The sequence below is a fragment of the Meriones unguiculatus genome, chromosome 4, assembly GCF_030254825.1.
Source record: "Meriones unguiculatus strain TT.TT164.6M chromosome 4, Bangor_MerUng_6.1, whole genome shotgun sequence".
NCBI lineage: Eukaryota > Metazoa > Chordata > Mammalia > Rodentia > Muridae > Meriones > Meriones unguiculatus.
In genome coordinates, this window is record NC_083352.1 from 89,032,481 (window position 1) to 89,095,948 (window position 63,468).

The window sequence follows — 63,468 nt, forward strand, 5'->3', positions numbered from 1 at the left end:
TAAACAAATGAAATAAATCAGCCTGCAGAACTGCTGAGTTACAGCCTGGGCAGTTGGGAGGTGGAGGTGGCTTGGCCTGAGTAGCTGGTCAACCATTATTTTCCTGGACTCCCAGAAAACCTTCCGTTCACAAGCATCAGCTAAGAGTTGGAGTTTCAAACACTCGTCCGTGAAAAGGACATTCAGTGACACAGGTGTCAGTTTGGGGTTGGGGGAGGGGAAACTAGAAAAGATGTCCTGTTGCTCAGATTTCTCAGGTTTTAGCTCTGCAGCATGTAGGAAAGATGGTCACAGAGCACTGGCGTGTGTTCAGTGACACAGGCCATGCTAGCGTGAACACGAAGACTGACAGATGGCTATCTGGAGCCTGTTGTGGACAAGGACTGGTGAGCATAGCTCTCCCATTACACTCTTACGGACAGCCAAGAATGTTTAATGGTGCCTCCCTTTAAACCTAGCATTCAGGTGCTTGGGGCAGAAGCATCTTGATTTTGCAGCTAGCCAGCATTTCAACATGGTGGCCTTTTCAGCCAGCATTTCACTTGACAAACACACACCCAAAGCAAGCAAGAGGTGGCAGATGGGATCTGTCAGAGGTCCTGGCTCCTTCTGGCCTCTCAGGATCAGCATTTCATGACGCTAAGTCTGGCACTGGTGCTTAAATGGAGATTTCTCATAGTACATGACCTTCAAGTCAGTCAGACTACATGAGCCAAAGGATGGGTGATGTTCCAACGGTGTATGACAAAGTCCCCGGAGAGAAGTAAGCAGGGATACCCTTTAAGAGCTTTACTGTCTTGTCTTTGGAACCTCTGGTCAAGAAGATGTGTAACATCTGAAGAATCACATTCAGTCAATTAGTTATTTTTAATCTGGAATGACTCACTGGAAGTCTTGTCGGATGGTGACATAGACATCCTGCTTGTTAGTGTGTGTAAGTCAAATCTGGAATGTAGCGCTAAATCACTGTTTGGGGGTGGAGAGGTGGCTCAGCGGTAAAGAGCACTGGTTGTTGCAGAGGACCTGGGTGCGGTTCCCAGCACCCACGTGACAGAACCATCTGTAGGTCCAGTTCTAGGAGGTTCAGGGCCTTGTTTTGGCCTCTGGAGGCACTAGGCATGTATATAATGCATGTATATATTATTGCAGTTTGAACACGTTTGGCTCCCGTAGATTCTACGTTTGAGTGCCATAGGGAGGTGTGGCCTTGGTAGAGTAGGTTTGGCCCTGTTGGAGGAAGTGTGTCACTGTAGGAGTGGGCTTTGAGGTCTCCTATGCTCAAGCTGAGCCCCTCGTGGAACACAGCCCCCTCCTGCTGCCTTCAGGTGTAGCACATGAGTGCAGGAGTCTGAGGGGGCCAGGAGAGGCTCTCAAATCCCCTGGAGCTGGGGTTCTAGCTTGTTGTGAGCCATCCAATGTGGGTGCTAAGAAAAGAACTGCAGCCGTCTGCACACAGATACACACACACACAAACACACACACACACAGGTAAATCCAAATACACCTGGGGGCTGGAGAGATGGCTCAGTGGTCAACAGCGCTGGCTGTCTTTCAGGGGACCCAGGTTCCATTCTCAGCATGCTCATGGCAGCTCACAGTCGTCCTTAACTCCAGTTCCAAGGAACCCAATGCCTTCTTCCTGCTTCCACAGTGGTGCATAGGCATAGGTGCATAGCAGAACATTCATTCACATTAAAAACAAAAAACAAAAAACAAAACCTTTGAAAAAAAGACTAGTTGAAGATAAAAACTAAAAAAGACCATTATAAGCACAAAAACATTCAATTTTCGACAGGCTCAGTGGATGGGACACAGAAATCAACCAGCTAAGTGTACCATAAACAGATCAAACAGGACTGTGGTTTGCATGTAAAGGACTTGGTGTGCGTTGCCTGCTTACACTAACAGTGTGTGATTGGAAGGACTCAGGACAGAATAGGTTGCGCTCAGACGTGTGTGCGTGCTCAGTATTGAGCATGCCCAGAGATGTTGAGGGGCTGAGACCCAGGCTGTAGGAAAACAGCTCCGGTGCCCAGCTGCTCTTTTTAGTTAGGAAAGGACACATCGGTGCAATAAAGTTCTTGAAGTACTCAAAGGGATTGCATACATGAGGGATTAAGCTTGTTTAGGGTGGCTTCGGAGAGCTGAATAAGAGCGAATGTAGCTAACTCAGGGAAGGTGGACTTGGCCCAGAATGGCACTGCTTTAATGATTAGAGCTGTCCAAATATGGAGCAGACTGACTCTTGTGGCCTCCACCACCTTGCAGGAGGCCTGCAGAGGGCTGAGAGCTGGCGGGCCTCTTTTTCCAAGTCACCTCCTGGCTTTTCTATCTGAACAGCTAGCTTTTTAAACCAACTTTCCTTTTATTAGCTAAGGACCTCTTTTATTCAAGCCTCTGAAGGTCTTTGATTGCACTTCATCTTTTTGCAATGCAAGTCTCTTCTTTCCCTTCTCTTCCTGTCCTCAAGTGATTAAGTACATGGTTTTGAGCTTTGCTGGAAGACAGTAGCCTTTCTTCTGAAAGCCTTGCAAACAGGAAGCGAGGAAGCCCTGCGCATAACAGACTGAGCCCTCAAGGCTGCTCTGGAATTCACTGTGTAGACCAGGTTAGTCTCGAACTCATATCCACCTGCCTCTGCCTCCGGAGTGCTGGGAGTAAAGGCGCACACACCATCACACCCTGCCTATCTCTTCTTTTTAACCCTTTATTTGTTTCTGCCAACTTTATTTATACATAAGGGTAACCACAGAGTCTGGGTTGATGATCGCCTTTGCCAACCTCTAAGACAGAGGTCTCAGAGATACCAATAGGAAACAGAGGCTTATTTGGTATGATAATATGCCTGGAGCCAATGCTGAGCTAAAAGCCATCCTATTGGTGTAAGGGAGTATTCCAGCCCTAAAAACAAACAAATGCAAAGAACAAACACAAAGAACATTCCAGAAGGGCAGTGGAATATGGTGGCAGTACCTCTGAGAATATTGGCCATTCTCACCTCTGAGAGCCCTAATGAAGTTTTGCCTTCCCTTTGTTTTAAACCTGAGTTTCACAGCCGTTCTCATAGGCAAGTGGTTCAGAGGCCTTCTGGCTTATTCATGAATGGAAATCAATGGGCTGTAGTTCAGTAGACATTTGCTGAGGTCTTTGTGCTGGTGCAGTGCTTTGCAAGTTACTAATGGGTTGAGGAGGGCGGGACTCTCATTCACTTAAACTGCAGGTACTCAATACATGATGACCAGATGCCAGGGACTTTGCTTTGCACTGAGGCTGGACAAGGTAGACAAGCTGTGCTCTCACAGAGCTCAAATCTGGGTGCCCAAGACACTAGAAGACTGGCAGTAAAGAGCTGAACAAAAATTACAGCGCATTTTCCATAGCTAAGGGCTGGGGGAGGGGGAAGGACCTTAAATAACTTGATATAGGGTGCACTGGAAGGAAAGCCGAATTAGATAACGAAAGAGTCTTTCCGGAGGGGACCTGTGTATGAAGATGGCCTTAGGGAAGAACCAGGAGCACCTACAGCCCCTGAGAGCAGAGCCTGGGTGGCTACAAAAATGAGACCCAGTGAACCTCTCAGACAAATGGAGAGAGATCACGACCTTTCTGCCCTCAGTACCTCTTGCTGCTGGTGTGAAAACATGAAACTAGGCAAAACTGGAACACAGCTAGGAGGAAGACCCACCAGCTCTCCATCCCCACACCCCTACCTTGGAGGCAGGCAGTCACCTGATCCTCCTGAAGAGGCTGTGACCTAACCAGTTTCCACCTTGCTTCTAGGGAGTGCATTGCTATACACTAGAATTTTTGTTTGTTTGTTTCGTGTAGGGTTGTTGGTCCCTTTCCAAGTATCAATCAGAACTGCATGCCAGCCTCCACTCCTTGGAAATAATTAAATGAAATGACGTACTTGATTTTTTTTTTCAGCGATTTGCATCTGCTGAAGGAATCTATCTTAAGTCTTGAGGCGGAGCCCTGTGGGACGACTCAAGTGATTTTGGGGGGTGGAGGGAGCGACCAAATGCTTTATTTTGCAACCTATTCCCTTCAGGAAGCTGCTCTTTGTGAAAACATTCGTGAATTCATTGCAAATATCCCCTGTTGAGTATGGCTTCCCACCTTCCTCTTGTTTCTAAAATAATTTTTTAAAATATTTTAGACAAGGTCCAACCTTGCAGGCTGGTTCTAAACTCGGTAAATGTCGGAGGATGACCTTGAACTCTTGATCCTATTGCTTCCACCCCTGCATGCTGGGATCTCGGGCGGGCGCCACACTTGGGTAGGAATGGCCTCTTTATATTGGCAAAATTAACCTTTCATGGTAGGCTCTGTACAGACCTCCCCCACAGAGCTGATGATCTGTGGTTTAAGAATAGGTTTGAGATTGAAGGCGGTCTCTCTCTCACTGACGGAAGTGAGTCTCTCTAGCAGCCTTCATTTTAAAGGCAAAGCCAGGCACCCAGCAAGCACATGCGTAGCTGCTTCGGCATAACCTGTGACTTCCATGCAGACGTTTGTCAAAGGCTGTGTGAGCTACTAAAAACGAAATAAAACGTCCTCCCCCAAGAGTGGGATTCCCTGCCGGGGCACAGAACCCGCAGGGGAAGGAGGAAGGGCTGGTGTTGGCGTGCGATGGAGATGGGGCTCTCGGCTGGGGGTGTGGGATGTGGTGTTCCCGAGGCGACAGATGAGCGCTTTTGGCTGTGTGGGAAGGGAACTGCGGAATTCCTCTGCGGGGTTGCCGAGGGGGGCTCGGAAGGAGACATTAGGATGCAGAGCACGGCTCGCGTTGCCCAGGTCGCCGAGGCGAGCCAAGGACACCCGTCCGAGCGCGCCTCCCCGCCACCGCGCGGCCCCAAAGTCCCTCGGCGGCGGGGCAAAGAGCGCACAGACCCCACCCGCGAGCTCAGCGCCGGGCTCCCACGCCGGGGCCACAGGCGAGAGCCCGGGCCGGGGAAGCTCGGGCTCGCCCTCCACCCGGCCGGGCCGCAAAGAGCGCGGCGAGCACGCGAGGGGCGGGTGGGCGCGCGCGGGCGCGCGGCCTCGATCCGGGTTTCTGGGGGCGGCGCGCGGGAGGGGGCGGGGCCTGCCGGCGGCGTGGGCGCGCGGCGCGCGCGCGGGAGGACGCCGGGGGAGGGGGCGGGGCCGCGCCGCCCGCGCCGCGCTGGGCTCTCTCGGCCAATGAGCGGCGTCCACATGCCGCGGCGGCGGCGAGAGGGGAGGCAGCGGCGGATAAATGCTATTAGAGCAGCCGCCGCGGAGCCGTCCCCGACGCCACCTCCCGTCTCCTCCGCCGCAGTTTCCTCCGCCGCTGTCGGGGGTGCAGAGCTGAAGGGCTCGGCCGGGCGCGCCGCGAGGCTCCCCTCCGCTCGCCCGCCTCGCTGTCCTCCGCGCCGAGGGCTCGGCCGGGCGCGCCGGCTCTCCTCAGCGCAGCGCCGCGGCCTGTGCTGCCCGCGCCTGGCTGGCCGCTGAGGCGGCGCTCGGGCGCGGCGCGGCGGGAGGCTTGCAGCCCCTCGGGCGGGCTCGGCGAGGCCGGGCCGCGGGCGGCGGTTTCTGGGGGAGGGGGCTCGGGTGATTCAGCGCCCGGTCAGGCGGAAGCGGCCGCCGCCGCCGCCGCGGAGGAGAAGGAGGAGGCAGCTGTCCGCGCCCGGGCGCCCGCGGTGGCACGAGCCCGCGGCCCGAGTGCGAGGCGGAGGCGAGGAGGCCGCGGGGACGGGAGGCGAGGCCGGCCGGGGCCCCCGCAGCCATGGAGAACGCTCACACAAAGACGGTGGAGGAGGTGCTGGGCCACTTCGGCGTCAACGAGAGCACGGGGCTGAGCCTGGAGCAGGTCAAGAAGCTCAAGGAGAGATGGGGTTCCAACGGTAGGTGCGGGGCGCCGGGGCTGCAGCGGCGCGGCGCGGGCTCGAGCGCCAGGGAAGATGGCTGACCCGGCTCCACCTCGTGGGGCTCGGCTCGGCTCGGTGCCCGACGGCTGCGAGCGGCCGGCGCGTGGGTCCGGCCCGGCCCTCCAGGGGTCTCGAGCCGGTGACCTTCGCGGCGCTTGGCGAGCCGGGGGGAGGGGGCCCCCGCGGATCTATGAGACATCTAGGTACGATGGAGAAACCCTCCGACCGTCCCAAAGTTACACATCTGGCAGAAGTGATGACCCAGCCGAAACGACTGCGTGGTCCCGGAGGCCCGAGCCCCACAGGGCTGACGGGGCAGCTCCTTGAGCTTTGATGACTGGGACTGCATGGTTTCCTCGGGCTATCAAAGTGGAGAGACAAAAAGGTTGACCAGTTCTGTGCCTACATCTGTCTTTCAAGACAACCAGGGTGAATTTAGCAGTTCTTACGAAAGCGCTAATGAAGTCTCTTTATTTTTCTTTCTCCTTTCCTCCTGACACGTTGCCTGGCGAATTTCGCTGTTCTAGAATTACCGGCAGAAGAAGGTAAATAATTGTAACGTTATTTTGGAGAGATTATGTGTGTGCGTACTTGGACTGATTGATGTGGACAGTTGAAACATACCTTTTTTTCTAACAGGAAAAACCTTGCTGGAGCTTGTGATTGAGCAGTTTGAAGACTTACTAGTTAGAATTTTATTGCTGGCAGCGTGCATATCTTTTGTAAGTATTAAAATATTTTATCTGGCCATAAAAGCTGAAAACATTTCATTGGTACACTGGAAAACAAATAATAGCCATTGAGTTTCCGTGTTTTCAAAAAACCAAAAATAACCCCAGTATCAAGAGACAAAAAATACTAGAAGCTGTTTTGTTTAGAAAATAAACGCCTGGCTTTAACAGTACAATGAGACTGCAGGGTCTCTGAAATTCTGGTGCCTTATCAGTTTTTCACATCAGAAAGTTTCTCATTACGAGGCCTTTTATGTTGGGTTCTTCCATTTGTTATCATGTTGTAAGATCATACTAAGATGATGTTGGGCACTTTGTAAATAGAACGTACAGAAGGAATATTCCAGTTGCTTTGCCTTCCTGGTAGTGGCAAGGTGACAGTCCTGACAGTGACAAGAATGATGACGGCAGTGATGGCACCACTGTTGACCAAATTTGGTCACTGACCTTTAGGATGGCATCTAACCTGGACCCCTGTCTTGAGTGATTCCTAGATTGAGAGAACACAGTTCAGTACTCTTGGTTCTCAGTAGTAAAGAGGGAATGAAGATAGAGGGTTTTTTTGTTTTGTTTTGTTTTTTTCCTTTCTCTTGTTCTGTGTGTGCTTGAGCCTGTGTGGTTGCTAAGAAACTAGTGAAATGCAGAGACCCGCTTAAGAAAAACTAATAGAGGTGGCAAGGGTATTTCTAAGTTATTAACATTTTACTCTTTGGTTTTTTGGGTTTTTTTTTTTTTTTTTTTTTTTGGGGGGGGGGGGGTTTTATGTTTTTTTTTTGTTTTTTTTTTTTTTTCTGGGCAGTGGACTTTACAGTTTCTTCAAAATGGTGATAGTGGTATTTAGATTTTTCTTAACACACTAATTTTTGTTTTTAGAACATTGTATCCTTATACTGTGGTACAGTGAAAATCATACAATAATTGTTTTAGGTTTTACAAATTGGTGGTTGAATGGCTTCAATTTTAAAGTCACACGTAAGTCTCACCTGTGGGTCCTGTGATCATGCTCTATGAAAATACTAGCATAGAGGATTGTTTAGAGAACTTACTCAGTTCAGGTGAAGGAAAGATTAATTTTTTTTTTTTTTTTGCTATTTTTAAAATAAGTATTGGTGGCAAAGGTGATCTTTAGGAGCATGAATTTTGCCAAGAAACTTTACTAATTTAGTTATCAAGATTCTTTTTGGGTTCTTTTGAGACAGGGTTTCTCTGTCTAACAGCCCTGGCTGTCATAGATTCTTTGTAGACCAGTCTGGCCTCCGACTCACCGAGATCCACCTGCTTCTGCCTCACAAGTGCTGGGGACTAAAGGCGTGTGCTGCCATGCACAGCTAGTTCTATTGAACTTACCTGTGATTTTCATGAAATAAAATTTAGACTCCCTGCTAGCAGACCATTCAGCATACCACTGAGTCACTCACTCTTTACTTCTCACATGTATCTTGTGATTAACTTTTAAAAGTTTTATCCAGTAAATGGCTGCTTCATTGGTAAACTAAATGGAGTTATTTGATTATGGTTTGAGCATGTTGCCATGAGATAAATTATATATTTGGAGATTGTTAAGGGTTTGTATTTATGCAGGCACGTAATTCTGAAAGGCTCTGCTTTGGCAGTTAAATGTTGGTATTCAATCACTAAAACCACCAGAGACTTAGAAATTAACTAGCTGATATATACAAGCCATAGGCAAAATGTATTCTTTTCAATGATTTATTTTTATAGTGTGTACATTGGTATTTGCACATGTCTGTGTGAGAGTATCAGTTCCCCTGGAATAGTAGTTACAGACAGTTGAAAGCTCCTGTGTGGGTGCTGGGGATTGAACCTAGGTCCACTGGAAAAGCAGCCAGTGATCTTAACTGCAGAGCGAGCCCTTTCTCCAGCCCAGTCGGCAGAATACATTCTTACTGGGTCCTTTCGTATTATTATTTGAAGCATTCTTGGAAATAGTGCCACTTGTCAGTGAACAGATTACTAGCTATCTCAGAGGGTTTGAAATTATGAGAGGTCAGTTTGACTTTTAGCAAATAGAATTAGTGATTGTAGATGTGTTTTACATTGGGTAATTAGAAATTTATTATTTCTAATCATTTTTAAATTTTAAGTAAATAACTTCTTTGTAATAGAGGACATTGTAGTACTTTGTAGTTAATGTGAGTTCATTTTCAATAACTACTTGAAATTCTTGTTCAGGAAACGAACTGTTACATTTTTTACGTTACTGGTCGTTAAATGACTAAAGAATTAAGCGTTTAGGAACTGCTTTTTATAGAATTCACTTAATTTGCTTTCGTTTATTTGGTCTAGATTGTGGATAGATTAAGATACTCTTCAGAGGCCACTTCAGACCTGTGCCCACTCTAGAACATGTGTTACTGACCTTTAGTGTCTGTGCTTAAGTCTATTAAAGCCCTTAAAAATAAACTCCAAGGTTGCTTTATTTCAAAAGAAAAGATTCAGTAAGCTGAGGCATCAGGACAGCCTGGCTGGAGTAAGGCCCTGTCTTAAAAGCTATAAAAATGGAAGAAAAAAAAAATTTGTGCTGTAGAAGATGGGTTTTGTTGATGCTCTTCCTGGAGGGTCAATAGTGCTCTGTGGTGCTTGGTCTGTTCTTTCCTTATTTGTTTGTATTTCTGTTACTGCTTATGTATGTAGGTAGGTAGGTGTATGTGTGCTTGTTCAGGTATGTGGGTGTCTTGTGTGTGAATGTGTACAGAGTGCCTACTGAGGTGAGGTTTCTGGATTAAACCCAGAGCTCCCTGATTCAGCTAGTTTAGCTAGCCAGCCAGCTTGCCGCTGCCTTCTGAATGCTGCAATTACAGGTAGGCTGCCACTGCTTTCTGGCCTTTGTGAATACCTGCCACCTAAACGCACGTCCTTAAACTTAGGTGGTAAACACTGCCTACTCAGCTATCTTTTAGGCCCTCCCTCGGTTTGTTTGTTTGACAGGGTGTCTCTGTGTAGCCTGGGCCGTCCTTGAACTCACTCTGTAGACCAGACTGCCTCTGCTTCCTGAGTGCTGGGTTTAAAGGCCTGCACCACCACCGCCTGGTGTCAGGGCTTAGTATGTCTTGACTGGTCTTGAGCTCGCTCCGTACAGCCCAATCTTAAGAGATCTTCTTGCTTTCCCCAACCTCTTACAGGCAGGATTACAGGCTTGTGCCTCCAACTTCAGCTTATTATTTATTTTCATAGCTTCCAAACAAGAGTACTAACTTGTGGTAGTCAGTATATTCTTACTGCCATAACAGGAAAAACACGGTAGAATGCTCAGGTTCTTTTCTAGGAGTGAATAAGAAGTTCTTATAAATAATCAGATTCTCCTCAGGTTAGAAAGATATTAATGATTTATTTCAACCATCAGAATAGTAAACTGTTAACTACAGTTAATGTTTTGCTCTGGCCAAAAAAAAAAAAAGAAAAGGAAACTGTATTAATGTTTTACACCTGTGGTCCATGGGGACAGTTTAATTTCTAGTATTCACCAAAGCTGTTCCTTTTTAAAAGGTCAATTCAAATATGGTGGTGCATGCCTGTAATTTTAGTATTTGGTAGCTAAATAAGTGGGTTAGGAGTTCAAGACCATCCTAGGGTATATAGTGAGTTTGAGGTTAGCCTGAGGTACTTAAGAGTGTTTCAGCAAAGTGCACGTGGGTATTTAAAGTTTTTGTTTGTTTGTTTGGTTATTTGCTTGGTTGGTTGGTTGGTTTTTGTTTGGTTTTGAACTCGGAGATCTGCCTACTTCTGCCTCTCAGAGTGCTGGTGGGCATGCACCATTGTGCCCAACTTAGAATTTCTTTAATTTGACGTCATTGACTGTTTTTGTTTGATTTGAATTTCCGTTCTTTTAGGTTACTAACTTTAAATATACTGCATCATATAGTTGCCTAACTGGAATACCTGCCCATTCCTCTTCTCCCATAATGGAGAACTTGCCACTGACAGTAGGACAATAGGGAACATGGGGTCTGATACCTTGAATTGTGCTGTTGAGAAAGTAAAGCAGAGGGGCTGTGATAAGGGAGTTGGCTATAGGGAAGAGGACTGCAGGCTTTTGATAGGTGGTTGTGTAACCTCACAAGGTAACCTTTGGGTAAAGATCTGATGAAGAGGTGAGTGTCAGTAGGGCCGTGTTGGATTAGCTTATCTATCTAGGCCATAGTGACCAATGATGAGAAATGCATAGGTTTCTTCATTCTTTGCCCCATTTCCTATTTTATAATTAATATTGATTCTAAAATACTTTTTTGTTGTATTTTTGAGACAAGGTCTCTGTTTTGTTTTTGTTTTTTTAATTTATTATGTATACAGTGTTCTGCCTGCATGTACGCTTGCACACCAGAAGAGAGCACCAGATCTCATTATAGATAGTTGTGAGTTATCATGTGGTTGCTGGTAATTGAACTCAGGACCTTTGGAAGAACAGCCAGGGCTCTATAACCTCTGAGCCATCTCTCCAGCCCAGGTCTCTTTTTGTAGTCCTGGTGACCAGGACTATGTAAACCATGGTCTTGAACTCACTGAGATTCTCTTGCCATCATCTGGGCCCTATGCTTCTTCATTGTCTCAAATATAGGAATGAATTTGTTTCTAACATTTTGAGACATTGATAAAACATGGGATCTGTTTTTGCTTTGCTGGTTTAAATGTTTTTTAGGAAGTATTTAATAATTCAATAATAAGTATTTAATAATTTAGGAAGCATTTTATGGTGGTTTAATTTTGCTTTATTTTCTTAAAACATAATTTAAAAGATGATTTGAAGAGGAAACATTAATATTTTTCCTCACTTTCCCTAGTTAGGGATAGAATCCAGGGCCTTGAGCTCTTGGTCCTCTTGCCCAGCCTCTTGTCTGCTGGGATTACAGGTGTGTATTGCCATGCTTACCTCTGGTATAGTTTTTTTGAAGTGTTTCACAGAAGAGAATGGATTCTAGTTCATGTTTGGGGGGTTGTTTTTGACTAAAGGAATTTTTATGTGCCATCTAAGATACTTGGCGTCTCATTTATTGATAATCTTTTATGTTTTTCTTTTGGTTTCTCAAGACAGGGTTTCTCTGCATAACAGCCCTGGCTGTCCTGGAACTCACTCTGTAGACCAGGCTGCCTCAAACTCACAGAGATCCTTCTGTCCCAGCCTCCTCTAAGTGCTGGGACACTTAGAGTGCCTCCTCTAAGTGCTGGGGTTAATGGTGTGTACTACCATGTCTGGCTTCTTATAAACCTATTAATGTAATTTTTATTTATTGATCCAAAGGCACAGTGCAAGTTTTTAATAAGATAAACAGAAAATGAAAATAACACCTGATCATAACACTTTTAGGCAGGTGGTGCTGGCATTAAACCCGCGCCCCTCACATTCTATGCAGTCACTCTTCCACTAAACTATACTTCAGCTTCTTTGCTTTCTGAGTGGTCTTGAGAGTTCCGCCCTATCCAAGAGTGGCAGCATACAGCTTTAATCCCAAATACTCAGAAGGCAGAGGTGAATGGATCTCTGTGAGTTCAAGGTCAGCCTGGTCTATATAGGGAGCTCTAGGCCAGCCAGCCAGCCGGCCAAGGATACATACTTAGGCTCCATCTCAACAAAGAAAACAAAGAGCTGAGCACACAATCTCAACAACACAATATGATGACCCTCCCTCCCAGTATCCAGCAGAATGTGGCCTTTTTTGGCTTAGAACAAAATTTGATTTATTTATTATTTCTATTAAAAGTTATGGTGCCAGGTTGAGTGTGGTGACATAGACCTGTAAGGCAAGTTGGAGGTCAGCCAGGAAGAGACCCAGGAAAAACAGTAAAGTTAGAGGACTAGAGTGGTTAAGAGTGGCTTAATGGTTAAGAGTACTTGTTAATTTGTAAAAGATTGGGGTTTAGTTCCCAGCACCTGCATTAGGTGGCTCAAGCTATCTGTAACTCCAATTCTAGGGGAGTCTAAGTCCCTTTTTTGGATTCTGTAGGTACCAGCATGCATGGTATGTATATATGTAGTCTCAGGCACACATAGACAAAAATTAAAAAATGAAAACAAAATATCTTTCTCCTTTTCTTCCAGTTATTGGTGGAGTGTCGGCTACTTTCTTGTTTACTTAAGTTTCTTAGTTTACTTATAGACTCACTCAGGGCTTTGTACCTTAGCTATGTGAACACTTGTTTCATTGTTTTCCTACTTATCCATTATTACATACTGAGTATCCTCTGTGTACCAGAACCTCTTCTGAGCCCCTAGGGATGCAGCTGTAAACAGGCAGTACAATTCTGTATGTTCAACCTATTCTCAAGGTTTTTAGACATATTTGTATAATTTAGGAATAAAACCAGTTAGTTCCTCAACTGGCCAGACCATATAATAGCACCTGTGCAGTTATCCTTACACCTTTTCTCCATCAGTTGCTTGTCAGCACTGTTTCCCATTTGTGTGGCTTAATAGGATCTCTTAGCAATAGAACAAATTGCAAGGGACTGAAGAACACAGTCTGAGCATAGATTGGTTTTTATTAGTTAAATGTGATTGATCCTCAACTTGAGGTATAAGATTTGAGTTTGTGGGTTATTTACTCAAGAACTTTTTAGATTATTTTATGTGTAAATATGTTTATGTTTGTGTGACTATATACCACATGTGTGGGTGCCTCTGGAAGAAGGAAGAGGGTTTTTAATTTCCTGAAACTGGAGTTACAGGCAGTTGTAAACTGCCTGATACTGCTACTGGGAACTGAACTGGACTCCTGGAATAGCAGCACAGGGCCATCTCTTCAGCTTCAGACATTTTTTAAGTATTCACGAAATTGCTGTGAAAATCCCTCTCACCCCTTGTACTGGGAACTGAGCCCAGGGCCTGGCATATGCTAAGCAATGTCTCTTACCACTGAACTATCATGCTAGCCATAAATGAATGGCTTTTAAAAACTTTAAGTAGGTTTGGATGCCCTTCTTAGTAGATTTTGGCCATTAGTTTATCTCCTAAAGTAATGAGTATATCTGTAGAACCTTTAAGTATGGGTAGCCTGTGTTTTCTATTCAATGGGTCACATGGAAGGCAAATTGAGTACACTGGTCAAAGTAGGATTCTTAGGACAGTGTATCTCTCAACTAGTAGAGAAATGTGTTACTCTGTTAATTCAGAGTCTGCTTACCCTTTCCTTCACTCCAGTTGTTAAGGGATGTTGCCCTAAGTTGTCCCCTAGATTGGCTGCCAAGAAGGAAATTCATACCCACTTTAACAAGGTGTGAAGCTTATCTTAGAGTTGCTAATGCCTCACTGACCTTTTGGAAAGGGCAGTAGTCATTCATGAAGTTGAGCAATTTTTCTTCTTTAAGAGCTAATTAATTTCTTAATTCTGATATGTTCTCCTTGGTGAATGTTTGGAAGGCTGTATCAGCAACTGTGATCCTGCATCTATCAAAATTTATAACTTCCTAGAGAAGTTTTCATTCTGGCAGAGATCCTGGCCTTAGTACTGGGAATGCCCTGTTGAAAGCTTCCTGTAGTATTTATTACATGCAGGTTTCTCCTGCCCTGCTTGTCAGTGGTAATTGACATGTGTCAAAGCCTGGGTACTTTCTCTTTGGTTTTTCTTTGATCTGATTCTTTGCTAGTTCAATGTTAATCCTGTTGAGAGTTTCATATTGCCTTAATTACCTTCTGGTCATTTTCTGTTTGTGTTTTTAAAAAACAAAACAAAAAAACAACTCATTGAGTACAAATGCTATGTGGGTTCTTTTTGGTTTTTGTTTTTTTTCAAGACAGGGTTTCTGTGTGTAGCCTTGGCTGTCCTGGACTCACTTTGTAGACCAGGCTGGCCTCAAACAAGATTAATCTGCCTCTGCCTCCCGGAGTGCTGGGATTACAGGCGAGCACTACCATGTCCGGCTGCATTTATTATTTTTAACTTTATTAATTTTACTTATAACATGGGATTATAAACATATGTATACACACACACACATGTTATATGTTTGTTTTGAGACAGGCTCTCTATTATGTCCTGGAACTTGCCATATAGGCCAGGCTGATCTTGAACTCGGATCCACCTACCTCTGCCTTCTGAGATCTAGGATTAAATGTTTTGGGGTGCATGTGTATATGTACACAGAGGTTGGTTAACTTTGGCTCTAGTCTCCTGCTTTTATGTGGGTTCCAGGAATTAAATTAGGTTGCCAAGTTTGTAGGGTAAGTGTCTCTTTACCTGATGAGCCATCTTGCTAGCTCCTAGATAATCTGTTAAAGAAAGAGTCTTTATTGTGAAATATCTTTATTTTAGGCAACATAGCCCAGCCCCACCCTCTAAAGCAAAGCAAAGCCCACTTCCCAGTTGCAGTCACTGAGGTTGGCAGGGTTCTGTTAAAACTGCTGATGATGTTTGTCAGGGTCTGGCTTTGGTTAATGGAAGGGAGCTTCTGTGCATGTGTGACATGGACCTTGTATGGAGGTCAAAAGGACAACTTTCAGGAGTCAGTTGTCAGATCCTTGCACTGTGAGTTCCAGAACTGAATTCAGATCATCAAGCTGGCACTGCAAGTGCCTTTACCTACTCCTCCACCTTACTTGCCCTCCTGGTTAACCTTTTTAATTCTTAAATCAGTGGTTCTCAGCTTGTGGGGTGGAACAACCCTTTCACAGGGTTCACCGAAGACCATCAGAAAACACATATTTACATTGTAGTTCATATCAATAGCAACGAACATAATTTTATGGTTAGGGGTGACCACAACAAGGAACTGTATTAAAGGGTCACAACATTAGGAAGGTTGAGAACCACTACCTTAGGTGCTCTTAACCAAGTTTTTATTAACTCACTGTGTTCTCTTTATATCATCTTCATAGTCTCTTGGCTATTAAATTGTAGTTGTTTGGGGTGAGAGTAGGATCTTGCCATGTTGCCTCAAACTAGCAACCATCCTGCCTTGCCCTCCTAGATTAGGTCAGGTGTCCATTTTTTCTTTTGTAATTACATTTTGAGTGTGTGTGTGCATGCCTTTTGAGAGTAGTTTTCCTTTTACCAGGTGATTACATTTAGACTGTCAGGTTTGGCAGCAGTTTTACCAGATGTACCATTTCCCTGGTTCAGCATGTTTTATTTATTTGGACGGGGATTGTAGGCTTTTTTAAAATCTTAATTTATTTTATTGGGGTTTCTTATACCTCTTCCTCCCTTCTCCACCCCGGTCTCTTCCACCACCCCAGAACCAGGTAGGAGAAAAAGGTTAGTGGGGAGAAGGTCGTAGTTCTCTTGAGCTACTTCTGTTGGTTAGGGTCTTTGGGGCAAGTTCAATCTTTGTTTCAAGATACCTCCAACTTCTCACAGCAACCAGGATCAGCAGTCTCCTTTCTTGGAGACCCTTCTCATTCCCTATCCCCAGCCCACCCTGGCATCTGGCATTTATCCTTCTCCCACAGTCTTCAGAATTAAGCTATCCGTAGCTGGCAAAGATGATGCCCCTCTCAGAGCCTGCATGAGGCAGTCTGCTGCTGTGAACAATCTAAAGCAGCTCCATATCCCACACCAGAGATTAAAATGAAAACATGTTTACTTAACATAACTTGAGTTTTTAAAGACACAAAAACTTGCATTACAGGGGATTTATGTAATTTCTGAAGTGCCATATTGCAATACTAGGTGAGGTGTGCCAAATGGCCTTCAGAATACATTCCCAGTCTCAGAACAGTCTTGTGTAATTTTGGTGTGACCTTCACTACCACTGAGAATTTATGGAGATTAAATTGGTCTACGCTGAATTTGAGTGAATGGTCAAAAATTTTTTTTCACCAAATGTTTTTGCTTGTTTTTTGGTTTTTCTTGAGACAGGTTGTGTGTGTGTGTATGTGTGTGTGTGTGTGTGTGTAGCTTTGGCTGCCCTAGTCTGAGGACAGCCTAAATCAGGCTGGCCTTGAACTCACAGGCATCCACCTGCCTCTGCCTCCTGGAGTGCTGGGATTACAGATGTGTGCTTGTTTGTTTTTAAACTGGAAATTCGGGCCATATATGTCTGTGGTTTAAATAAGTTTTTTTTCCTATAATAATTCCTATAATGTGATCTTTTATTATAAAAGTAGCCAAGTCTAAAAACACATAGCAAGTCTAACATGTGCCATTTTTCTTCTAGGTTTTGGCTTGGTTTGAAGAAGGTGAAGAAACAATTACAGCCTTTGTAGAACCTTTTGTAATTCTGCTTATATTAGTAGCCAATGCAATTGTGGGTGTATGGCAGGTAAGCAAAAAATTCTTGCAGCAGTGTTAAATGTTACATTTTAGTAATTTAGTGATTTTTTTTTAAGCATTAGCCTGTTGCTTTTATATATATATATATATATATATATATATATATATATATAAAGACAGGGTTTCTTTCTTGGAACAGTTATAACTCACAAAGGCAAGCCAGGTGTGGTGGTGCACACCTTTAATCCCAGGCAGTTTCTCTGTGAGTTCGAGGACAGCCAGGAAGGGCTACATAGAGAAACCCTATCTTTAAAAACCGGAAGGGAGGTGGGGGTTGGGGGAGAGCTGAACATAAAAAGAAAATCATAATGAACATGGATGAGAAACTGAGTGTGGTAGATCTTCCCTTGTATATAACACTGAAGAGGTTGAGGCAGAATCTTTTGGGACCATTCTGGGGAACAAAAGCAAAACCCCATTTCAAAAAAAAAAGAAAGAAATTGATAATGGAAGGCCAGAGAAACCAGGTATGGATAGAAGGCTAAAGAAAACCAGAGAAGCCCGGTGTGGTGGCGCACGCCCGTAATCCCAGCAGGGGCAGGTGTATCCCTGTAAGTTTGAGGCCAGCTTGGTCTACAAATTGAGTCCAGGACAGCCAAGGCTACACATAAAAACACTTTGTCTCAGGAGGTGGGGGAAACAATGTGAGGACCGTGGTCTGCCTTTATATTTCATGGTGATTTTGAGGACAAACTTCATGAAACTTTTATTTTCGTTAGTTTGCTGGGTGGGTGGGGGGGTGCTGTAAAAATTCTGAGAACCTAAATTGTTTCCAAGTTGTTCCCACTTTCTCTCCATTACTTAGGCTTTGCCTGCACTCAGGATGAAAGTTTATTTACCATAGAACAGAAATGGCATCCTTCAAAGGGTTTATGTATTTTGATAACAGCATTTTACTAAGTAGCACAGGCAAGCTGCAAACTCAAGACCCTTCTATATTGGCCTCCCAAGAATTTGGGATTACAGCTGAACACTGGAGTGCTCAAATTGTCATCAGACACACTTTACAGACAGTCCTTGGGTGACTTGTCATTCCAGCTCTCAGGAGGTTCAGGCAGAAAGTAGTTCACTGTTTGTTATAAAGCCCCCTCCCTCCCCTTTTTCCTCTCACGTTACAAATTTTAAGACAAGTGTTTGCCAGGCATATGTGTGCTTTAAGTCCCAGAGCGGTGTGTCCCGTCCCATCGCCCCCTCCCCCTAGAGTTTCCAGGCTGGCCTCAAACTCCTGAGTGTCTGAATGAGGGTTATGTGCCACCACAAACTAGCAAGTTTTAATTCTGCTTTTGTTTTTTTGGGGTTGGCATGAAGGACTAAAGGATATTTTCTGGTGTGTAATGTAGCTCAGGGTGGCCTCCAACCCGCAATTCTGCCTGAAACTTTAAACTGCAAGGATTATAGGCATACATTACCACACCAAATTTATCTTTGAGACAGGGTCTCACAAGGTAGCTCTGGCAGGCCTGGAACTCAGGACGGAGTGCCTCTGACTCCTGAGTACCTGGTTAAATTAAAGGTATGAATCACCATGTCTGGTCTATCTTTACTCTTGTGTTTGTAATAAAGTGCCAATTGTTTAGTGCAGGTGTCATTAATGTGCTTTTTTCATATTAAGATTGTAGGTTTTAATTTCTAATCTAGAAATATTTAAGAAAATTTTAAACCAGGCAGGCTGGTTTACCATACTTTTTCTTCATACAGGAAAGAAATGCTGAAAATGCAATAGAAGCTCTTAAAGAGTATGAACCTGAAATGGGCAAAGTTTATCGACAGGACAGAAAGAGTGTGCAGCGAATTAAAGCTAAAGACATAGTTCCTGGGGATATTGTAGAAATTGCTGGTGAGTTGAGTTTATCATTTTCTTTTTTCTTAGATTGTATTTCTAAGGTTCTTTTCTCAAGGTTTAGAACTATATTTAGCTTTTTGTATTTTAAATCTTTTCTTTTTTTCTTTTCTTTTTTTTTATGCACATGGGTGATTTGCTTGCACATGTCAGCACTATACTTGTGCCTGGTGCCTACAGAGTCCAGAAGAGGGCATCTGAGGTGTGGGTGCTGGGAATTGAACTCAGGTCCGCCTGAAGAGTAGCCCGTGCTTTGAACCCTGTTTTTTGTTGTTGTTTTTTGTTTTTGTTTTTTCCCCTGTAATTATATTTAAACGTGTTCGTTTATTAGTTACATTATACCATTTTAGTGCCTACTTGAAATGTTTCAGCACCTTTATATTACTAAGGTATGTTTTGACATTATTTGAGATAGTTTCAGGATGTTACTGAGTCTGGTCTCAAACTCCTGGCAAAGTGATCCTGCCTCAGTCTCCTCTAAAAGGTTTTTGTGTTTTGGACAAAGTGTTTGAGGTATTATAGGTAGTTAATAGTTGTAGTTATCAGTTGTAGAAGAGCACTAGTGCTAGATGTGGAACTCAGGGTTGAGTTGACAGTTCACTTTAGTGATTGATTAAGTGGGTTCTCAACTTAGGTCTTGATGCTCATGTGGCACATGCATACTTTTCTGGTTAAGCTGTCTGTTCATCTCTCCTTTTCTTTTTTATGGTTTGATTCTGGATTTTTTTGTTTGTTTTGGACTTTTAGGGCAGGGTCTTGCTGGGTAAGCCTGGCTGGCCGCACATTTAGAGCTTCTTTTGCCTCTGCTCTGATGAGTGCTGGGATAAAGCCGTGTAATGCCATGCCTGGTAATTTTTTGAAACAAGGTTTTATGTAACTCAGGTTGGAGTTTAACATGCTATGTAGTCTAGACTCTCCTCAGACTTCTGATCTTTTTGCCTCTTTGGTCCTAGGATTGGTAGTCCGTGTCCCTATCCTGGTTTTGACATAAATGTTAAATGATACCTGTAACTCTCAAACTGAATTGTTTATTTCATTTTTGGTTGTTGCATTAGTAGAGTGAGTTGAAAGAGTTACTGCAGAGGATTATTCAGATAATTATTTGGGCTTATTACATCTTTCTCTCCCAGATTATGTTTGATTGCATTTATATAGTACCTTGGTGAATTAATCCCTTTACATTGATTTAGGGAAGATGGCCTTTATCATTATTGTTTTATTAAGAGTTTTTAAAACTTGATTTGTACCTGTGCTTGACAGCTCTTATGTCAGAAAGGAATTTGGCTTTTCCTAGACATGCTGGTGAATTCAGTTATTCTAGAATAAAGGAATAGTTTGGATATGTACCAATAAATTGATTACCTAGGACTACAAACTTATGTGTATAAATACTTTAAGAACACTGGAAGGGCCATGGATAGTTGAGTGGGTAAAATTTATTTTGATAAAAATTTCAAAGTTACATGCTTCAAGATAAAGAATTCCTATGTACCCTTATAGTATTTCATATTCTGTATGTTACTCTTTAACTACATGTGTTTCAATCTGTGTACATACACACCTTGTTTTGTGTTTAGTTTTGCTGATAGTAGATTGTAATCTGTACTTCTACCTACTTTGGTTTTATGGGCTTCTGGTGTTGGATCACACTTGGTTTTCCTATGTTAGGCAAGTGTTCTTATAATTTCAATTTAAAAATATTTTGTTAGATAATGGATTTCTTAGGTAATGGATTTCATTATGGAATTTCCTTTGTTTAATTTTATTTTATGTGCATTAGTATGAGTGTGTCAGATCCCTTGGAACTGGAGTTATAGACAGTTTTGAGCTGCTATGTGGGTGCTGGGAATTGAACCCTTGTCCTTTGAAAGAGCAGACAGTGCTTTTAACCACTGAGCCATCTCTTCAGCCCCATGGAATTTCTTTTTATTAAAATATTTATGTATAAGCTGGGTGTGGTGGCACATGCCTGTAATCCAGCATTCAGGGAGGCAGAGACAGACAGATCTCTGTGAGTTCGAGGCCAGCCAGGTCTACAAAGTGAGTCCAGGACAGCCAAGGCTACACAGAGAAACCCTGTCTCAGAAAAAAAAAAAGAAAATCTGTGCAAGAGACGAGTACAACATTAACAGTAATACAGCAAGTTTATGAATGGGAGTTCTTGTGTAGGGGTACAGATCAGAATCATCTACAGCTACCAGATCGCATGCAACCCAAGTACAAACTGGTTTCGCATTGCCTTAAGTGCAAAGAAAAGTTCATTTTCCCTAGTGTTGGGTATTGTCATGCTAAGCAAGGACACTAGCAATGAGTTGTATCCCCAGCTGATTGCAGAATTACTATGGGGCAGCAGGATATGGAATCAAAAGTGGCTTTTTAAGTGATTGTTATGATTGTGCTAGTTAGTAACTCAGGTAGAAAACATCAAAGGAAGGTTGTTTATTGCTTCTCCAGATTTCGTGTGTGAGATTCTGTGTGACCTCTACACTCCTCATACATCCCCAGTATGATCTGTGAATGACAGTAGCCGGGTGACTTCGGTGTGCTGGGCCTACACAATTACTTAGCTCCCAGAGTGCTTTATCATTGTTACACATTAGTGCAGAACAGTGGCAATCAGCTCAGAAGCTCTGACCTGTTACAAAACACAAACCTTTGTTCTCGCCGTCTGTCTTTTTAAATTTTATTTATATTTCATGTGCTCGTCCTGCATGTTTGTCTGTGTGAAGGAGTTGGATCTACTGGAATGTTAGCGACAGCTATAAGCTGCCATATGGGTGTTGGGAATTGAACCTGGGTCCTCTGGAAGAGCAGCCAGTGCTTTTAATCGCTGAACCATCTCTCCAGCCCCTAACCACTCCATTTTATACATTATATATTATACATATATGTATGTATATAAAAATTTGTTGGGGTTTTTTTTTGTTTTGTTTTTGAGACAGGGTTTCACTGAAGACAAAGCTGGCCTTGAACTCAAAGATCTACTTGCCTATTCCTGTTGAGTGCTGGGGTTAAAGCGTTTGCCACCATGCCTAAGTGTTTTTAAGATTTTAAACAAATAGTAAGTTAAATACTGAAAAAAATTTAAGTTGAATCTTCAAAAAAGAAAAGAAAAAGATGAGCTTTAAGTTTTAGTTGAATAAATGTAGTCAATAGGTCACTCCTTACATTTAAGGCTATGTCTGTCTGACTTCTTTCAGATTTCTTCATGGGCAGTGCTTTGACTTTGTGCTAATGTGCTTGCTTCTTGGATTTTGATCATTAAGGTGCAGAGCAGAGATAATAGTTTTTGCATAGATACTTTGTTAAAGGATCTTTTACTCCCTTCTTTCTAAGCATGTCCTAAGTACTCTGTAATGTTGACAAGAAATTACAAGTGTAGGGTAGATGCAGCTCATAAACACCCTTATCTTGAAATTTGCTCTGCAGAACAGATCTTGAATGTGTTCAGGCATATGTTCTTTAAAAAGTGAATGGGTTTTTTGACAACCTTACAAATGTTTGGTTTATAGCCACCAACCACTCTAAATATGCCCTGTTTACTTTCTCTAGTTGACGGAAATGAGTCACTATAGTTTCTAGGAAGTATATACATGTGATAAACGTATACCTGGTATGTATATAAGTCACATTTCCATTTGTTGATGGCTCAGGTCTCCACTTTTTAGCACTTACTGATACAAAATTGACATGCCATACACAACCTTCTTTTCCACATTGCAGTTTTAGCCTGTTCACAAAGTTGTGTAGCCATTATTAATTCCATACTTTGGTTTGCTCACAGAAATTCATATCCATTAGCAGTTGTTCCTTGTCTTCTCACTGTTCCCTAACAACAACTTGCTTGGATTTTTATGGGTTTACTTATCTAGACATTTAACACAATAAATAGTGCCTTAATAGTCAGACACATATACATAGAAGTAAAAACTTTTAAAAAGAAAATTAAATTTTAGTTATTAGCTAATAACATTATAAGGAGAGATTGTACGAACATTACAGATAGATTTTGTGAACCTTTGGTCTAGAATTCTGGAGTCGTGTAAAACTGACTTGGCAAAAAGAAAGAGATAACAACTGTCATATTCATTATTTTGAATGCAAGGGAAAATATTTCTGGATGGATGGAAACAAAAAGTAGTAGAGCTGTCTCTCCATAGTCTTCGGTAAGAGAACGTCAGTGATTTTTAAGTTTTCTGTGTTACTTGTTAATCTTACAAATGTGAATTAGCTATAATAACAAAAAAAATCTCTGCTTTTAGACTTTGGCAGGGGCTTTGGTGTATGTCCTGGTGGCTTATTTATTCAAGGGAACTGTTTTTATGACTGTTTTAAACATGGTTGACAATAGCTCAGGGCATAAGCATGTTGCAGCCCTGTAGCTTTCTCTGGAATGAGCCCTATTTAAAGTTATGCAAGTGATAAAAATGACATGATCTTAACATAAAATTGCTTTTAAACTTCTGGAAGAAATAGATTTTATATTTCCTAAAATGAAGATTAACTGTTCAGCAGTAGAGACATCTTCCAGATTTATTCAGTAATAAAGAGGAATAATTCTTAAACCTGACTATTTAAAGGAAGGGTTAGTAATATAAAGTTAGCCAGTGCTTGGGAGGTGGAGGCAGAGGCAGGAGGATCTCTTGAGTTGGAGGCCTGCCTGGTCTACACATTGAGTTCCAGGACAGCCAGGACTACATAGCTCACTCTGTCTCAACCTCCCAACTCCCACCCACCCAAACCAAGTGTACATATATATATGTCTTTGTCAGGCAGTTGAATACAAGGCAAGTCTATGGAATAGATGACCAAATTCATTTAAGAAAACCAGTATTATCTTCCTCTGTCTGACATTGGACAGAGAAAATTCATTCACCTCTACAGAATTAGGCAATTAAAGTAAATTTCTTTTGAGATAGTTTCCTATAGCCCAGGTTAGTCATGAGCTATCCAAGTGAGGCCTTGAACTTTGATTCCTCCTGCTTCCACCTCCCAGGTGCTAAAAAACAGGTATGTACTGACTGCCATTCCCACCTCCAGTAGATTTTTCTAGGGAACTTTCGGAGACTAAAATGAATAATTGTGACTGTGAGGCTTGTTTTTTTGGGGGGGTCTTTTGTGCTTGTTTGTTTGTTTATTTTAAGAAAGCTGTCAGTTGAACAGCTTATCTTTGTATATTTAACCAACACCCAATCTGTACCCAGTGAGCTGAGCAGCCACAAGAGCAGAGAGCAAGGCAGGATTTGGGATTTTTGTTTTGGTGCAGATCCTTACTGTATAGCTCAGGCTGGGTTTGAACTCAAGATCCTCCAGCTGTGCCAGCCTCCTGCATGTTTGAATTGTGTGTCTACACCAAACTGGCATACTTTTTTTTTTTTTTTTTTTGGTGTAAAACTAAATAGTATTATGAGCTTTGTGTCATTGTGTCATTCACAGCAAACTCCTCCCCACCCCCTTTTAAAGCAAACATTTAAAAAGTTAAAAGTTGCAACTTTTAACTTATTTCTGTAATCCAAGCATACCACTGCTTGTTTGGCATTGGAGGTGGTAATTTTGTGTTGTTTATTTTTCCAGACATAGTCTTTCTATATAGCCCTGGCTGTCCTGAAACTCTTTTAAGTAGATAAGGCTGGCCTGTGAACTCATAGAAATCCTCTTGCTTCTGCCTCCTGAATGCTGGGATTAAAGGCAGGTCCCACCATGTCCTGCCTGTTGTTTGTTTTGTGTTATGGGTGTTTTGTTTGCATATAGGTGCTTGCAGAAACCAGAAGATACTGGATTCCTTGAGATTGGAATAACAGATAGTTGTGGGCCTCCATATGGGCACTATGGATTGAACCTGTGTCCTCTGGAAGAGCAGTCAGTGTTCTTAACTTATGAGCCAGGGTTAGGCATCTCTCCAGCCTGGTTTTTGTTTTTAGGTACAAAACAAGAGCTGTTTGATTGGTTCTGTTTAGAGCAAAACCTAACTTTATGGGCAGTTTGATTATCTTAATTTAAATTTATTTATTGACTTTAAATCCCAGTTGAAGCTCTCTCCCTCCTCTCTTCTCAGTCCCACCCTCCCTCTCTTTTTTCCCCTATTCCTCTCACCCCTACTCAGAAAAGGGGAGCCTGCCCCTCATCTACCCATGCAGAGGCTGAAGTACCAACCAAGGACCCAAGATCTGGGCCTACGTACCCACACCCACACCCCACCCACCCCACATATATACCCTGTGGGCAGCTTGGTCTTCATGTGGGTTCCCTAGTAAGGGGAGTGGGGACTTTATCTCACAAGGACTCTGTTGCATGCTTTTTGATAACTTCCCCCTGGCAAGGCTGCCTTGCTAGGCTACCATGGAAGAGGATGCGCTCCATTTGATTATTTAAATATGAAATGGAACTAGGTAGTTTGTGCATTTCTAAAATTTTCTCAAAGTCTGTCCCAGAATGTTACTTGGTTTTAAAAATTGAAGTGTGGCGAGCTGGAGAGAGATGGCAGTTAAGAATAACTACTGCTTTTGGTGAACTCCAGCGTTCAGCTCACAACCTCAGCTCCGTGGGTTCTTCTGGTCTTTGTGGATATCTCCATGTACATAGTGCATATAAATTCCGACGGGTACATGTGTAATCACACAGAAACACAAATAAAAAGTTAAAAAAAGTTTTCTAAGATAGAGTCACTGTTAAGCCCTGGTTCTGCTGGAACACACAGATCACCCATCTCTTCCAGAGTGCAAAAGTATACCTTCATGTAGATTAAAATTTGAAGTATGGTTAAAACAGAAATTACTATCTGGTTTAAGCAATTTACAGTTAAGCAATTTAATGAGATATTAGGCTCTAATGTGTTCATAAAATGTCAAGTTGGGCTCGGGGGATGGTTCAGTGCATAAAGTACTTGCTATGCAAGGGTGAGGATGGCTTCATATCCACCAGCACCCACATAAAACATGGGAATGTATGGCCACTCACCCCTAATCCTGTCACTCAAGAGCTAAGACAAAGGAATCCCTATAGTAGTTTGGCTGGCTACACTAACTGAGGGAGCTCCGAGTTCAGCGTGAGATTCTCTCTCATCTTAGTAAATAAAGTGGAGAAGGGTTGAGGAAGACACCTGATGTGAGCTTCAGGCCTTGGCATACTCACACATGTCCTCTAAATTTTTTAAAAGTCAAACTTAAAGAAAAAGAAGCAAGAGTCACATGATGGCTCAGAAAAGTCTAATTCTTGTTCCAGGGTATCTGACACCCTTTTTGGCCTATGCAGACAACAGGCACACATGAGGTACACACACATGTGCGGGCAAAAACAACCATACACACAAAATAAACGAATTTTTCTTTTAAATGGGCAAAATACTTTTTTAAAATAAGTGTAGATATGTTAAGAAGCAAAGTGTTTTGAGATCAAGACCCTTTTAAAACTATGAGGATAGCTCATAAAACACCGAGGGGAGAGGGACTCGGGAGGTCTCCTCCACCCTCAGACCGTGACAGACCAGTTGATCTTGAAGCTTGACCTGATTACATGGGGCTGGCATTTCCTGATTTCCTGTAATCACTCCTCCTCACTAAATGACTCAGTGGTAGTCACAGTATTAGTCTTCCCATTCTTGCCACACCGAGATTAAGATTTTGGAAAAAAGCAGAAGAAACCGTTGGAAAAGGGGTTTCTTTTTCTAAGGTATTGTGACATGAAGAAATACAGTGTTTAAGCTTTGCTTGTTCTGGGACATTGAGAAGATTGGGGTTTAGGGAAAGTGGCAGGGATGTGAAAGTAGAATGGTAATTCCTGCTCCCATGAATTTGCCTTCCAGAAGTGAAAGATGTTCATAGATGTTTGTAGTGCAGGGGGAAAAAAAACCCATGAAACACTGGAAACACTCATCATAGATGGGCACCAAAATGGAGACTGGCCTGGTCTGTGAAGTACCTTGACCTTGAAAAGCACCTCATTTATAAACAGGGAATGAAAATAATAGCTTGTTTCTTGAGAAGTGTTAGGAAGGATGGCCTACATAGCCCTTGCAACAGTACCTGTTATAAAAACAGTCTTCTTAGGCAGGAAAGATGGCTCAACAGATAAAAGCTCCTTGCCGCCACTCCTGACAACCTGAGTTCAAGACCCATATGCTAACAGAACCAGCTCCCTTAAGTTGGTCCTCTGACCTCCACTCTCCCTCTTCTATGGAATATGTATAGCCCCTCCCCTGGAAAATGTAATTTAAAAAAAATCTCTTGTGGTCATGATGGTGTACACCTTTAATCTCAGCAGACAAATTTCTGCAAGTTTGAGAGCAGCCTGGTTTACATAGCAAGTTTTAGGCTGACCAGGACTACTAGTGAAACCCTATCTCAAAAAGAGAACCAAAACAACCTTCTCCAAGTACTGGTGGTTATTATGTAGCCAGTTGATTGGTAACAAGGTCTGTATAAGCTAATGTAAAGATGTGGGTTTTGTTTTAGTGAAACACAAAATTCTAGAAGGTAAATACTGTAACTGAGTGTATTGTTGAGTGGTAGAAGAGGGATTAAGGTTTCACTTTTAAAATCATGTTTTATTTTTATAATAAAAAGTCTCGAGGCTGGAGAGGTGGTGCTTGTTTTTGCAGAGGATCAGGCGTGGTTTCCAGCACCTACTTGTTCACTCACAACTCTCTTAATTTGTTTTCTTCAATCTGATGCCTCCTGATCTTTGTGGGCACCAGGCTTGCACATAGTACACATATGTACATGTAGGAAAAACACTCAGACAAAAAAGTAAATATTTTAAAGTCTGTTGCTAGTAGCCCTAATACTGTGCCTGCTAACCTTTCATAGTTCATATATCTCTACATGTGATTCATGGATTACCTTGGCTGCCTCTTGTAATTGAAACAGGATCAACTGTGCTGTTTTTAGTCAGGTGTAATATAAAGTATTACCTTAAAAAAAACTAGGATTTTTGTTTTAACTATATAAACAAGTATCATTATTTATTGAGTGTTATTATGGCTTGAGTTTTAGTTACTTTCATTGCTTGCCAATTTGATAATTGGCTATGCTCCTCCTTACTTTTTCAGGGTTTACTTAGTTGTCTAAACATGCATTAAGCTTGTAATCCCGCCTCAGCCTCCTGAGTAGGTGTTATTACCAACCCATACCACCAGCCTGGGTGTCTGAAGTCTCTTGAATATGTGTGAGTGTTTTATTCATCAATAAATACTTTACCTTAAGCTTCTGCTAGGTGCCAGGTATAGTTAGGCAGTAAAACATGTCTACTTCAGTAAGAAATGATTGAAATAAAGACATTTCATATTTGTGTTTTTAAAAAGAAAACTCTTCAAAAGCCATAGTGGAAACAAATATATAGTGCTATAATACTTCGTAATGTTTCTTTCCTGCTCATGCTGAGACCTGGAACAGTAAGCAAGTAGGGCTTTCAAAAGGAAAGAATTCCATTCATTCTGCATAACCACACATTTTAAGAAACATAAATTAGCACTGAGTAGTCCGAGGCAGGCAGACCTCTGTGAGTTTGAGGCCAGCCTGGTCTACAGAGCAAATTTCAGAACAGCCAGCGCTACATCGCTACATAGTAAAACCCTGTCTCAAAAAAGCAAAAGAATTTTATTATGACTCATTTCAAACTCAAAAAGAGTAAATTTATAAGGTTGTTTATTCATCTTTTGTTTTGAGACAGGGTTTCTTTGTGTATCCCTAGCTGTCCTGGAACTCATTCTGTAGACTGTTCTGTCCTCGAACTCATAGATTCTGCCTACCTCTGCCTCCCAAGTGCTGGGATTAAAGGCATGTACTACCACCCCCTGGTTCTGATCTTATTTTTTCCTTCTTGAAAAGATTTGTTTTAGTTATTTTTTTTTTAATGTACACAAAATTAATTAATAAAGATTTAGTGCTAGAGAGATAGCTCTTTTGGTAAAGGTTCCTGCTGGCAAGCCTGATGACATAGTTGGATCCCTGATTTCTGCTAGTTGTGAAAGACTATGGCATGGCTCACAACTAAATAATAAAAATGTAATTAGAAGTAAAATACTTTTTTTTTTTTCCTTTAAGACAGGATTACTCTGTGTAGTCTTTGCAATCTGGAACTCACTTTGTAGACCAGACTGTCTTCAACTTACCAACCTCACCTACCAAATCCACCTCCACCTGCCTCTGCTTCCACGAGTGCTGGGATTAATGGCATGCACTGCTGCACCCTAAAATAAAAGTGCATTTTATTCACCCACATACATGTATACTTAAAAATTTCTTTAAGTTATTATATTTAACTTAAGTGGAAAAAGTTGTTTAAGTATCGTTACTTAAATGCTCCTTGTAAGTTAAAGAAAACTTGTATTCAGTTGTAAAATATGGCAAAGTAGTGATTTTGAAATTGACTCTTAACTGTATTCTTAGTAGCCTAACCTTTAATTAAATTGTATTCTTGTTCAGAATAAAAATTAATATTGTTATGGAAGGGAAAGAGCCAAGAACTACATGTGAGCAGTGTCAGGTGTTTAGCAAATGGAAGGTGGTTTATAACAGATACTCTCATTCTTCCTGCCTCAACCCAAAGAGAGGGGAAAAAAATGTGGAGGAAAAAATTGCAGAGCACTCCCTTGGCAAGAATAAGAACTTTCCACTACCACTTGCCCTCAGGCGCTGACCAGCCCTGTCAGGGAACATTGCTGGATGTGAGCAGCGCTGCCTTGCCTGCTTCCCAGGCACAACCCTGACTGAAACTCAAAGAAGCTTGTGGTGTAAAGGAAATTGTCATTATTCCTTTGAAAATAGTAGGTGGGTCTTTACTTTCATTGATTTTTTTTTTTTTTTTTTAAATCCTTAATAGATCTGCTTCCTGGTGTGTCAACCAAATAGACCCCTAGCAAAAGAGGTGAAGCTTTCCATCATAGCAAGTTAGAGGAAGTCCTTCATTAATTGAACTTCCTGAGGCAAAGCTCTCTTTGCTTCCTGGCCTTAGTTCCTGTCTGTAAAACAAGGTCATGGGTTGGCTGAGATGATGCAAAGGTTCTCCTGCTAAGAGAATGCTAGAACATGGTGGGTTATAAAAACTAACTTGGATATTCTTCCTTCATGTCTTTCCAAAAAGAGGCAATCTTGTAATGGGAGCAGAATAATCATACATCTTTAAGATAGCCATTTCCTGAATGCTAAGCAGTTGGACTCTCGCTAATATTTCTGGTATGCAAGAAACAGAATAGAGGCTGTTCTAAACAAGCACTTTGCTGAATTCATGAGCCTGTGGCTATGAATATGTTCCTTATTAGTTTTCTTTATTCACATTTGTGTGTGTGTGTGTGTTTATGTGTGTGTGTGCACCAAAAGTAGAGAATAATGTGGGTCCTAGGGATTGGACATCAGTTTCAGGCTTGGTGGCAAGAGAGTTTAGCTGCTGAGTCATCTTGCTAGCCCTTCTTGTATTAAAATTTTTACACTTGATCTTAGCCAAAAGTCTGAGAAGTAATGTAAGAAATAAGTCAACAGAGAAAAAAATGAAAGAATAGATCCAGTTCAGCCCTGCCTGTCCTAGAACTCACTGTGAAGATAAGGCTGTCTTTGAACTCCATGGAGGCAGTGCTGGGATAAAAGGCATGTACCACCATGCCCACATCGGGTATTGCCTCTTTATTCATGGGTTTGATCTATATTTTTAACCTGTCTTTTAACCTGTTGACTTAAGTTCCTTCTGGATCAAGTCACTGTCACTGCTTGCTGACATAAAGTGTGGTGGTACACACCTTTTGTTATGCCCAGATCTTAGGGTTCCCAAAGACCACCAGGAGCCAGACCACATATGCAAGAGCAAAGAGCTTTTTCAGGCTTAAGCTCAGTCTTGCCATCCTCACCAAGGCAGTGGATCAGAGAGGAGGGCCCCAGCAGCTGCATAGCAGGGGTTTTATTGGGATTTCTAGCTTAGCAGTTACACTATTGGATACAATTGGGTGACATTCGGCAAGGACAAGCTTGTTAACAAAGTGATTGGCTAACTAACATAGAGCAAGCTATCTATAGCTCAGTTCAGCACAGATGTCCCACCTTGAGATATAAGATAACTTTCCCATTCTTGTGGTTACCTCCAGGCTATTCCATGGGTAGGGAGTTTTATGATTTTATTCCTGGAATTGGTGACCTATGGCCTAATTCCTGGGACGGATGACTTTGGGGGGTTAAAGGAGTCAGGCCTGGTCCTTTCACTTTAATTCCAACATTGTAGAGGCAGGAGGATCTTTGGAGTTAAAAGACAGCCTGGCCTACATAGTGAAACCTAGGACAGCCATGGTTTATGGAGACCTTGTCTCAAAAACTTGTAACAACAATGCTCCTCGAGTTACTCCAGACCCCCAAACTTCCCAACAGTACTCCCTCTGCCAGCAGAAAGTAGCCAAACAGAAAACAGTACCCCATAACCTTTATATAAAAAAGATCTGGGAATAAAGGAAATCCTCACCCAAAAACCAGCACCACTTATGGAATTCCAGAAATAAGCCAAACTATCACATCCTCTGAAATCTGGAGGTCGAAAACCAGCTAGTCTGGCTTACCACTCACCTAGCAACTTACAAAACAAAGCAAGCAGTTTCTTAGCTTGGTGAGGCCAACTTTCAGACTCTCCCACTACAAAAACTGATTCTTGCTGCTGTGTCATACACACCTTTAATCGTGGAAAACAAAGGCACATGAATCTCTAGGTTTGAGGCCAGCTTGGTCTACATAGTAGGTTCCAGGGATACATAGAGTCTTGGAGGGAGAGAAGAAAATGTATCTGGAAGCTTTGGTAAGAGTCAGTTCATATCATCATCCATCTAGTTGATAGTAAAAGAGACAGAATTCTATTAGATCCTTTTTTGGTTGTGAATCTACTTAATGGCTGAGCCATCTCTCCAGCCCTTATTGGATCCTTCTTATAGAATTGTCCAGTAATGTCCCAAAGGTATCATTTGAGCATTCTGAATTTTTCCAAACCTGTGAGTTTAACAGGATATCTCCAGCTCCTTTTGACAGTTTTATAATTCTTTATCTTTGACTTTAGTAGATACTTTGATACCTTATATAACATCTCAGTTTCATCCTTTATGTACCTTAAATAACTTAGTCAGAGCTTCATAACTTGCATAAGCTTTCTACTTTTCTATTCTGGAAACATCCAGCTATATAGATAATTTTTTTCTTCTTCCTCTTCCTCTTAAAATTTATTTATTAAACTGGATGCAGTGGCACACACCTGTAATCCCAGCACTCTGGGAGGCAGAGGCAGGTGGCTCTCTGTGAGTTCAAGGCCAGCCTTGTCTACAAAGCAGTCCAGGGCAGCCAAGGCTACACAGAAACCCAGTCTTAAAACAAATTCTTTACTAAAATACAACCTTTTAAAGATTTTGTTTACTGTTTTCGTTTTTTAATTACATTAGACAGATGATTTCTCTGTTTGAGAATTTTTCCTGGGGGACAGAGATGACTAAGTGATATCTTTCACCCTGGGAACCAGTAAGTATTAGGCATAGTTAGAATTGAGAAGTGGTTACTAAGAGAAGTGTGGGTGACCCAAAAGCAGTCACATTGAAGTCTTTACCCACTATATCTCAGGGCTTTCCCATAGCCACATAGGTAGATCTAGAAAACCCTAGATCCTCCATAAGATCTTGAGGCCTCCTGTAATTAAGATGTATCATAAAATCGGTTGGGATGGCTTTGTCTCTTCTCTGTAAAGGAATGTAACATTTAACCTCTCCCACAGTGATCATTAAGAGAGCAGTTGTTTAACTTAGAGCAGAAGCACAGCATTTTAAGAAATAGACATGAGTTTTTTTTAAAGCTGTGTGTGTGTTATATGTATGTATGTATGTGTGTGCATATATATATATATATATATATATATATATATATATATGAAGCAAGCACTACAAACACACAGTGTTACTTTGGGTTTTTGATTTTTTTAAAAAAACCATCAGTAACTGTGAAACAGAAGAATTTTTCCCCATTGGACAGGATTGAAAGGCGCTCTCTAGAGAAGAGCTTCTGATTTTCAGTTGGATGTTTTGTGTAAAAGAAAAAGATCAGTGAACCAGCAGTTCAGCCCTGAGGTGTAAAGAGGGCAGATTGCTGGGTGTGGGGTAAAAAGAGAGGGGGCAATGGTAGGTAGGTTGCATTGGTGGGGCAGGGAGGAAGAAGTGTGGAGACAGGGAAAGAGCCCATATATTCTTGAAGACCATGTCATTGAGGCATTCAGTCAGCATTGTTTGGTCAGCAGTTAGTGAATAGCAGTACAGCAAAGTGACAGTCTCCATATTAGGGAAGAGCACCTTACAATGCATTATGAACATCTTTCACTTAGCATGTATGTATAGGTGTCACTTCCACCTTACTCTAGTGTTGATTATGTTAGCCAGAAATTTTGACTCGTACATTTATTGCTGGGTGTGGTGGCACAGGCCTATAATTCCAGTATTCTGGAGGCAAACAAGAAAATCTGAAATGAGATCTTGTTTCAAGCATTTGTAGTAGCTCAGCAATGCAGTAGAGAGCACTTGCCTATCATATACATGGCCTTGGCTTTAGTCCTCAGCAATGATAAAATGGAAAAGGAGGTAGAGAATTACCTCCTCAATTAGAAACACTACCTGCTCTAGCAGAAGTTCAAAGTTGGGCTCCTAGCTAGCACTTATGTAGGGTAGCTTCCAACCAACTGCAACTCTAGCTCCAGGGGATCAGGTGTGTCTCTCTTGGCCTCCATGAAGACATGTACATAGGAGCATAGACAATACACCCCAATTCTTTCTCTTTCCTCCCACTACCTTTTTTTTTTTTTTTTTTTGGCGGGGCCAGGGTGTAGGGAGACAGGGTCTCACTATTGTGGCCTTGGCTGTCCTGGAACTCACTGTGAGAAACAGGTTGACCTTGAACTCACAGAGATCCACTTGTCTGTCTCCTGAGTGATAGGGTTTAAGGTGAGTACCATTGTATTTGGCCCTTTCTATTTTATTATTATGTTTATGTAATGTGTGTGCCTGCGCTCAGTGTGCTATAGAAAGTGTGAGATTCACCATATTTCCGAAGAAGCCAAAAGAGAGGGAATGGAATCCTTTTAGAGTTAAAGACAGTTATGAGTCAATGTTGGGAATTGAACCCAGGCTCTCTGCAAGAGCAGCTAGTGCTCTTAACCTCTTGAGTTCTCTCTCTTTCCCCTAGATAGAAATTAGTAAGTATAGTTACTGTGGGTATCCCATCAGTTTCAGTGCAGAGTGTGAATAATGTAGTTGTAGAATGCAACCACCTCTGTACCACATTGGACAAAAGTCTTATCTTCAGCTCCCACAGGATCATTACATAAATCGTCTCAGACATCAAAGGAACACTTGAAAATTTTCCATTTAGAGTAATAATACTTGCAGTTGACCTTGTACTCGTTTCACAGTGTTGAAAGGCACAGGGAATCAAATTAATTTATGACATGTGGAAATAATACAGTTAGGACAGTGTGGTGGTGGCATACCACTTGGCACTTGGGCTGAGCAAAGGGATTGCTACAAGTTCAGTGCTAGTAAAAACCTACTTAAAAAACAAACAGGATCATACATTCAAAGACAGGCCATGTGCAGGAGAAGTTGGCCAGCACAAAATTTCACTCAGTATTTTTGTGAGTTTGTTGGGGCTTTTTGTTTAGGTATTATCTTAGTCTTTTGCTGGATTTTGTTTGACTTGATTTTATGTTTTTGTGTGGAGGGTTGTTTGTTTTTTGAAACAAAATAGGGAGTTGAGGAGAATCTTAGGAGGAGAAAACATGATCAAAATATATTGTGTGGAAAAAAAAAATTACTCAGAAACAAAACCAGGACCACCAAGATGGATCAGCGGGTAAAGGTGTCTGCTGCCAATCCTGATGACTTGAATTCAGTGCCTGGGACCCACATGATAGGAGACAACTGACTTCTGAAAGATAACCTCTGACCTTCATTCACACTGGAATGTCCACACATAAACACACAAAATAAGTAAAAATCGAAACCCTAAAACAAAAAATGGTATAGTTCCTTCTTCATTCATACATATATTCATTCATTTTGTAATTTAGTGGTTTGTTGAGACAAACCTGGCTTGCCTGAAATTCATGGGAGCTACTTCTGCCTGCAGAGTACTGGTACTAAAGGCACGTACTCCTGGTCTTCACCTTTTTTAGTTTTAATGTCTTAATCATTTGGATGTACTCTCTTTGATATACCATGAACAGAGTTACATTAAAGTGGAAGGTTCATTTTATTGAGTTGGAATATTGCTGTTAGTTGCATAAGCATTTCCAGCAGGAATTCTACCTTCACGTGTATGTCCCTGCAGTCAAATGCAAGGATGATCTTTATCCCTGGAGATTTCAGACCTACTAGCTCTTTCTGTGCTGCTGTGTTTTTTAGGCATGGGGTTGTTTCATGCACTAGAGCAGTGGTTCCCAAATCTGTGGGTCAAAAGGCCTTTCCACAGGGTTTGCCTATCAGATATTTACATTTTTATTCACAATAGCAAAATTACAGTAGTGAAGTAGCAACCAAAATAATTTTATGATTGGGGGTTCACCACAACAAGAAGAAGTTATATTCTTTTTTTCAGTAAAAGCTCTGGAGAACAGAGAATTGAACTAAATTGAAGAGTTAACAAGAGCAGCCTTTCTTGGATAGAAAGGCTAATTTGGCATTTTATTTTTCAAACCACTTTGGTTGCCTTTCCAGAACCTCATGGGAAGTTTTACCCTTTGAGGCTGGAGGCAGTCCCAGGCACACTGCTAAGCAAGCTGTCTGATGAGCACACCCAGTTCCCTTCCTCTTTAAAGGCCTAGTGCTCATGCAGATGTGCATATCTTTGGCAGTATTTGAAGACTACAGCTCTGAGTACTGTTCTCAGGAAGTACATGGAACTTTTGTTTTTGTCTGTTTACTGGCTATATTATAGCATTTTGCTTTATGTATACCAAGGGCTCAGCCAGGAATCCTTTGGGGTTATTAAAGGAACTCTACCCAGGAGAGGAAACTGTTGACTGAAAGATCTCTAGGTTATGCAAGAGATTTATTCATTTATTTGATAATTTAGAAAGTACCAAGAGTTTAAGTTGAAATTTCTCCACTGTGGCCTGGAAAACCCAGTGTTGCTCATTTGTTATACCTTATGCCACTAGCAGCTCTGTGTATATGGTTGATATCTTGTGATTTCTCACATAATGTACAGCTGTCTTCAGAATTTTTTATTGCAGTGTGGGTATAAGCTGACCACAGCTTTCATTGCTTACAAAAAGTTTGAACAAAGTCATGAAAATAAGCTTTATAAAGTCTATAAAAATAAGAATTTGTGGCATCAGAGCAGTATATGGTGCAGCTTTCAGAGGGCAACAAAAGTCCTTGTCCATGTTTCATTCCCTGTGTGTCCCATATTTTGTGTCTGGAAGCACAGGTGAACGATGTTAAATAAATAAACTAGTCCTATTAGGTGACACAGAATCACAGAACATTGGGTGACATTATTTACATCTGATATTGCCCTTTTTAGCATGGGATGAATTTTTGTTGATTTCTGTGTATGTCTGATCATACATGCCTCTGGCTTTTTACATTTTTTTTTTTGGAGGTTAGAGGATAATTTAAGGCAATCTGTTTTCTGCTTTCATTGTGGGGGTCTCAGGGATCAAACTCAGGTCTTTAGATTTAGCCTCAAGTGCCTACCCGCTGAACCATCTCACTTACCCACATCTAGTTTTTTACTTAATGTTTAAGATTTATGTTGTTACTGTGGACGGGGCGGGGGGAGGCGACAACTTTGTGGAGTGGATTCTTTCATCTTCTCATGGGTTTTGAGAACTGACCTCAGCTGTCTATGCTTGCATGGCAAGCTTAACTAACAACCTGTCTCCTCAGCCTTGGTGGTTTGTTTGTTTGTTTGTTTGTTTTTGTTTTTCCCCTATGAAAGCTGGCGAATGTTTAGCTCAAGTGATTTATGAATCTTATTTCTATATATCTTTGTTTAGTCAGGTCTATTTTCTTATTTTTGTCTCTTTGAAGTTAAAGTACCATTTCTCCTGCTTTGTATTTGTGTTGTGAATTAATCTTTTTAGAACTTTCTTTTGGTTGTTGTTAATATTGTTGGAATGATGATGGCCTTTAGACCTTGTGGTTATGTAGTCATTGTATTGTTACTAAGTGTCCAAAGTAAAAGCTTGGAAGACTGTGTACGCACACAAATAAGTACTTTATAGAATAATATTTATTTGGGTTTTCCTAAATATCACTTTCCTGTATATTTCAAATCTTACCGTAGTCCATCCTAGGGACTCCAGGCCCTGTGCTGCTAAGTGAACACTCTGCCACCTAAGCCCCAGGCCCATCTAGCTGGCTTTAAACATAATCCCCATTGTGTTATTCATTGCCAGTAGTCTGCTCTTAATTTGTTCACCCTGCTTAGAAATGGAAAAGTATTCTATTGTACTGTGTGCAAGGTATTTGTTTTTAAAAATTGTGTTTGATTTGGAAATATCTTTAGGAACTGCAAAAGTTGCTCACTTTAGTTACCTTTTTTTAACCTCTTAATTAGTTGGCGACAAAGTTCCTGCTGATATAAGATTGACTTCCATCAAGTCTACAACTCTAAGAGTTGACCAGTCAATTCTCACAGGTAAGTATTGCATATTGGAAAACCACTCAAGTTTTAAAGCCTCTTATCTCCCAGCTATATGTAGTTAATGCCTACTGTCCGTTTATAACATCCTACCCCAACTTTCTCTAAGATACTTAATTTCTTAGGGTCATCATGATCCAGGATGGAATAATGTGTGGAGGCAAGGTTGTCAGGTTAAAAACAGTGCTGGCAGGCTGGAGAGGTGGTTCAGTGGTTAAGAGCCTAGCTTGCTCTTCCAAAGGACCTGGGTTCAATTTCCAGCACTCACATGACATCTCAGAACTGTCTGTAACTCTAGCACCCTCACACAGACATATATACTGACAAAACGCCAGTACATATAAAATGGGGGAAAAACACACAAAACATGCTGGCTAGCACCATGGCTCACCTGGGTAAAGATACTAGTCTGGACTGGAGAGATGGCTCCGCTTTTATGAGTGCTCGCTATTGTTGCAGAGGACTCTGTTGTTTTATATAAAAAAAAATCTCAATCATTCGACTTTACCAATAAAGACTCAGGGGTGAAAATATTGGTAGCTCAGAGAGTCAGAGGAAGCACCAAGCTGATCTTCCTGCTCACCAAAATTCCCAGAAGGAAAAGGCCCTTGCTACTCAGCTCACATTCCAGAAGGAAAAAGTCTTCTTCAAGCTGTCTTAAATACCCTCAACTCCATGTCTCTCCTTTCTGTTTAATCCCTGTCCGGTGGTTTATTGTTCCACCTCTTGACCTAGGGCTAACTTTATTTAGCTCTTGGATTTTGGTTTGTGCTATGATGAGCACACACTTTTACTTGTTTACAGTAAACAGAAATCTCTAGGATCAAAGACTGAGCCTTACCACAGTTGGAAACAGGTTTTTACAGTTCACAATCTCTGGCTTCACAGTGGGATCAAATATCCTGCAACAGGACACCAGTTCAATTCCCGGCACTCACAACTGTCCACAACCTCCATTCTAGGGGAGCTAGTACCATCTTCTGGATTCCGTGAGCCAGAAAGGGATGCAGTACATATATGTTCCGCTAAAGATGCATACACATAATAAGAAAAAGAATGAGAGAAAAGAACAAACTTGTCCGCAGCCAAAGGTTGCATTTGATTCCCGGAACTGGTGTACTTTCCACCCCTGCCCACACATTAAACAACTTAGGTCCTAACTTGAATTAAATAAGTAAATATTAAGTTTTAAAGGCTGTCAAGATATATCAGTTTTAAAAGTAATTGATCATAATAAATATGGTAGGTCCAAGTCACCTGAGTTTAATACTTGGTTTTGTATAAACGGCTTAACTTTAGCAGCATCAGCTTCAAGCCTTTAAGCCATAAAATGTTAGGAAAATGATTGGATTATATATCTGAGATTCTTAGGGTGTGTCTAGAAATAGAGACAGAACTGAAAAAGCTGTCAGAATCTTGTTTTCACTTGGCTTTTTGAGGTAGGGTATCGTGTAGCCCAGGCTGTCCTCAAACTCGGTACATAGCTGAGAATAATCTTGAACTGCTCTTTCTGCTTGTACTTCCCAAACTCCTGGTCTCACAAGCATGTGCTACCTAGACATTGAATCAGATTTTGCATGCTAAGTACTCTATCTGAACTACATTCCCAGCACAACTGAATGTCCTTACACTGTAGTTGTAGGTCAAATAAGAAACTATATCAATTATTTGACTATTCCAGGAAATAAGAGAAGGCAATTGACTGGGTTATTATTTCAGAATTAGTCTTTAAAATTAGTCTTTTAAAATCACAGTTCACAGTCCTGGCATCTTTTTATTCCTAGTTTGCTTGCTTTGACTAAATTGAGACCTTTGCTTCTTTTCTGATACTGGCAATAAGTGTGTACTTTTTTGTTTGTTGTGAGACTAGGTCTCACTGTGTTGAGCATATGTGTAGCATATGGTAAACCTGAACTTGGACATAGCGCTTGCTCAGTCCCCTGTGTGTGGGATTATAGGTGTGTGCCACCACACCCACCCACATTGGCAGTGATTAAAAAATGGCAATGGGTTGATGTGGGTGGGAATTACCAAGATTAGATATGTGTCAGATAGAGCTAACCATTTTGTTTCATAACCTGCTTAGGTGAATCTGTTTCAGTCATCAAACACACTGACCCTGTCCCTGACCCACGAGCTGTCAATCAAGATAAAAAGAACATGCTATTTTCTGTGAGTACTTTTATCAGATGTTGGGGATGGGGTTGCTAGGGGTTGAACGTATGACCTCACCTAAGAATGTACTTTTATTTGGAGCTAGACCCTATCTTAGTTAGGGTTTCTATTACTATGAAGAGACACCCATCACCACGCCAACTCTTATAAAGGAAAACATTTATTTGAGGCTGGCTTACAGTTCAGAGGTTTAGTCCATTATCATAGCATGCAGGCAGACATGGTGCTGGAGAGTTAGGTAGCTGAGAGCTCTATATCTGCAACCTCAGAAAGCAGGAAAAGACAGTGAGTCACTAGGCCTGGCTTGAGCTTCTGAAACCCCAAGGCCACACCTACTCCCAATAGTGTGCCATTCCCTGTCTGGGGGCCATTTTTATTCAGAGCACCACCCTCCCAAAGTTCTGAAAATACTGACTTTTAACTGGCCACCTTCAGTGATCACACTTAAAATAATTAGTTATTCCAAAAGACAATTATTCTTCACTGTGTGTCTCAGCTGTCAAAAAACTAACAGCTGGGAACAAAACAGCTGGTACCCTGGCAACAAAGCAAACTTCAGAAAAGTCTTCAAGCCTAGAAAGGGTGCTTTTCAAACTATATGGGCATTGCTGCTGTTTGTGGCCTGTGATTTAAAAAAAAAGTATGTTTGGAGAGAGCAAACATGACATACCATTTGGTGAGCCTAGGTGACAAATACATGGGTGTTTATTTTTCTAGTTGGTATGAATTTTTTTCAAGTAGTACAGAAATACATATATTTTGTTTATTTAGAATCTGGATTAGTATTTCAAGGGATAGTTTATAGGAGAGCTTAAGCACTGACAGTATGTATAATGCTGTAGTGACAATAATGTAACTGTCATTCTGGAACTGGAAGTTAAAGTGGAGTGGGCTGCAAACTCACATTTGATTTCACTGACCTGAATACTGTTGCTGGAATACAAATTCTGAAACTGCCAGCAGGGCTCATTATACATGGCAAAGGTAGCCGAGAGCAACTTTTGGAGCCAGAAACAAAGATAAAAGCACAGTGCTGAGAGCTATATGGAATTTAAAATCACAAAAGTCTGCTATGCCCAGAACCGGTCTGTACGCCAGGTCCATGTTGTGTGGAGAACTGTCCAGTCCCTTGGTTGAATAGGTACTATGTGGAATTCAACCAGTATGCTGGTCAGTATTTAGGTTGGGGAGTGCTGTTGATCTTACCACCAGTTTTCCTCTTTCCCCTAGGGTACAAACATTGCTGCTGGGAAAGCTATGGGAGTTGTGGTGGCAACTGGAGTTAATACTGAAATCGGCAAGATCCGGGATGAAATGGTTGCAACAGAACAGGAGAGAACACCCCTACAGCAGAAGTTAGATGAGTTTGGGGAGCAGCTTTCCAAAGTTATCTCCCTCATTTGCATTGCAGTTTGGATCATAAACATTGGACATTTCAATGACCCAGTTCATGGGGGCTCTTGGATCAGAGGTGCCATCTACTACTTTAAGATTGCAGTGGCCCTGGCTGTTGCTGCCATCCCTGAGGGTCTACCTGCTGTCATTACCACCTGCTTGGCTCTTGGAACTCGAAGGATGGCAAAGAAAAATGCTATTGTTCGAAGTCTGCCTTCTGTGGAGACCCTTGGTTGTACTTCTGTTATCTGCTCAGACAAAACAGGCACACTTACCACAAACCAGATGTCAGTCTGCAGGGTAAGTAACCAGTGGCCTTTGTGGTTTTTGGGTGCTTCTAGGCTTCTTATTAGATTATGCGTTTATGTCATCAACCTTTGGTTAATAATTTGCTTTTCAGGGTTTTGTGAGGACTCAGCTAAGTCTCTTAGTACCTGAGAGTAATTAATCATTTAGTCACCAAACTGGGCCTGCTTGGCTAGAGGGTTCAATAGCTAAAAGCACTTGCTGCCAAGCCTACTGACCTGAGTTCAATTTGTGGGTGATCTCAACTTGGTGGAAGGAGAGAACTGACTCCTAAAAGTTAACCTGACTTCTGTGTGCACTCTTGAAACACAGAAAAACACGTATAAAAAATTAATAATTCCCAACTGTCTTGGGAAATATAGAGTAGCTATATTAAAGAAATAACTGGGGTGGGAAAGATGGCTTAAGTGGTTAAGAGCACTATCTGCTTTTCCAAAGGACCTGGATTCAATTCCCAGCACCCACATGGCTGCTTACAACTGTAATGCCAATTCCAAGGGATCTGACACCTTCACAGTAAAGCACATAAAATAAAATAAAATAAAATAAAATAAAATTATTTTTAAAAAACAAATAACTGGGGGCTGGAGAGATGGCTCAGAGGTTAAGAGCACTGGTTGCTCTTCCAGAGGTCCTGAGTTCAATTCCCGGCAACCACATGGTGGCTCACAACCATCTACAATGAGATTTGGTACCCTCTTCTGGCTCACACGCATACATTCAGGCAGAATACTATATACATAATAAATAAATAAATCTTTAAAAAAAAAAAGAAAGGCTTGATGAATTTACTCATCAAGGGGATGCCTTTCTTTACAAAAAAAAAAAAAAACAAAAAAACAAATAACTGGAGGCTTAATCCTATGTCTCTAGATGTATGTGTTCCAGAGGAAACAACTATTTAACTGCCTGCTGAAGTCAATTGCTATTTACATAACATGCTAAACAAAACACCATTTCTCCCTAAAAAGCAAATGCTTGTAATATAACTTGGCATATTGTTATGTTAGCCCTGCCTTTCTTACCTTGTTAGACCATTATTTGAAGTAAGAAAACAAACAAACAAACAAACCTTTAAATGTGTCCTAGGACAGTAAGCACTGAAACTAGGCACAGTAACCCACAATGGAAATCACAGCTCCTGCAGGTGGAGGCAGCAAGAGCAAAAAGTCAAAGATCCTTGGCTACAAACTGAGTTTGAGGCCAGCATGGGCTAAATGAGACACTGTTGTATTTAAAGAAGAAAGCAAAAGAATTGAGAAGCTGGGTGTGGTGGCATATGCCTACTTGAGACTGAAACAATAAGTGATTGTGAGGGACAAATTTTCAATAAAAGGTGAAATGAGAATTTTCTTACAGAAAAGGTTGATTATGGTTATTAATCCAGGCTTCACTGTTTAACTAGTAATTGTGTGATCTTGAGTGAGCCTGTTTCTCCTGTGATTCTCTATAAAATGAGCACACCTCCATGTGGTGGCACACATGTTTAATTCCAGCACTAGCGAGGCAGAAGCAAGCAGATTGTGAGTTTGAAGCCAGCTACATAATAAGACTCTATGTGGGGAGCACGGGAGAGAGAGAGAGGAAAAAAAAAGAAAGAAAGCTTGTTCTACATTGACAGAAACTGCTCTGGTAGGCCCTGGAGAGTGTGACTATATCACTGTTTAGACAGTTTGGTTGAAGGTTGTCTGAGCACTTGAGTAAGAAGCATTGCTGTTAGGCTAAGCCTTGGGGAGCATCCTCTAGACCTCCTTTTTTTGTCTATTGATTTTTTTTTTTTTTTTTTTTTTTTAATTTAAGGTTCTTTGAGACAGGGTTTCTATTTGTAGCCTTGGCTGTCCTAGACTTGTAGACTAGGCTAGCCTGGAACTCGCAGAGATCTATCTGTCCCTGCATTCCAAGTGCTAGAATTGTTTTTGTTTTTTGAGACAGGATTTAGCTGTCCTGAAACTTTGTAGAACAGACTAACTTCGAACTCCCAGATCCACCTGCCCCTGCCCCTGCCTCCTGAATGCTGGCCTTAAAAGCATGCACCACCATCACCTGGCTCAAACTGCCTTCTTAAATAACAGGGCTTTCCACTGTAGACAAGGAATTACTGTGTGTATCTTTTAAGGACTTTTATTCTGTGTTTCCTTATAGATGTTCATTTTGGACAAAGTTGAAGGTGATTCTTGTTCCCTTAATGAGTTTACCATAACTGGATCAACATATGCACCTATTGGAGAAGTGTGAGTAACCTTCATCATCTGTGTCATTGTAGTGATTGCTTATTTAGATCTGTCATAAGAGATGGATTGAGAAGATCTTGATGTTGGAAGCACTGTGGCATAGACTGGCCTACATGAGAATCTGTCTCAAAAGTGTGTGTACTCACACACACACACACATACTCACAAGTATAGCTAGATGGCTGACAGTGGCTCATTTTAATGATTTTTATTAGCAGAATACCTTTTGAAAGCAAGATTTTCTGGTGAATCTGTTCTAATTTGTCCTCCCCAAACTCATTTTTTTCACTGCTGGGACCTGTGTCAGTATCGTTGCATGCTTGCAGACGTTCAGGGCTGCCCTGGGATGTGAAGTGAGAGGTCTTGTTTTAAACAAATGGGAAGTCAAAGAAGCACTTTCCCTGTAGGTGTGACAACAGGAGTTCCATCTCAGGAACTTAGAGGAGAGAACCTGCCACTCTTTGTTTTCTGACCTCCTCAGACACGTGCTGCATTGTGGCATACAGCCACAGCCCTGTGGGTTGTTTATCTTAAGTTGAGGCAAACTGTGATCCAGAAATGTTTTCTCTTTTGATAGGCATAAAGATGACAAGCCAGTGAAATGCCATCAGTATGACGGGCTTGTAGAGTTAGCAACAATCTGTGCTCTGTGTAATGACTCTGCTTTGGATTATAATGAGGTAAGACTCCTCATAAATGAGAAAGAGGCCATCCCTGGCTCAAGGGTAGGGTGAGTGGAATTTTAAAAAGCCATCTTCCTCCCTTTGAAAAACAAGTTTCTGGTTTTATTTCCCATTTCTCTTATATGGCCTGGCTGGAGAAAGCCTTTCATAGCTCTGAGGCTGGCCACTGCAGTTGTTTCACTGAGAGAAATAGTGTGGTGGTATTCTGGCCACTGATGCACCCTTGCTTTAAAGGAGCAAAGCCCAGGCTTCAAGTCTTTCTGAGAGTCAGGGGGAGGATTACACTTCTAAACATGGATTGCCATGTGTTCTCAAGGACAGTCTGAACCTTATAGGGTTGTTTTGCTGTTGGTGGTAAAGAATAATAACCAAAAGCAACTTTTTCCTAGTTAAATAGTGGGGTTAATTATTTGCTTTCTTTCTCAAAGCCTAGGCCTTTTCTTTCAGATTATGCTAAAGTATAAGAATAATAAACAATGACCTGGAATGAACAAATACCTCAGATGAGAAAACACATTAATTAATAACTCATGGTATTGTCTTGTCTCATGGTTGTACCTTAGTGTCTTCTTGTGTGGATGGGAGGACAAACTGTCTTACTGACATGGACTTGTTTCTACAATGCAGGCAAAGGGTGTGTATGAAAAAGTTGGAGAAGCTACAGAGACTGCTCTCACTTGCCTGGTAGAGAAGATGAATGTATTTGATACTGAACTGAAGGGACTTTCTAAAATAGAACGTGCAAATGCCTGCAATTCGGTCAGTATTTGAACTTGGTGTATTGTGTCTCAGCATACCATATACATTCACTCTTTGTTCCCTGCCTCCTCAGCCTCTGCACTGCTTGAGTATACCTTTGCTCTTCAGTATTTTTTTTCCTGATAATCAACAGTCAGGTAAAGTGATCTCTCATACTGGTTCTTCAGCAGCATAGAGAAAGTAATTGTATGCTTCTTAAATTGTCCTTTGCCCTAATTTTCATTTGACACCTCATTTGTTTAACTCAGTGAACTGTTGTATTCTTTTTAACTCCTGTTTTTTTCAAATACATTCTAGTCAAGCTTTTGCCTCCACCAACCCAAAATTTTGTTTGAATTATTTGAAACTTTGTGCTAACTCGAATGGTTATATTGTTTATAATTATTAAATGTAACAGACTAGACAAGTCACAATTAGAGATGTGGATTTTGAACCTGGAGAGAGTTCCCTCCTTAAGAGCACAGGCTGCTCTTTTAGATTTGATTCTCAACACCCACCTGGCAGCAAAAACTATTTGTATTTCCTGTTCTGAAGGGTCAGGATTTTATGGCCTCCATGTACCTAGAACACATGAGGTGCACAAACATACACAGAGATAAAACACCCATCCATACACAAAAAATTTAAATAGGGAGAGGCTACTGGAGATAGCTCAGAGGTCCTGAGTCCAATTCCCAGCAACCACATGATAGCTCATAACCATCTATAATGAGATCTGGTGCCCTCTTCTCTTCTGGCATGCAGGCATAATACTGTGTGTGTGTGTGTGTGTATTTTTTTTTTTTTATGGGGGAGGGTTGGGACTGGAGATTTGGCTCAGTGGTTAAGAGCATTGGCTGTTGTTTCAGAGGACCTGGGTTCAAATCCCAGCACCCACATGGCAGCTGACAACTGTCAGTAACTCCAGTTCCAGGGATCCAACACCTTACAAAGACACGCAGGCAGGCAAAACACAAATGCATATAAAATAAAAATAAGTATATATCTTTTAATGGGAGGCTTGTGCTGGAGAGATGGCTCACTGGTCAAGAGAGGAACTGGCATGAAGTTAATTCCCAGCACCCATGTGGCAGCCCACAACTGTGACTCCAGTTCAGGGATCTGACACTTTCACTCATGCATCCATACAGGCAAAATACCAATGCGTGTAAAATAAAAATTTAAAAATCATGTTAGAAAATGAAAAAAAAAATGTGGATTTTAACATATCCCAGAAATCAACCTAATGACTGCTCAGATGGGAAATCAGTAATGATTCAAAACATTTGAACAATAATCAAAACTGTATTTGTTACTACTTCTTAAGATATTCTTTTTCTTTTGTGTGTGTGTGTGTGTTTGTTTTATTTTGTTCTGTTTTGGGTTTGTTTTGTTTTCAAGACATCTTTTTCTGTGTAGCCCAGGCTCTCCTGGAATTTGTTTTGTAGACCAGGCTAGCACGAACTCAGAAGCCTGTCTGGTTCTACCTCCTAAGTCATGGGATTAAAGGTGTACACCATCACACCCAGCCTTTTCTCTCTCTTTTTTTTTTATTTGGGGGGAGGGGCTTTATCATTTTTAAATGCATACAGATCATTAAAGAATAGAAAACACGGGGCTGGAGAGATTGCTCATAGGTTAAGAGCACTACCTGCTCTTCCAGAGGTACTGAGTTCAATTCCCAGCAACCACATGGTAGCTCACAACCATCTATAATGAAAATTGGTGTCCTCTTCTGGTGTTCAGGAGTACATGCAGGCAGAACATTGCATACATAATAAATAAATAAATAAATCTATCTTACAAAAAAAAAAAAACATAGAAAACACTACTGGTCCATGACGCAAAGCTCAATAAGTTAATTACAAAGGCTTAAACTAAGGCAGACTACCAAAAAAAAATCTTTCACCTAATCTGGATGAGATTAAAGTGGGCATTGATAATATCAAGTCCTCTAAGTATTTATTTAGAATGTTTAATTCATGGATAGAAAAAAAACAGCAGCATACCAATTGTGGTCAGCTTAGCTTGTCAGCAAGATACAACCAAACACTTGAGAAAGGAAATGGGATGTCAATGAGGAATTTTCTAGATTAGATTGGCATTTAGGGGATTCTTTTGAGTTAACTGAAATGAAAACACCATTCCTCAGCAAAGAATAATGAACTGTCCTATTGAAAGGAGGACTAAGAACTAGTCTGTGTGGTTAATTCTCTGTCTTAACTGTGGCTATAATGTATGTAATTCTCTCAAGTTCCTGATTTTCCAGCCAGATTGGCTGTGACTTGGAACAGATAAACTTCCTCCTATGTTGACATTGTCAGGGTATTTCATTGCCAGCCAGCAAAGGAATTGAGATACATATAACCACAGTGTTCAGAGGCTCTTGAGTTCAAGGCAAGCCTAACCTGGGCTATGTAATTATCAAGACGCCATCTCAGAAAGGTAATACAAAGTTAGAAATCAGTGCTGCAAGCTTCTATTTGAAGAAAGAATTTCAAAAATAGAGAAATAAGCTAGAAGTAAAACTCTGTGTGTTTAAGGATGTACAATATCCCAAAACAGTTTGATCTATCAGTAAATTCAACTGCTGAAAAGAAGCTGACAGATCTTGTAATAACTCAGCTTTCTATAAAGTATTTCCTTAAAACATAAGTTCTCAAACAAACTGATCTACATAATCTGAGTGCCAAAGGTCAGTCAGTGGTAGCTAAAGATGATGCAGGAAGCATCCATAAATATTTTATCTGCCCTTTAGCCTGGAGTAGAGCCATAAACCTGCATCAGCATGGGCAGCCCTAGCATAGCTGTCCAGGTACCACTGTTTGTTGTGCACCCACAGACCATCATAGTAGAGCTGTCTTTCTTCGCTTTTCCTTGGCTTGCTGTGGCCACATAAGACCATCCAGTCTGAAGTTTGAATAAAACAATTTTTGTGGCTACTAGCAGACACTGGCCACTTAGTCATTCTTTAGTACCACGGTCTCTCTAGACAGATCACTTCTGCCCATCTCTTTGCTTGGCATAGAACCTCACATAGCTCAGTGATAGTGTGCTTGCCTAGCGTGCACAAGGCCTGCCTTAGTTCAATCCCCAGAACCAGAGTAAAAGAAAACATAAGCAGTCAAAATGACATACCCTTTTATCCTGCTCAGGTCAGGTTGTTACTTGAATGAGAAATGGTGTAGAGATAAGGTACAGTAGAGTCAGTGAGAGGCCAAAAAACATGTTAAGGAAACATCAGTTACTACTGTGCTCCCTCATTGAAGTTATGTGTCACTTGGCTCTTAGGGTTGGCCAGGGTGTCTTTGATCTCTCCTGACCTACCAGGATGTAGATAACCATTCCTAGTCTCTGGTCATTTTTGTCTCTAGTTACTCATACTGTCTCTGGCCATATAATATTAAATACTTTGAATGTTGTGAGTGTGGTAGGGTTCCTCCTAAGCTATTTAGAATGCTTCAGAATTTACTTACTTGCTGCAGCCACAGCAGACATTTAGTAAACCTCACTGGCAGAACAGTGTGACTTCAAGGTTTTGGAGAGCCGATTCTGGAACCCACGCCCAGTGCCATTGGCCTGGTGAGCTAACCACCACTGTATGAACTGGTGTTCCATGTCTCCCTTTATGAGGTTTTCGAATGGATTCTCAAGGCAATCCTTGAACTTGGTATCCTCCTGCCTTTAGTCTTCTGGTTACTAGGATTATAGGCATGTAGCACCACACCGACCCTTTAGACAGCTCTTAATAGCCAGTGTTTAAAGCCCTCCAAGTGTCTTTCTACACACACACTCGTGGCCTTCAGTATATCTTAGTTGTACATTCTGATCTGTTCCCAAACTATAGGACACTTTTTGAGGGTACGGACTTGGTGTCCTGTTCACTACTGTTTAGGCTGCCATACTCCCTAAAGACCAACATGATGAAGATAGATGAACAGGGGCAGGATCTGTCGTATAATGAGTGTCTAATGAGTATCTGTCTAGAAATAGTAATTCAACAGTGTTCTTGTCTGACCTTCCACAGGTCATTAAACAGCTGATGAAGAAGGAATTTACTCTAGAGTTTTCACGCGATAGAAAATCAATGTCTGTCTATTGTACACCAAATAAACCGAGCCGGACATCCATGAGCAAGATGTTTGTGAAGGCAAGTACTGCACAGATGGAGGCTTTCTTACGGGTAAACAGGCAGGTACAATTGCTGATCTGAGTCTCACATTTTCAGGGTGCTCCCGAAGGTGTCATCGACAGGTGCACCCATATCCGAGTTGGAAGTACCAAGGTCCCCATGACTCCTGGTGTCAAACAGAAGATTATGTCTGTCATTCGGGAGTGGGGCAGTGGCAGCGACACACTGCGCTGCCTGGCCTTGGCTACTCACGACAACCCGCTAAGGAGAGAAGAGATGCACCTGGAAGACTCTGCCAACTTCATCAAATATGAGGTATCTCACTGGCACAGTCACTGCTGCCAGAGGACAAGCAGATGTCCTGGCGAGGCCACAGGAGTAACCCTTACTTGGATTGATGTTTCAAACAGAAATAGTTGAGAATTTGATAAATCTCCTTTCAATGTAGACTAATCGAGACAAGTTCAGATAAGCTTGTAAAGCCTAATGTGAACTAAGTATTTAATGGAATTTTAAAAATATTTATTAGATATTGCTTATATATATGTGTGTGTATATATATGTGTATGTATATATGTGTGTATGTATATATGTATGTATGTATGTATATGTATGTATGTATGTGTGTGTGTGTGTGTATATATATATATATATATATATATATATGCTCGGAGATTCGTTTCCATTTCTTCCTTAGACCAGGATTTTTCTGTCAGGGTTGTACTATACTAAACAGAAGGAACAGCTCCTGAGACTGCCAGGCTCAGAGTGCTCTTATACCTCAGTATGGTGTCACACACACCCCAGTGGATAAGTTTATTACAGAATGTGAGAATTTAGACCAGAATGATTTGGTGATGAGAGTGTACTCTCTTAAATACAATTAAGTGAGGGTGTTGCTCAGTGGTAGAACACTGGATAAAGCCCTGTGTTCAATCCCAAGTTGCATGATGATAAAGGCCAGAAGTAGAGATGTGTAAGCAGCAGGCTGAGGCCAGAGGACTGCTACAGGTTTCTCAAGTATATATGGTGAGACATTGTTTCAGCTGCTGGCAGAGGAAAGTGTCAAACTTGGAGTTATAGCAGGAGTGGCCAGGACTGTTTCTGTGGGGATAAGCTGATTGAACTCATAGTGACTCTCTTACTTTAGACCAATCTGACTTTCGTTGGCTGTGTGGGCATGCTGGATCCTCCCAGGATCGAAGTGGCCTCTTCAGTGAAGCTGTGCCGGCAAGCAGGCATCCGAGTCATCATGATCACTGGGGACAACAAGGGGACTGCTGTAGCCATCTGTCGCCGCATTGGCATCTTTGGGCAGGATGAGGATGTGACATCAAAGGCTTTTACAGGGCGGGAGTTTGATGAACTAAGCCCCTCAGCCCAGAGAGATGCCTGTTTAAATGCCCGGTGTTTTGCTCGAGTTGAACCTTCTCACAAGTCTAAGATCGTTGAGTTCCTTCAGTCTTTTGATGAGATCACAGCTATGGTAAGGTTTTAGACATGAGCAGTGATATTCATGTCCATCTAGGCATGGTGATGTGTGCCTGTAATCCTGGAGTTTAGGCTGAGGCAAGCCTGGGCTACCTAGTTTCTGAAAACAAAGAGGGTTTGAGATACACACACACACATTGACTATTTGAGTATGTGTCTGAACTGTGTAAATGACCATAAATTATGTGGCAACACTACAAATAGCTTTCAGGTGTTGGGTGTTGGCAGAAGACAATATAAAACAGATGTCCAGTCCCCTTGACTCTGCCTTTCTGAGTCTCTTTGGTAAGCTCACTTGGCTGCTTGTACATTTTCCGGGTAAAGTGTTTGATACTTGCTGCTATTCTGTGGTATTTCCTTCTCATCAGTCTGCCTCTACCCAGAGGTGTGCCATGTGGGTGATGTGTTAGTCACCTGTGGCTTCCCTTTCAGACAGGTGATGGTGTGAATGATGCTCCTGCTCTGAAGAAATCTGAAATCGGAATTGCCATGGGTTCAGGTACCGCAGTGGCCAAGACTGCCTCTGAGATGGTCCTGGCAGATGACAACTTCTCCACTATTGTGGCTGCTGTGGAGGAGGGCCGAGCTATCTACAACAACATGAAGCAGTTCATCCGCTACCTCATTTCATCCAACGTTGGGGAAGTGGTCTGGTGGGTGTCTGACTAGGGCTATATTGTATCTTTCAAAGCTGGGGCCAGGGTGTTGGACTTTCTCAGTTTCTGCTTCTGTTGTGGCTTCTTTGGTGGTTAGCCTGAGTGGGGAGAGGTCTAAGGGGCTTGTCTATAGCTGCCCAGTGTGCAGAGAATATTCCTTAACACAGGAATTAGTTTACCTCAGTAGTTTAAAGTCACAAAAGCCTTGGTCCTCCAATAGTTTCATACGAACTTTGATGGGTTAGATGTTTGATGCTCATGGCTTAGGAGAGAAGAGGCTTCCATAATTCCAAAAATCACTTGAGTTTTTTTCTCTTCTTCCCTCGAACATAAACAGTATCTTCCTGACGGCAGCCCTTGGGTTTCCTGAGGCTTTAATTCCTGTCCAGCTACTCTGGGTCAATCTGGTGACAGATGGTCTGCCCGCCACTGCGCTGGGGTTCAATCCTCCGGACCTGGATATCATGAACAAGCCTCCCCGGAACCCAAAAGAGCCACTGATTAGTGGATGGCTCTTTTTCCGTTACCTGGCTATTGGCTGTGAGTACAGTTGCTTGTTGTTTGGTTGGGAATATGCCCTCTTCGGTGCAGTTTACTAAAAGCCTCCTCAAAGCCCCTGTTGAGCACCCTGTCCTTCCTTGGGTTATGGAGAAGCAGCAGTTAGACACTGGACTTTTCATATTTTTCTCTTGTGCAACGGAATACAAATATCAACACAGACCAGGGCCCTTCCCTCTTCAGAGCTCCAGGCTTGAATGGGTGATTACTACCAAGGGAACAAGTGGAGTCCCATTAGCAGAGGCTAGTTGTGTATTCTCTGTCAGATAGGGAATTGATGCCCAGAGAGGTGAAACCACTGTCCTGGGATCTTTTGGAGAAAAAAAGATTTGACTTTTGCAAGAAAGTTCCCCCTCTTTGTCTGTGACACCCTTGAGCTCCCTGTCTTTGGCTTTTAATGATTGCTCTGTGCACCATTGTAATTTCAGGTTAGTTGTGTGCTCTGCAGTTGGGTAACTGACCACAGGGGTTGAACCAATCTCACCTTTGTAATAAAGTTCCTAGATTATAGTTGATGAGGAATAGCCTCTCCTTAGACCTGACTGTGCTGCTATGGGCTGGGTGCGAACACTGTAATTGGCAGTTCTTTAGAAGGATTCTACTAAGCTATCAATGAAACAAAGCAACTACATAGAATTTACCCATACAATAAACTGTGGTGTGACCTGGTTCCCTCAACACAGTTCTATCTGGGAGTATACCTGTCATCTTGAAAGCATGCCTGTGCTTGCTCTTTAGCTCTGGCACATTGTGCAGGGTCTGGGTCAGGTTAAGCAGGAACTTTTCCTCACAAACTCCAAAGAGATGGCCTGGTTCCCTTTTAGGCCAGAAATACCCTGTCTGTGGTCAGCTGCTCTGGCCTGTGTGTTAATCTGCAATTCACAGTGCTGTCCCCAGCCGCAAGTGTGTCAGCAACATCATGTTTGTTTCCAGGTTACGTTGGTGCTGCAACCGTGGGTGCTGCTGCATGGTGGTTCATCGCTGCCGATGGTGGTCCTAGAGTGTCCTTCTACCAACTGGTATTTAGCCACTTTTTTTTACCCCCTCTGTGTAATAGAGTGAATTCTTTTGAGTCCTTTGTCTTTAGGTAGTTTTGGATCGTCTTAGGGTTCAGACAGTAAACAGTTGCTTCAGGTGGCTCTGGGACCCGCGGCTTCTGCCGGGCTGTATTCATGTTGGTGCTGGGGCCTGACTTGGTATGGAATGGGTGTCTAGATTTGAGAAGTATTCCTGTCTGATGGAATGTGTTTGGGTTTTTGTTGCAGAGTCATTTCCTACAGTGTAAAGAGGACAACCCAGACTTTGATGGAGTGGATTGTGCAATCTTTGAATCCCCATACCCAATGACAATGGCACTTTCTGTTCTTGTAACCATAGAGATGTGTAATGCCCTCAACAGGTTAGTGACTCTTGTAGGCTGAGATCTTAGGGTTTGTGAAGGTCATAGCTGGGAGAAGCTCTTCTCTCCCAGAAGAGGACAAACATAGTTTTATTCTGTTGTCCTCAGGAAGCAGTGGGGGTTGTCACCATCACTGTCACCATGATACGGCAGGGTCTGAGAATGGGACCAGCAGTCCAGGCTATGTCTGCAGCGTAGGGAACAGATGCCACTGACAAAAGCAGCTTTGAGCGCACAGAGATGCATCTGCTGCATTGATTACAGTTCTCCCCCACTGTGGGAAATCTAGGCCTTTAGAGTTAGGTTAGCAGGAATTGCCAGGACCACCTCACTAACTAAGCCCCTACCCCCTTTGTGTCACTGACATGAGCCTTTGCTTGTGGTAAGATCAATTATCTTCTCACCTGTAGCTTGTCTGAAAACCAGTCCTTGCTGAGGATGCCCCCCTGGGAGAATATCTGGCTTGTGGGTTCTATCTGCTTGTCCATGTCACTTCACTTCTTGATCCTCTACGTTGAACCTTTGCCGGTGAGTTATTGTGGAACCCAGGCTGGGTCTGGTGTGGCCCCTCTCTAGCAGGTCCAGAGGCTTGATGCAGCCTTCTCTGTCTCAGCTCATCTTCCAGATCACACCGCTGAATCTGACCCAGTGGCTGATGGTGCTGAAAATCTCCTTGCCTGTGATCCTCATGGATGAGACACTCAAGTTTGTGGCCCGAAACTACCTGGAACCCGGTAAAGAGTGTGTGCAGCCTGCCACCAAATCCTCCTGCTCGCTGTCGGCATGCACCGATGGCATTTCCTGGCCGTTTGTGCTGCTCATTATGCCCCTGGTGGTCTGGGTCTACAGCACAGACACTAACTTTAGCGATATGTTCTGGTCTTGACTGACAGCGCTACATACAGAAGATGTTTAACTTAATCAATTAATTTTTTTATTGTTTAAAGCAACTGTCTATTTCTGCTGAATTTTCACATGAACATATTGGCTGGTGAAGGAGGTTTCATATTCTAGATTTTGTTTTGCTTTTTCTGACTCCAGTGGGACAAGATTTTCATTTTTTTATACACATAATTAAAGTGTCCATTGACATGTACAGAGAACTAACACTATTTTATGCAGATATTTTTTTGTAGATGAAAAAGCATGTACAGTGTTCTGTTTAATACTCATACTTGTACAAAGATAGTTGAGCCAGCAGACATTGTCAGCAAATTAATTGGCAGCAGACTTTAGGAAATGAATGTGTGTGGTTTTTAAAAGGAGAAAAAAAAACCTAAATAGCATGTATTGTGTCTTTTGCATGATTCTCTGGATTTAATTTGGTATCACAGTCTAATTTTTATTCATAAGCCAATTTTTCTGCACTGAGCAGAGTCCTGCTACCTCAGTCAGTATTTTTGGTTTGCCACTTCCTGCACCCTCAGCCTCTGTCACCCCCCAGCCCACCCCGCTCGGCTTCTTCTGTAGGTCTGATGGTTCTGTTTACATCCGTCTTCACAAGAGGTTTGCCTGTTCTCGCTTGTGCAGAAAACATTGCTCCAGATTCAATCGACTGGGTTTCTGTCCTTCGCCTAGTTTTTAAGGTTATTTATTTAAATGTCTAATGTATTTTATTGTAACAGACATTGTTTTGCCAACATTGCCTATTCAGTGGCACTTCACAATCTAGTTTAAAAGAAAAATAAAACATTTTAAATGGACAGAGGAAAATAACTGTCTTGTTCTTAATGGCCTTGAACTACTATAATCAGTTCAAATCTCTCTGAGGTTCTCACCTTAGAGCCTTAGTTTCCTGTTCCTGAGGGGAAGGATCCTGTGCTGCTGCGTAGTAGGGTTTCATAATGTATAGGCACAATCTGTCATGTGATACACATTTATGCAAATTTCTGCTGGCCTGTTGTCTGTACCTTGGTGTAAAGGCAAGTGTGTGTCTGTGTGTGTATGTTTTGTACAATCTGTAAATAGCACATGACCAAATGAACATATTGTATAGAACTATTTTTATTTGAATGTGACACTAACCACCACCACCATGACTCTGATGAACGTTTGCGCATGTTCAAGGTCAGTCTTAACGGCAGTGTGAGTCATTAACAGTCCTAACTGTGGTGTTTTCCTCCAATGCCTTCCAACATCCATCAACTAACGTGAGTATCTTCCCTGTGGGTTTGGGGTGCTGTGGCCTGTGTACAGGGGATGCCACTGAATGAGATGGCCCCTGTTGCTAGTGGGCTGCGTGGCTCCTGTACCCACCAGGCAGCCACTTCCTAAGGAAACAGGGATGTCAGCTGCTCACTGCACAGGTGGCCCCAGTGTAAACACTGACTGGGACAGTGATTGTTGTGAATTGTAGGGAGGAGGCCCTTGTGACCTGTGAAGCCTCTATTTCCAAACTGAGACCTTATGCAAACATGTCACAAAGGTTGGATTTTTACTGGCTGAAAAAAGGTGCTGACCCTGCGTAGGCAGTTTTTATCACCTTTGTAGGACATGTTTTAGAATGAGTGTCTAGAGTGTGGCCATTAAGACAACCCTCTGGTGTGCAGAGGCCTCAGGGCTGCTAGTACCCTAAGTTACAGGTGGTAGGCAGGAGAAAGTACCAGGTTCTGAGGGAAACCAGCAACTGACCCTTGATTTCAAGTCCTCCAGGTACTGCAGGGAGCAGTGATTCTCAGGAAGCAGGCAGGGTTTTTGGGGTTTTTTTATTTTTATTTTTATTTTTGTTTTTTTTGTTTTTTTAATGTCATTTGCCATTTTTTGATGTCATAGTATTACCCACAAAGACCACTGCCAACAGCATTGTCCCAGCCATGGGTCCCCTTCTGCATGTATTAAGCCCTACCCTCACCCAGTACCCTCAAGAAGGGACAACAGTACATGGATGGACAGTGTCATTCTCAACTAGAGCACTCTAGCCTGGAACTCAGCCTTAAGGTTTTCCTGAGTGGCCTCTTCAGTGCAGCCAGATCAATGGGTGATGTTTTCCCCAAAGAGCTAGGGGTGCTACCAAGGCCAGGCAAGGCCAGCCACTTCAGAGCAACTGCTACCACAGCACCATCAAGCTAGGATCTCAGCCCCAACAATGGCACAGAGGCCTTAGGAACATCCAAGACAGCACTTGCTTGATGCCTGCTTAATGGCCCATAAGCTATTAAGACCAGCTCCTGCAGTTAGGAAGCCTTTGAAGCAGAGCTGAGCCTGCAGCCTGGAACTGGCTACCATGGAGAACAAGGAGGGAGCAGGAAGGCCTTTTTTCCCCTTGGTGCCATGCCACTCACTCTGCTCCACCTGCCTCACCCTCTGCATGGCTACCGAGATCTCCCGCTCTCACAGCCCTCATACCTGACATGCCTTCTAGTTTCTGCCTCTTGGAGCTTTGTTAGGAGCTGGTGGTAGGAGGCGGCACAGGGCAGTCACCAAGCCACTGCTTCTAGATGAGTGGTCAGCACCTCAGGACACCTAGTCAGAAATGCTGGTCTTGCATCTAGACCGAATGCAGTGTTCTATCCATCTGTCCCTGTTGGTTTGTCTTGGAAAGTTGTTCTAACATTGCTCTATGTTTCAAGAAGCTGATTTCCTCTCTCTTTCCTTTTCAGCAATACTGGAGTAACCGCTTCCTAAACCATTTGCAGAAATGTAAGGGTGTTCGGGTGCGTGCATGTGCGTTGTTAGCAACACATCTACCAGCCCTCTGCATGACTGATGTTGGGGAAAAGAAAAATAGAAATGGTCCCCAAATCACTGTGTGATGTGGAGGAAATGTGTATTACCAGTGGGGTTTTAGCTGTTCAGTCAAAATAATGATAACAAATGTACAATTTAGCATAATGTATCAGCCTCTCCAGAGAAGTTTGGTTTCTTTGCTGCAAGAAAAATGAGGTTCTGAAACCCAAGAACAGAAGCCATCAGCCAAGTCTCCACATTTCTCTGCAAAATTTGTCATAGCCTCTATAACTGTATGATAACTGTAATGCATGCCTTCAGTTGTAAGTATCCAGATTGCTCTACAGTGACATTGAAACATGCTTTCTAATTGGCCCTGTACAGTTTGCTTATTTATAAATTCATTTAAAACACTACAGCTGTTGAATGGTTACAACATAGGCCTCTGGTCCTAACTTCAGTTGTTTTTTGGGTGTGCAGCCAGCTGTTTCACACTGTATTCATGTAACTTATTTAATGAAGTCAGAAGCAGTAGACAGCTGTTGGTGCAATACAAGTATTGTGTGCATTTATCGTAATAAAGTGCTCAGCATCGGTTCCTCACAGCTTCTTACAGTGCATGTTTATGACTGTAGACTGTAAATAGAGGTCATTTTCTCTCTGTGCTGGTAACAGGTATTGCACAGACATGATTTCGGGTAAATAAATCTATTCTACGATAAACCCTCAGTGTAGCGATGGCTGTTTTATAGGAGGGTGAGAATGGGCACCGAGGCCCCCTATTTGGTTACAAGGGTGGGAACAGAGCTGAGTCCCTCCTGTGAGACTAGTTTTATACTCAACCAGGATGGAAAACAGTACATGTCACCAGTGGGCCTTCAGGAGAAAACAGGCCTGATTGCTCAGAAGTAGAAAGAGAAGATTCCACATGGACCAGCCTGACTGCTCAGAGGCAAAGTGACTGTGTTGTCACCTTCTGTTGACAAGTAGACCTGACGGGTCCTGACTTCTTTCAACTGCAATCTGGCCAGAGACGGGCTTGGAGCGAGGTTCCACATTCCTTAAAGTGGTCTTTACTCCTCTAATACAGAACCCCTTGGCAACAGTAACACCCAGGGCCAGCAAGATGGCTCAGCAGGTAAAGTGTTCGCTATATAAGCCTGGAAACCTGAGTTTGATTCCTAGAACCCATGATAGAAAGAACCAGTTCCATCCACAAAGTTGTCTTCTGACCTCCACGTTGCCTGCATTCAGAATAAAAAACTTACTCATTAACACTTCGGAATTACAAGACCACTGCCACCACCAGTTCAAGTCAGACTTGGAGAAGTTTCGCAGAATGAACAAAAAGATAGATGGTCTCACTATGCAGACCAGGCTGGCCTGGAGCTCCACCTGTCTCTTCCAAGTGCTGGGTGGTGTGCATCAGGGCTGCCTAGCACAGACACCCTGTTCTTAGGAACATTTAGTAACTTCAAAGACTAGATGTGAAGATAATGGTTTTAATCTTGGCTTCTGACGTGGACAGGAGGAAGTGCACCAGGCACTGAGTGCCACGAGCTCTGGTTGACAGGAAGAAGCAGCTCGGTCCTTAGGCCTTGACAGTGCAAATGAATTGGGTTTTAAGGCCCAAACGTCCAGAGACAATGCTCCTGTGAGCAACAATGTTTCACGTTACCTGTGTACTTTTTTTTTCTCCTTCCCCTTGTGTAGCTATGGCTGTCCTGGACTCTTGTAGACCAGGGTGGCCTCAAACCGACTGTGCCTCCCAAGTGTTGGGATTACAGGCGGGCCACTGCACCTGCCAGCTGTGTACTTTGACAGCTAGTGGGAGAACAAATAGTTGTCAATTGGAAGCCCAAAGCCCCTCATGACCCCCACCCCCAGGTAAGCTGCACAGAAAGCTACAATACAATTGGCAGGTGCACAGCTGCAGGGTGCTTGAAGCGTACAAGTCAGAATGAGTCAGAAATCATGGTCAACCCAGACCTGCTGTCCAGAGCACTAGCGCCTCAACAGTGTGTGCACTAGGAGAGGCCTCGCCACTGTAAGGTTTTCTAAATACAAGGAGGAATCTTGGCCTGACCTGGAACCCTGAGAGACTGACCCCATAAAGACAAAATCTGTACACTTCATTCTAGCCTAAAGGCAGAAGTGATTAGAAGCTCTTAACACTGCCCAACAGAGAGTCAAAACATTCCTCATACACTAAACAAAACCAGTCTGCATGCAGGAATTACAGGGATGTGCAACATTGACTAATCTTTTGGGGTTGCTTATCCCTAAATCTCCCCCCCCTTTTTTTTTTTAGTTCAATACTGTGGCTCAGGTTGGCTTGCAGGTCCAGGCTGACCTCAAACTCACTGGCTGGACCTGGGTTGAATTCCCAACACCACAACAGTGGCTCACCAGTTCCAGGTGACCCAGCGCCCTCTTCTGGGCTCTGCATGTGCATGGGGCACAGTCATACATGAAGGCAAAACACGTTAAGTTTGAGGTTTTTCCAGACAGGGTTTCTCTGTGTAGCCCTGGCTGTCCTGGAACTCATTCTGTAGACCAGGCTGGCCTCGAACACAGAGATCTGCCTGCCTCTGCCTCCTGAGTGCTGGGATTAAAGACATGCATCACCACATGGCCTTTCTACATTTTTTTAAAGGAAACAAAAATAAATTTCTGCCTCAATTATTGTAAACAGAGATCTCCAGAATGCAGGAGGCAAGTTACAATGGCAGCAGAGGGAGTGGGGGGTGTTGAGTGGGCATAGATAATTCTGGGTTAGTTCCAGCCACAGTGAGGGCAGGATGAACATCTGCAGCTGAGTGGCAGAATGTCTACACAGCAACAGGGATCACACAGACTTCCTGAGACCACTTCCCATGGCAAGTCCAGGCAGGGTGTGCCTCCAGTCTAAAGGTAAGCAGCGCTTAGCCCAGCACAGATGGGGCATAGCAAAGGATACGGGCCAGCCTCACTGTGGAATGCCAAAGCCTGGAGCTAACTGCAAGTGCAAGATAATCACAAGTTGGCACTAGCGTGAACAAAAAGTTAAAAGGGGCAGAGTAAGAGCTGCAGAGCTCAGATTCACCCCTCCACAGGCCCAGCAGAGGGGAAGGCAGCATCCCTCCCAAAGGAGACTGGACAGTGTGAGCTGAGAAGGCCACAAAGCACAAACCAGGCAGATGCTACCTTAGGCAAGCAGGTTAAACACACCTCGGTGGTGACTTCCTGAGGCAGGCACCTTTGGCCCCTAGAATGCTTCACACCTCAGACCAGTTACTTGGATAATAATCTGACAAGACTCCATAGAACCCCTGATGAGCACCCCTTAACCTCAAGGTGGTCCAAAATGCTAAGAGTGCAAAAACCAGGCAATCCCCCCAAACCATGGACTTGATTACAGGGTGGCATCAGAGACAGATCAGCAACAAATGTTGGTGAAAAGACACTAACCAGAATGCAGCAGGACCACAGGGCAGTGGATGCAGGTGATGACATCAGACACTTCCTTGTCACTTCAGAACAGTCTGAAAAATCTATCCTTTGAACAAATTATGATGGATGTTCCAGAACTGGTAAAAGACCATGCATGATCTGTAACAGGAAGAATCTTAACTTCCAAACAGGATAGAAAGAAACCCAGTGCTGAGACACAGTAAACTGCAGAAACAGAGAATCTTACACAGCTGGGGGGAAGAGGGTGTAGGTGCAGATCCTTAGCAGGAATGACAGTGAGGCCAACAAGAGGGACTTTCAGCAACCTGAGGAGACTGCAAAATTTAAAGATTCGAGGTAACAAGGCATTTCAGACAAACCGGAAATGGGTAATTCCAGTTGGGACAGTAGAGAGACTTAAGACAACCTGAGACCTCTGTCATCCAGGACAAGAACAGTCAATTCAGGCCTGGACATGAGTGTGCTACTATCCCGAGGGAACTGCTGAGAGAACAGAAGCCAGCTGTAGCCATGGATGCAGCAGCAGGAGAGACCTAGGAAGACCTGAGCCCAAGGATTCCGTGTGACATGGTCATTGAACTCCATGGCCAAGTGTCCAGAAGCCAGATGTCTCTCTAGAACCTCCCAGCATGTCACTCTGCTCACTGATTCTGTGCACAGGCCCCAGCACAGACTCCTCAAAGGCTAGCTGAGCTCTAGAAGGGGAGCCTCAGCGAGTGCTTGTAGCCTCCACCACTGTGTAGAATGATTATTTCTCCAAGAAAATTAGTACCAGTGTAGTAGAAACATCCTCAAGTGCTTGTCCTATAACCCCTGTATGGCCTCACCTTTATACTTCTTCCTCATGCCAAATCATAGTTATGAATCAGGGTTGGTGGCCAGGTGTGGTGGCACACACCTTTAATCGCAGCACTCTGAGTTTGAGGCCAGCCTGATCTATCCATGTGGTGAATAAAAGACCCAGTCTCAAAAAAGGACACACCTGGCAACATGACTGTGGCTGCTCCCAGAGTCACAGAAGAAAGACACCCAAGTGTGGGTAGGGACGCCTTTATTCCAGGTTGGCCTCAAATTTGCTATACAGCTGAAGATGACTCTGAACCTCAGATCCCTCCTAAATTCACCTCCCAAATGCTGAGAATTGCAGGCACCTCACCTAGCTGCATTTTCATTTAAAGAATAAACACTATGTGGGGGTTGGAGTGCAGCCTTTACTTCTAGCTCTTAGAAGGCAGAGGCAGGTGGATCTCTGTGAGTTTGAGAGCCTGGTCTACAGATGAGATCTTATCTCCAAAAACAGATTAAGAAAATACTGTGCACAATCCCCACCACCACCACCAAGGAAGTGCCAGCCTGGAAGTGGTTGGCAGAGCACTCCACAGTCTTGAGCTTGAGGGAGCAGGCCCAATCCACCCTCTGATGGCAGGGATGAAAGTGACACCTGTGGTGCTGGCACTATTCTCTTGACTCTCAGGGCAATTCTTGCTATCTCTAGTTCCCACTCGATTCCTGAGGTAAATTTCTGCTGCTGGGGGCTGACAGAGGAAGCACTTAGTGCTGAGGGGTTGGTGGGAGTTGATGCAAAACTAAGGTTCTGCAGGCTTGGGTCTGGCTGAAGCAGGCAGCACTGTTATGTACGAGGTGATCTGAGGCTTTCCCAAATCAGGCTTGGCCTACAGATGGAGGGCAATCATGTCCACAGGAGGCTCAGCCCCAAAGGACCAACCACATGCTCTAGCCTAGGCCTCCAGGGATATGCTGACACACTTGGGACAGGCAGAAGATATAAACAGAGAACGGTTAAGGCCCTGGAAGAGAAAGGAGAAGCCTCACCCCACACACAGAACCAGATCCAGCAGTCACCCCTCAACCCTCAGGCAAGGTGGTCTAACTTTAGCACAGGAATTATTTCCCCCAAGGCAGAGCTGGGCACAAGGAAGTGTCCTGAGCCCCAGGTCTGAGGAAATAGTCACCACCAGCTCCCAGGTCCAGTGAGGAATGGCTGGCCAAATCAGGCAAGGGCCTAGTTCTCACCCCTAATCTAAAGCTCAAGAATGAGTGCCTATAGAGAGACAAGACAACTGAAAGAGGGCATGAAGGGGACAGGGCCAGCCTGGGCTACCATATTCTTGCAGAGCAGCCGGCCAGGCACCTGGAAAGGTCCAAGAAGGATCCCTCACTCTGCAACATCCTGCTCGGGGTTTACCCAAAGAAGGAAAAGCTGCGAGCTAAAAGAAGCTGCCAGAAGGCTGTGTACAAAGACAGGCCTGAGCGGCGGGAGAACCGGTCTCAGGATGACACCACCCTGGCCAGACTGGCTGGCAGCCTGAGAGCAGCAAGGCTGAACGTAAGGACTGTTCAGAAGACAAGGCCAGAACACCAGAGGCTGCAGGATTTGGGTCAGCCGGAGGATGACAGGCATGTGTCAGAGGACACTCTGCTTAGGGAACAACAGAAAGCAATAGAATGTGACCTCAGGCAGGGTTGAGCTGCAATGTGATACCAAAGAGGGCTGAACCCGTGTCAGGCCAGAAGCCCATAGCTCCACAGGCTAATTGTGGCATGGGAGATGTGGGCCAGACATTAAATGCCCCTGGGAAACCCCAGGCCAGCGCAGGTTGGGTTGTCCCAGCTCAGCAAGGGTTCTAGTCTGTCACCTGGGAAGGACTGCCAACGCCCATGATGAACTCAAGGCATGCCCACAAGAATGTGACCCCTTTTTGTCCTAGGACTGTTAGATCAGAAAGTGTCTCTGAAGCCACAGACTGGACCGAAGACAAGCACCCAGCAACAGCAGAGGGCCACACAGGGATGCTGCACACCACATGACCGGTGTGTCCAAAGGACAGAGCAGCTGAAGAAAGCCAGGCCCAGCAGAGCCTGTTTTCATTTCATACAGTGTGTGCAAGGCACAGATACTTCATTTCACACAGATTCTGTTAATGGTTTAGCTGGGGGATCACAGGTTATCTTTTTATACATTTTAGGGTAAAATATCTAATTTACTTTTAACTATTTTCCAAGCACTTCGTTGGCTACATTCTTGTGTATCAGCTGTCCACAGTACTTATGCATTCCCAGCTGCAGCTTCTCTCTCACCCGGCCTGAGGAATTGACTCTTCCAGGTACCTGAGCTGAACAGAACCAAGGAAGCCTCTGTCCTTGTTTGACTGGCTTCTTTCATCTACATAACATTCTCAAAGTGCAGCAGTGTTTTCAGTTTTTTAATAATTTTATTTTATGTGCATTAGAGTGAAGGTATCAG

At 42.8% G+C, this 63,468-nt stretch overlaps 1 protein-coding gene across 1 annotated transcript; it reads left to right on the top strand.

Annotated features, from left to right (window-relative positions):
- Positions 1-5,243: 5,243 nt before the first annotated feature.
- Atp2a2 (ATPase sarcoplasmic/endoplasmic reticulum Ca2+ transporting 2) lies at positions 5,244-57,473 on the top strand. Its single transcript, XM_060382415.1, has 21 exons — positions 5,244-5,864; positions 6,416-6,433; positions 6,528-6,610; positions 16,727-16,831; positions 18,541-18,679; positions 37,237-37,317; positions 39,407-39,492; positions 40,726-41,190; positions 43,339-43,427; positions 44,005-44,107; positions 44,738-44,869; positions 48,876-48,998; positions 49,077-49,295; positions 50,131-50,466; positions 50,904-51,124; positions 51,465-51,667; positions 52,619-52,704; positions 52,951-53,084; positions 53,495-53,612; positions 53,698-55,234; positions 56,684-57,473. Exons 1-20 carry the CDS (start codon positions 5,747-5,749, stop codon positions 53,968-53,970), a joined length of 3,132 nt encoding a protein of 1,043 aa, XP_060238398.1. The 5' UTR covers positions 5,244-5,746; the 3' UTR covers positions 53,971-55,234; positions 56,684-57,473.
- Positions 57,474-63,468: the final 5,995 nt, after the last annotated feature.

Coding starts and splice junctions, on each gene's coding strand:
- Atp2a2 (XM_060382415.1), top strand. CDS start 5,747: ATGGAGAACGCTCACACAAAGACGGTGGAGGAGGTGCTGGGCCACTTC. Junction 39,493..40,725: donor AAAAGAACATGCTATTTTCT/GTGAGTACTTTT, acceptor TCTTTCCCCTAG/GGTACAAACATTGCTGCTGG. Junction 53,613..53,697: donor TCTACGTTGAACCTTTGCCG/GTGAGTTATTGT, acceptor TCTCTGTCTCAG/CTCATCTTCCAGATCACACC.